The sequence below is a fragment of the Leptosomus discolor genome, chromosome 5 (genome assembly GCF_034619465.1).
Source record: "Leptosomus discolor isolate bLepDis1 chromosome 5, bLepDis1.hap2, whole genome shotgun sequence".
In the NCBI taxonomy this organism is placed as follows: Eukaryota; Metazoa; Chordata; class Aves; order Leptosomiformes; family Leptosomidae; genus Leptosomus; species Leptosomus discolor.
This window is the reverse complement of record NC_141395.1, coordinates 40,957,562-41,029,084: the sequence shown is the minus strand read 5'-3', so window position 1 is coordinate 41,029,084 and position 71,523 is coordinate 40,957,562. Positions and strand designations below refer to the sequence as shown.

Here is a 71,523-nt window from a genome sequence, read left to right as displayed (position 1 = left end):
AATAGTCATGGGGACAGCAGCAGCAAACACAGATATAATTTAACCCTTCTCCTTTTATCCTTCATACTTCAGAGCAAATGAACTTCTGCTGTAGAGGTCACCAATTCAGAGGTGGAATACTGAGTGGTTTAGGAATGACCTTTAACTAAAAAATATTGTATGAGAATTAAATATTAGAAGAATATGATACATAAATTAGGATTTAATGCAGAGTTTTAAACTTGATAGAAGTGAAAAACGCAAGGGACCTGGAAGAAACAATAGCTAGTAAGGATTATGGTGGATAACTGCTTTAGTAAATCACTATGTTCGAGGGGAACACGGAGGAGGTGGGCACAAGCTTCTTTAGTCTGTGGTTGGCTGGCTACGTAGTTTGTGGAGAAAGAGATTCAAAGGGACAGGGCTGCACAAAGGTTGGGGCAAGAGGATCCCACCACAACTGCCCAAAGCACCATGCAATCCTGGCCAGGGCTGAGGATAATGCAGCTGCTGCCTGCGAGGCAGCGTGCTTGGGCTCCAGAGTTGGTGCATTAATAAAATGACCCTTGTTCAAGGTTACGGCGTGAGTTGATTGCTTCTGATTAGGGATTTGTATTCAGTTGTGACATCCTGCAATTTTTATTACCTTTATGGTAATAATTGCAAATAATAAAATGACAAACTATTGTAATTAAACTTTAATTAATTACAAATCCATTACTTTTAAGTTTATTCATGGTAAGGACAATGACACTGAAAACAATTCATTAAAGCACTTGATATGTAAATTGTGAAGTAAAGCATTAATATCAGGCAGCTCATGTATTCACTTTCTGCATAGCAGTAGAGATTTTGTTCAAGGAAAAGCAGCTCCCCTGGATGATTTTAACTGCTTACTTTAGGGAGCAGAGAAATACCGGATATTCTCAAGCTGCAATTATTCCCAAAGTCAGGTTCTGCATCCTCTAACGCAAAATGTTGAGCAAGCAAAAAAGAGACATCCCTGCCTGGGCTTGCTACTGTGCACAGCTAATCACTTTAACAGCCATGGGAAGACATGGCAATCCTGTAGAGAGGTGGGGAGGAGGGCAGTCCTTTTCTCCCAGTCTGCATGTTTTACTCCTGATGGTTAACCCTACGTACTCAGTGCTCAGGGAGAGGGTCAGCATTGCTCTTGTGACACCAGGCAAGCAACATGCCCTTTCTTTTGGCTAAACACCTCCCCACCTTCCCCAAAACCAGTAACTTTCTATCCTACTGACCTGGTGCTTCTCAGGCAGGGCAGCAAACCCCTTATCCTGGCTCTTTAAATTGAAATAATCTCATTTGTGATGGTCTATTTGTCTTCAGCTTTTGCTGACTTAATTCAACGTAACAAGCCAAGCTGGGCTCTGCTTCCCCCAGATAACCTGAGCACAGATCACTGCACGTCACCATGGTAAAAAATGGTCCATGTCAGGTACAGGATACTAATTGCGTCCCCACCTCATGCTATTCACACTCAGAAAGCGTCGTCCTTGGTGCTAGAGGAGCATCTTCTGCAGCAAAAGTGCCTGGTGCAACATCTCCAAGGCAGCTCCTTTTCCCCAGGCAATGAGGACGAGCCTGTGCTGCTGGGTCAGGCCATGTGCTGCAGTCAAATGTCACATGGGTATTGTAGTTGACTTCTCTGCTCTGTGGGAATGGGCTGCAGTCTTAATACAGAAAAGCAAAAGGATTGAGAAATGTACAGAAAAATGTACAGGGACAGTCAGCCCTGGCAGGCGCAGGCTGCACAATGCAAGGTGTGCTGGAGGGATGTGTCTCTGCTGAGAGCATCTTTCCCTGGCAGTGCTTTTTTTTCCACCATCTCTCACATTTAGCAGCTTTGACCACCTCCTTCCAAAAGCCTGGTGGAGGTCAGCACAAAGCTTTTTATTTTTTTTTCCTCTAATACTATTTTCAGGTGGAGGCATCAGTGCCATGCTGGGAAGCACAAGATAATATTTGCCTTTTGCTAGAGGGAGATGGCATTTTACTGCAGCACCCTCTGTGCTCCCGGTTGTCTGCAACCCATATGTAATTCTATCCAGCTCTTGCGAGCTAGTGAAAGAAAAAACTTTTCTGTCAAGGCGGAAGGCACGAATAAAGGGGAGACGTGATCAGACAGAAAGGCACCTCCAGCTCGGACAAGGAGAGCCTAAAGCAGAGAGGCACACCCAAGGTTAGTAATATGTTGCTCCACCAGCTTCTATCTAATCTTGGAAAATGTCCTCTGCTGCAAAGAAAAATGGGAAAGTGATTATGTGATTTGAAATAAGGTCTTGCTCTGCTGTCTAGACAGCTTTAAAAAACATCAAGCTAGGGTGTTCCTATTTATGAAAAATGCAGCTGTACTTCTGCCTTCCTCAAGCGAGCAAAGAAAGCAGTGCACTTGAGGTCATTTGGCTGCAGTGTGCTCACTGAGCCTGTCCATGGGAATTTATTCCTCTCCTTTCTTTTTTTATTTATTTTATTCCTTGTGCTGCACGGCTTGTGCTTCCAACTTGCCATCTCCAGCCCATTTGGCCACTGGGCTCTGTCCTTGGCAGGGCCAAGGGCCAGCTGCCTGCATCCTGCGAGGGTCCGCAAGCCAGAATGGGTGCTGGGTGTTAACCCAGGCTTTTTGTTACCATAATATTGCAGTAGGGATGACTGCCCAGAGCAAAACCACAGGCAGCCTCCAGGTCCTTAATAGAGTCTCTTATAGACTCTCTCTTAAATTGGACGAATTTTATTTGCCCTAAATGCAACTTCGACAATTCCCCCCCCTTTTTTTTTTTTCCCCTAGTAAATTATGTGCATACACCTTTTATTCTAGTGGGATCTAAGCAGGCAGAATCTAATGTCCAAATTGTCTGTGCAGGATTTTCAGCAGTGGCCAGCACCAGCAGGACTGTCACTGCTCAGCATCCTCTGATAATGGGACCCAGCACCACATCGCTGCTAAGGTTCAACCCTAGATGGTCTGAAAAAAACCCCTATTGGTCATGGGGTTGTGTCCTACAAAAGGGAGAAATGGGTCAATAGATATGTTAATCCCAGCTTGATCTAAAGTCTTCAGGACAGGTGGCAACCTTCATTTAATGGAACAATGAGATCATTAGGAATTCATAATGAACTGTACCGCAGCCATGAAAGTAGGTCACCCTTACCCCAGGAAGACTTCAAAATGAGTCTGTCCCCATTCATGTGCAGCAGCAGAGATGGCCCAGGGCAGACTGACAGCTCTATCTTGGGATTTGCTAGCCAGAGGATTTTAGGAACAAAAGGGGGTAAACGCTACGGACTTAAAATGAGTTATATTATCCCAAATAATAAGAGAACTTAAAAAATGGGCTGATTCAGCTTTAGGTGTCTAGTACTGCTGGCCACAAGCTATAGCCCTGCTGCCCTGGATGAGTGAGGAGGGTGGTCAGTTTGGGAAGAACCAGAGTTGCAGGCCAGGAGGAAAAGGGAAGAGATCCTTCCCTGGTCCCCAAGGGAAGCTTTGCCCACCTCTGGGCATCACATAAGTAACCCTATTTCCACATCCTGAGAGCCTCCCAAAATGTCTCTTCTCACTGTGGCACTCTCCAGCCACACAGCAAGAGATGGGACCTTCATTGAGCCTTTCGGATGCTTTCTCTGCTGCCTTCAAGGCTGAAGTTTGGGTGCTTCTGGGGGTGTGTGGTACTGCTCCTGTGTCAGGACACCAGTGTAGCTAGCCCAGACCCAAGGGGAAAAGAAATTGCCCTGTGGCCCTTCTGTTACGATGTCCAGCCCACTCCCAATGCAGAGCTGGCTGACAACTGGTAGTTAGAGAAAATGGAGGTCTGCCATGCCCGGGACACCCAGAGCAGGCCTTCAGTCCTGCCCAAGGTCCCAAGCCTTGAAAGTCAAATATGCTGCATGCCAGTAAGCCATCTATGAACTTTTTCCTTCTCCCATTGACCTCTGTGGATGAAAACCAAGTGCTCATGATAGGACTACAGATTTGAAAATTTCCTTTTCTTCCCTCCACCTCTTTTTGCCCTCAAATCCTTGACATTCCTACAGTCCTTTAACTTTGTTAACCACCAAGCAACCATCTGCTGCCCTGTGGGAGGAGAACAGGCAGGCTTGGCTACAGGGAGGAGAGAGGTTTACTCAGCTAGCAAAAGCCCCGGGGCTGAAGATAGGAAAGGTTAAGAAAATATTTTGCTAAAGATGCAATAAGTGGTAGTGGTGTTTGGAGGGTTTTTTCATTTTAATTTTTTTTAAAGGGGAATTTAAAGCAAGCATTTTATAAATATTTATGCACAAGAAATTGTGCTAAAATAACACTAGAGGGCTGGTTTGAAGTCCTCCAGGAAATTGAAGCAATGCACAGTCACCACATTGAACTCGTGTTGCTATCAAGGATCCTTATATTGCACTGCATTTCCAGGAACTGGGTCCAGCCATTGTCTGTATTAACTACAGCTTTTGCCACTGTACCACCATGATTGTGTGGTGCTGGGTGGTGGGTGCTCGAGTGACCAGCCTCCCCCAGCTCTGGTCAATGCTCTGGGCACCTGGTGGGCTGCTCACCCCAACCTGTCCAACCCACCAATGCCAGTATGGACCTTTAGGCAAGGCTCTATGCAGTGTGCTGGGACACCCTGAAAACACAGCAAAACTCCTGCTTTTCCATGCACACCAGCACCACCATCTTATGTCTAGCCTCAGAGCAGAGCAGGGAGAGGAGTTGGCAAGTGCCTGTGTTAGTAAGCATTGCTTTCATGGGAGAGGGGAGATAACGATCCTCACACTCCCCCTAATTAAGGAAAGGGTAGCCCATTTCCCCTCCTAATTATTTTTTCAGATTCACCATTTCCGCTCCAGCTTGTCTGCACCTGAGATGTTAGTCCCACGAATTTAGAAGAAAGCCCCATAGTCTTGACTCAAAGCCCCACAAGAGGCTATTTAAAACCCAACCCGTGCAGCTGAAGACTGTCATCGCTCCCTGTTTTGCTCTTTTCACTTAACATTTTCCATGTCTCTCTTTCCCGTACCCAGCTCTAGACTTTCTTTCCATACATCCTCTGGTGTTGTCTGTGTTGTTTCATGAGGACTTTCGGCTCATGCCCTGACAGATAGAGTCTGGAGATCATTTGCTGGAGGAATGGGAAAGAAACAAGAAAATGCTTCTGATCATGTTCTCCCCCACCACCTCCCTGCAAAAAACAGCTCTAGAGGATGACCTTGTGGAGGACCACAAAGATCTGTGGTCCTGGTGGGGCTTTGTGAGGGGGAGCATCTCTTGAGAAGGTAAGCAGAGGGGTTGAACCAGTCCACCAGCAACACACCCAGACAGGCTCCCTGATCTCGAGTGAGCTGGCTTTGAGGGGAAAAGGGGCACTGGCTGGTGAGATGTTCTGGGGACACATAGGGGAATGAAAAAGCATATAAGCTTGGGAACTGTTATAGGGAGAGGGATGCAATTCCCCTCATTAGAACGGGCTGATTTCTTTGTATTATTCAGGAAAGGTCAGCCTAAATGGGTACCCATTCCAGCCATGGTTCCTCTGTGTCTAAATTACTTTAAAAAAAAAAAAAAAAGTCTTTCTTTTGGAGAAGGTTAGAAAAGCTCCCGTGTGTGTGTCCCTGGCTGTGACCAAGACAGGAAGACTTCCCTGTGATAATGCCAGACCCCTCAGCCCCGGTCCTTCCTCTCCACTCTCACAGTTTTGAGGACTTAAAATGTAATATCCATCTTGCTGTGTAATGCAAACATTACACCATGCCAGGCAGCTGATAAGAAATCGCCTCTTACTTCTAATGAGGAAACTTGACGTAACCTTAAGGAGTGTGGAGGAAAAAGGAAAGCATTTCAAAGAGTGCCTGGAATGGAACATTTCTGATACTTGAAAAGGCACAAAGCAAGTATGGTTCCTGTCAGTAAACATTTTCAGCTTCCTTTAAAAAAAAAAAAAAAAAAAAAAAAGTGTAACAACTGTAAAAATTAAAGCAAAAGATAAAAACTTTCTGTAAATGTAGAATGACTCAAAGGACAGATTGGTCTTGAAAAAAGTTTTCACCAACTTTACCAGCAAAGCAAGAGTAAGGTTTTGGGGTTTTTTCCCTCATGATTTAGCTTTAAATATCCTGAGTGATTAAAAGCAGGAAGCCCTTAGTAGTGTTTCACCTTGTCCAAGGACAGCTGGTGACATTGCAGTGGTTCTTCAAGGTCCAGCCAGAAATCCAGGTCTTGATGTTTGATGGACTTCAGCTGGATGCTAGTCATGCTTCAAATCAACCCTTGTGTTGTTGAATTCTCTGCCACTTTTCTGAAAAAACTGGGTGCCCCACTGGGACGATAGTATTGTTGGATTATTTAGAGGTCTCCTCTTGAAGTTCTAATGTCTAAATGGTGATTTTTATTGAAAGGAGAGAATTAAAATGCCAGCTCTGGCACCAGAGTACCAGGGTTTCATGGGAGCTCTCCAAGGTTTGCCTGTAGAGACCATGTCCAGCCTTTGACTGCATCTCAGAATCATAGAATGGTTTAGGTTGTAAGGGACCTGTAAAGGTCACCTAGGACAACCATGAGGTTGGACTTGATCATGAGGCCTGAGATCCTCCCTGTTGCCTCTTGAGCACATGAAGAGCTTGTAGCTAAAAGCAGTAGAATGATGCCAGTGTGCTATTCCTAGCTTTAAAATTGTTTATTTAAAAAGGAAACAAAACTGGAGGGTATTTTTACAAACATGATAAATACGTAGCCTTGATTCCTTGTGCCTTTCTGCTAGAATCTTTGGAGGCATCTGACTTTTGTCCTGTCCTGTTAACATAGTCTCACAGTAATAAACCTTACACCTCCAGGGAGAGAAACAGATTGTGGTGACCTTGTTGGTGGATCAGGTCTGGATTCGAATTGCACCTTGCTAGAAACCTCCTGTGTGGTCCTCAGGAGAAATCTCTCACCTTGCTCTTGCTTTCTTCACCTGGACAGACAAATTATTGTTGCTTCTTTTCAGCGAGGGTCATTGAGACACACAGAGGAGACAAGCTGTTGCTCCACATCTTTGCCACTCAGAGTGGTAGTGAAGACAATTAAAAAAACCCAGTCATACAAAGCTTGAGTAAAATGGGAAGAGTTTTATAACAAACAATGCTGATATGTGTAGTGCTAAAGCTACTTCCAAAACTCACATACAGGAGGGCAACTCTGCTTATTTATCTCATGTGAAATTGGCAGGTTCTTAATATTGTTGCTGAAGTGCGTTTCCTCTTTGCATGCTCACAGAGACTTCAAGCGATGCTATCTTACCTTCTTCTGTCTTCTGGCAGTCCTCCTGCTACCTCAACCCCTTTAGAAAGATAATAATTGGTAGCAGACTCCAATAGCTAGTATGCTGGTGTGGTGAGAGTGAGGGTTCGGCACTGTGTTTTCTCATTTCTGTTTGGTTGCCTCAGTCTAACCTCGAGCAGTCACTTGGAATCTCTCCTCTAACTTGAGAGGGTGTTGGGTTATGGCCATTTTCCTTGATCTAAATAGTTTCCTATAGTTGATCTCAGTCATTTGTTCTAATGTTGATTGTGAATAAAACCCCCTTTTGATGGGGAGAACTGTAGGAGGTGTTGGCAGAGCTGAAGTTAGCATTCACTGGAGAGATGGATGTAGTAGACCCCCTGCTTAGGTGGCCAAGCCAAACTGGAAATTCCTTGGTTTCTTTGCAAGAAAAGGAGAAAGACAAAAACCTTTACTCAAAACTTTCTATGCAACCTGGAACAAACCATTCTCTTTTTATGTTAGGGTTAGTTAGTCCTCTTGAGTTTTATTTTAATAGTATGTCCGTTTGGAAAGAAAAAGGTCTTTTGAAAAAAAAAACAGTGTTTCCACTTCCTCAGGAATGTCTTTCCCTTTATAACAAACAAGTGGTTGACAATATCAACTCAAATGCGTAAATAGATGCCATCTCCAAAACAGACTCTTCCAGCAAAGTTACCATTTTCTTAAAATAGCTTGCCTTATGCCTTAGTTTTTACACGTTATACATTTCAGAAGACAGCTTCTCCAATAGCCTCTAGATTTCATCAGATATTGAGCAGTGTACTATACATTCTGGCAGTAGAGCCTGGTTATATTCCTGCACAGGTAGCAGTGAGATTTAGTATAAACTCATAATTTATAGGACAGACAAATAGGACATTTTGTGGTTCTGTTCAACACTTTTGATGTCAGTGGGAATTCTTCCTCCATTGGCATTCTGGATGAAAATCTTAAAAATGCATTAAAAAATGTATTTTTAAATGTTTACATCTGGGGACATGTAGTCAAATCCAGCTTAGATGCACGTTTTATTAACCAGATGGTAACGTCTTATTTACATTTCCCGTATAAAACCATCTGTGCTTGAACTGGGGAGATGCTGTCTCCTGCTACAGTTGGGAGTTTGGCTGCAGGGGGTGTAGCATCGCTTTTGTTAGCATCCAATTTTCCTCTCTCTTCAGAGTTGAATATGTAATACTAGTTTTATTTAACCTTGTTTTAATTAGAGGGTTACAAAACTGCAGTTGGCTTTTTCTGCATCAGTTAGCTGGCACTCTAGATTTTACTGCCTTTAAACAAAACTGAAATTTCTTGCCTTGTTTTCCCTTGGTATTGAACTTAGTGTATGTCTCCTCTATTTTCATTGCATGGTTCCTGCATCTAGCCTTCTCCACCACTAAATAATTCCTCTTCCTCCTTGGTGTGAAATCCTGGCTCCACTGAAGTCAAACAAGTCTTGACAGCAGCTTCAACAAGGTCAGGGTTTCTCCCTGGGTGTTTATTTTCTTTAAGCACTTGTAGCTTGTTACTCTGTCCAACCTTTCCTTGAGCCAAGTTCAACATCTCTATCTCCACTGTCTCTGTGGCTCTTCTATGAACTCCCTTCAAATTATAGTGTTGTGTGCCCAGAAAGGACCGTGCTATTTCAGGTGTCATTTAACCAGTAACCTCATGGATTTTTTTTTTTTTTTTTTTTTTTTTTTGCTGTTGGCTTCACTAACTTTTTTTTTTCTTTTTTCCTTGTTTTACTGGCATATCATGTTGCATTTTCATGTCATTAATAAAAATGTAAAAAAAAATCAGACCTAACACTGACCTCCCGATGGAATCCGCCAGGGCTGCCAACAGTATACTTTGTTGGTTGCCTTTTTGCTTTTTGTCCCATCTAGCTCTTAGCCTTCACGGACCATTGCCATCCAAGCCAATTTGAATTAATCTTCTGTGATGTGAAGAGACACCATACTGAAGGCTTCATCATGGTAAAAAATCAGATACATGTGGGGACCAGATGTTGTCTTCTATGAAAATTTTCATAATTTGAAAAGGAATTTGAAGGAAATTTTTTTTTCCCTTCTACGTCAAAGTGGACTATGAAATTTGCCCACAAAGTGATTTTTTTCGATCAGAAAAAAAAACGTTCACTGATAAAAATTGCCTGACTTACATTTTTTGTGTTAATTTGAATTATCTAAGCTTATGCAAAACTTAAATGAAAAAGACAAAATACTTGGATAAAATCAAGGCTGTAAACTCTGATAAAAATCAAGCAGTACTGACACAATGCTCTCAGAAAGCAAGATTGCTCTACAGAACATCATTTACCAGTAGAAAACTTTCTGATGAGAACAGTATTGACTAGCATCGATAGCCTATGATATGTAATTTCTTCCCCCAACCCAACGAGTACCTCTCATTTCCTGGAAAAAACACGTTTGCAGAGTTGTGTAGCATTTCTCGTCTTGAGGATTTTGTTCTTTTCAAATCTGCTACAGAAAATATGAGCATCTTCAGGAAGGAAAGGCACAAACCAGGCTACAACTGTCCAATATTCAGCATGGAGCATGCTTTCTTGGGGCTTTCCCATCTCATGGACTTTATTTGTGTTTCAGGATAATTCAAGATTCGCTGCGGTGTGCTTGAAGTGGGTTGTGCTAGGAATCTCAGTCAGGGTCAAAGCAGCCCGTTTGCTTTGGCAAGCGTGGCGTGACTGTAGTTAGATGAGCAGCTGACCACCGACTTCACACCACAAATGGATGGTCCTGGCCATTTACCTTGGGTGACAGCCAGCAGTTCCTGCTAGACTCATGTTACAGGGCCATGTTTGAACTCATCTCTGTCATCCCAGGCATCCAGATGTGTGACAGAGACACACACGCACTGCGCTGCAGATGCTGTATATTGGCTGCAGCTGAGATAAATATTATTTCTATATCATGATGAGGATGAAATAATACCTCTGGAGGATTTGGAAGAGAGATGGAGGAGAGTCAGTTTGTCATGGTCTGCCCTTGGGCTCCTTTTCTTTATTCTTTCCTGAAAACAGGAGGAGAAAATCCAGCCTGCTAATAATCCAGCCTGCTAATGAAAGGGATATCAACTCTCACTCAGAACCTGGTCAGGAAAACAGAGCACATTGTTTGTGATGGCAGTCTCCACCAAAATGTCTCTGGGGCCAAGTTAAGGCTAAGGAGGAAATTCAGTCTCTCCAAAAGATGAAACATCTGCATGCTTTCTTCCCTTGCCTCTGCTGGTTCCCATGCATGCCTCGCTTGCTGCAGCCACATTGTCTGCAAGGCAAGGAGACGTTCCAGGGCTGGTCACCGTCAGTGATTCGGTGCTGAGCTTTTCATTACCAGTGACACAATGTCCTTTAATGGACATGCAGGCTGGGTGCATGTTTGGGTGAGCACTCCTGAGGAGAAGACCCAACACAGGGTGTGACAAGGTCAAGCGAGATGTGAGCCCAGAAAGATGCGAGGAAGCTGGTCAGTGGTGCTGGTGACCACATGGTTGGGTGGCATGAGGTAGATGGAAGGAGGATGAGAAGATAAATTGGAGCCACCACAGTGGACCTCGGTAGAGCTGGGCTTAGGGTCGGTGTTGCAGCCCAGGCATCTTTGCAGACCTTGAGCCTTATTTAATGCAGCAAAGTGACAGAGCATAGCCATGATGCCATAATTCAGCCAACATGGGGAACACCTGCTTTAGCGACCAAAAAGCCTGTGACATACGTGATTCAAACTCCTGTTCCCTCTGCTTGCAAGCGTAAGCCAAAGTGAGCACACAACCACGTTACAGTAACTTTTGGTGGCCAAGTGGGTAGGTACATCCCCTACCGCTCTGTCTCTGCTGTCGTGGTCCCTTCAGCAGCACAGTGTGGACCCCAAAATGCTTAAGCTCTAGGGAAGAGGGAGGGAAGCAGGCAGGGGTGCTTTTTCTCAGCAGCCAACCTAAGACACACTCCTTGAGCACTTGAAGCCTGCATAGCCCTGTAGCAGCTCAAGTCAATGGCCCTGTGTATTACCTGAATTACATGTATCCCTACCCTGCAACCTTTGAAAAGCACCCCAGTGTTATCACCTCAGGAGGACATGGGACCGCAGGCACCCCGGGAACTTACAGGAGAGGCAAGTAGCTACTTGTGCTCTGAAGATTGTTCTTGAATCCTACCCGGCTGCTAATCCCTTGAGCTCCAAAAGAGGATAACACTTACCTTCTCTCACCGTTTACTTCCCTTCACTATTAGGATGGCTGCCTGCCCCCCTTCTCTGAGTTTACAGCTGCTCAGCCACAGCTTATACAGAGCCTGACACTGGGGATCCTCAGCCTGGAGGGGAGAGCAAGAAAATAAGAATAATTTAATTGGTAAAAACCCTTCCATAAATTAAAAGTTCAGGCTCTCAGCTCATGTTTTTAAACTCTAGGCACATCTGGTTTCTCTGCTAAAGACTCTTGCTCTAGTACATCTATAATAATGTCAAAATCCTATTTTATATGGAAAAAAAGCAAACACGTGGCAGCAGTGTGAGGTGGGTTTTGATCATATTTCTTGCCCCGTACCTGGCACCGTGTGATGAAAAACCATGCCGCGGGAAGGCAACACCTCTGGGCTCCCCAACGCTGCCTGGGCTCTGTGTGCCCCCAGCTCTGCCCCACGCATGATGTGCACAGCAGGCACAGCCTGGGGCATCCCAGCCCCGTGGTCATGGGCAAGACGACGTGTTGTAGCGTAGATGGTGAGGGATTAATACTGACTGCAATGCCAATGTGCTGGCAGGTCCCTTTCCGTTCCCCTTCCTTCATGTAAACATAATAAATTACGTGTGACATCCCACACCAGCTTTGTAAATAGGGTTTTCTGAAAAAAGAGAGGGAGGTTTACCATGCAGGAAAGGCAGCCAGGGTGGAGGGGTGGGTGTTTTGTGGTTCCCCTAGCCAGATGCGCTCTTCTCCTCTTTCCAGTGCATCCTTTCTGTGTTAAGTTGCCCAGGGTGATTAATACTACTCCTCACCCACATCTTTTCAAAAAAAGAAAAAGAAGGAAAAAAAAGAAAAGAAGCCTTCGTAGGCTGCTCCTGGACATGCCTGCCCTTTCAGTAAAGCAGGAGCAAGTCAAATCACTGTGCTTTGGCTCCTTGCTCCTATTTACATCCATACTACTGCAGCTGGGACATTTTGTGCCAAAGGTCTTTCCCTGTCCAGGCAGTAAAGCATCCTTCGTTGCATCCTCTCTGTCCTAAACCTCTAATGCACAGGGGAGGCTTTTCCATACCATTTCCCAGGAGTGACAGCTTTGTGCTTTGGGAAGGAAGCATTTCTTTGGAGACTTTCCCTTCCATCAAGATAATGTTTATACGATGAGCTGGCAAAGCTTGACACGCTGTGTGCAGGTGGGCAAGCGATGCTCTGTGGGACCCTCCCTCAGCCCCTTTCATTTGATGTCTTGATGTACGTTTTTTATTTGAAAATATTCTGTCTTGGGGAACTTTTCAATTCTTTAATTTGAAGGCTTGCACAAGTTTTGAAAGAGCTCAAAAATCAATTTCAAAACTGAGCTGGAAAACCCCCTTTTGGGCAGATCTGGTTCCTAGCTTGTTTACTGCAGTTAATAATCTGTGCTTTGCTGGCCTCGATCTTAAAATCTCAGGCAATTTGAGATACCATGTTTCAGCATGAACCTGAACTGGAAATGGAAATAGCCAGGCACTTCCCATCGAAATGGTTGCTGCTGGAAAATTTTCACAAGCATAATTTTCTGCCCGTAAATGTTTTCTAGGTCCCATACTCCTTTCTGTTTCAAAGGCGTTGGTAGCACAGTCTATCATCCTCAAAGTTGACTTCTCAAGGGCTGGAAGGCTGAAAAGCCCTTCCTTGAACTGTGAGGGGATCCTATCTAGCTTGGGAATTGCTCACAGGCAAAGCGATTTTCACCACACTCATCAGAAATTCAAATGCAGAATTGATGTCCTAAATGCTATTTAGGGATAAGGCAACAACAGGCAAAAATCAGCTTTGGTGGGCAGGGTCCTGGGAGGCTGCTGTGACATCCCACCCCAGAGAAACCAGCAGAGCCACCCCCGTGAGGTCCCCTCCAGCTCTGAGATCATCTAATTTGCTCGCTTCCAAAGCTGACTCAGTGCTAACACATGCTGCTTCTTGGCCTTATTTATTACCATTACATGACATCCAAAATAAACAATGCCTGAGGTCCTTCTACCCCTTACCCTGCATGATACTTCGAATGACAGCTGTGCTTGTGATGGGGGGACCTGTACCCCCTAGGCTCCATAGACGATGATAAATCACCTAGCATAGGCAATGTTTTTCAGCCAAGCCCTAACCTGTTTAGTCTAATGAGCAAAGCGAGCCGAAACAAAAGGCTGGTTGGCAGCTCTGGTTTAAACACTGCGACCGAGGCGTTCCCCCATCCTCCTCTTCAAATAAATCACAGTTCAAAGAAGCTGGAGTGGTGGCAGCTGGGATATTCAACTAGAGGATGGTGTGCATTTCCGACCCATCCCTTGCCCCTCCTAAAACACAGAAGGGGAGTGGAGTTGCCATCAGAAGTGGGTCTCAACCCTGGGTGGGTGTAGGGCAGGGTTCACCTGGCAGCTGTGGATGCAGGGGATGGAGGGAAGGCAGGAATAGGAAAAACAATGGGACTGACTCCGGTTTGCTGGGCTTTGTGTCACAAATCTATCTGAAAGGGCAGCTTGATCAATTTCATTTATGTCTATCCCTGCCCTACATAATGTCTGAGAAGAGAAGTGCCACTTTCAGTTTGTGTATTTCACTGACATATATATTTAGCACTCATTAACCACTTACCTTGGGCAAATAATTCAACTTTTGTTCTAAACTCCAAATTTCCTCATTGCCGTGAGTTCGTGAAGCCAAAGAGACCATTTCTGACAGATTCATTTCAACTTTCTCTGAAGGTTCACTATAACCTTTTAGTTTCTTTGAACAATATTTTCCGTGTTTTTTTTTTAAAGTTTAGTCATAGTGAAACTATCTCATTGCTTTAAATCTTTAAACGATTCTTACCCATTTCAGGTAAAAGCGCATTCAGAACACTAGTTGCTTTTTACAAGGAAAAAAAAAAATCGTTATATCTAGGTGCTTTAGCCAAGCTGTCTGCAATTAACATTGCTGGTTTTGTCCAAATTCTTTCCTGCTCTGATTTCTAGGTGCTTTCATTGTTTTGCTCTAGATTTAATGGCCCAACGTTTTATTTTCCACCTATTTAACCTTTGTCAGCACATAAACTCTTACAACTGTCAGGACCTGGAGTGTGTAGTCCTTGCACAATATCCTTTGTTGTTGTTGTTTTAACTCAAGTACACTTAAGCACATGCTTAAACCTGACTTCAGTTCAATCTAAGCCTCTGTGTCAAATAAACACAGGCAGGATTAGGGCTGTTTCCTGCAAAAGCACCTGAGGCAGGAGAAGTTATGTGCATGGCACAGTCGTGGTGGGGAATACCCAAGCATCCGTGTTCAACTCAGCTTTGCCAAGATTTCCTGCCTATGCAGAAACTAAACTTGATGCAATGAGTCAAAGCAAACGCAGACTGAACCACTGGGTTTTTCCCTCCCTGTGAATGGCAACTGAACTCAAACACGATCACAGCCAAACAACCCAGCTTGCAGCTGAACCCAAACCAGAACCAACCTTTGAAGCACAGTAGTTAAAAAAGAGTTTAAATTACTTTGCAGTGCCCAGATCTGGTGCAGTCCCTCGAAGTCCTTGGATGGGGAGCCACAGAGCTCTTGACATGCGGGGTCCGCAGGAGGGGAGCTGGCATCTCCCCTTCTTGGCTGCTGGGCAGGTGCTACCAGGCCATTTGGGCAGGAACCTACCTGGGCTCTGTCAAAGTTTCATCATCCCACTTTGGGGGAATGTTTTGATTTCAGCAGATCAGCAAATTCCTCCAAGAAGTGCTTCGCTGTTGGGTTTAGTGGTTGGGGTTTTTTTGGTTATTATTATTTCCGCTGCTCAGCTGTAGAACAAGGGATGTTGCATATGTTCGAGAAATCCTCTACGGACTGCAGGGAAAAAATAGGCAGCCGAGGCTGAGTAGGAAGTGGATGGAAACCTAACCCAGAAAGATGAGAAATGAAGCATTTAGTCTTGGCTTCTCTGTGCGTCTAGTGATGCTGATACCTGGGCTGTCACCGATTGCAGCAGGCTTAGGCTAGTCCTGGGAGCTTCTGAGAAACCCAGTCCTAGAGCAATGTAGGGCTTATTCAAGCCCTTTCCCCCAACCCCCCCATTTTTTTTCTGTTAAACACCCTTTTTTTCCAGCCAAATTCCACCCATATGTCATGTAACTCTCATTTTAAATAATCAAGGACTTCCCATCCAGTCCAGTTTTACTCAGTGGTAGAAAAGAACATCCCAAAGGCTCAGGATGAAGACCTTTTCAATGCATCCTCAGATGCAATAAAAATAGAAAAAAAAAATAAAATCAAGACTTGTCTATGGAGCAGAGAAACAAAACACAGCACTGGAACAAATGAATGAAAGGGAGGGGAAGATTTCTCCCTCAGGTTTAGGTTATTGCCCCGGGCAGAGCTGGCACAGGGGTGGAAAAGAGCTGGAAGAGAAACTCCCTAACCTCTGGGACTGAAGACACTCAAAATCAGCCCCCTGGGCTGCTCTGCTCCAGCTTCTGCTGCACAACTCAGCCCCCGGGCTGCATGAACATCGCTACCACTGGGATTCCACTGCAGAACATGTTTTCAAGTCGTGTCGTGTTAATTTGTGGGTTTCAGGAGAAATTGTTGGAAAAGAGAGTAGCAGCATGAATCCAAGCCAAACTTGCTAATTTTGGCTGGTCTTCTTTTTTTCTGGGTTCCAATTGCTGTTACATTTTTGGTATTTTTACTTAAAAACACAGAAACTTGGGAATAAGAAAAAAATTAGTTAGATTATGAAGATATCCATTCACTACTGTGACTGAAGGTAACTGAGTTTTGCATAGCTCTGCAAGGACAGGATATCCACCTTCTCCTTGCTTTTTTTTTTCTGATATTAAATTACGTTTCATAGTGATACCAGGTTGAAGAGAATCGACCTGAGTATCGTGCACCTCAAAACTTGAGTTTAGTCAAATTAAGCCTAAGACTAGTTTCATATTTTACATGTTTCAAACCAACCTCTACCTGACATCAGTTGCCTCATCATAGAAGGAACTCAGCATTTTAAAACCTACCTTACATTGACACAGGGCAGGAAAATACCGTTTCTGATTTTTTGGTGCTCATACAGCTCGTGTTAAATGTAATAATGGAAATCCTTGTATGCTTTGAGGTGTTTATGAGCACTGGATGCTCAACCCATCCTTTTTTTGGATATAAGTTACTGATTTTGGTGCAGACTCAGATGCAAAGCTTCCCTTGAATATGCTCCCTGGAGCATGGACTTGCTGGATGGATGTCCCAGGTGGTGGACACCTTGGCCAAGCCATGGTGTGGTGCCCAGTGGCACAGGCACCGAGACACAAGCTCTGCTGCAAAAACACAGCAGCTGAGCATGGTGTTTGTTGGACTCAAGGTTAAGGCTGCATCTGGTCATTGAAAACAGATTTAAGAAGCAGACAAAGGGTGCAGTGAGATGGCAGGAATATCAAATCTGTTTGCTCAGGGAAGGATCATTTTCCATAACACCTGCTTGTTACTGTCTTCTACTCAGCGTGGAGTCCTTTTACAACCTTGCGTTTAGGGAGCTTGGCTGGGCTGCCAAAAAAAACAGAGGGAATCACTCTTTTATGAGCCATCCCTTCCTCCCTTTTATGTTGTTAGGAATTTTCCCGTGTGTCTCTCTTTCACAAATTCCTTTTAATTGTGTTGCATCGAAGCGAAAGTAATTCATCCCAGTTTGGCTTCTCTTACACTGGTAAATGGAGCTCTTGGTCTCCTCTCATCATTTTTTAGGGTTTTCAATACATCAGCCCAGTGGCCTGTAGAAGAAAAATGATCTCAGGCGAGAACCAATTATCACTGATGCCAGTTCTGGCTGGAAGGAAATGTTTACCTTGAATTCCGCTTAGTCGTGGGGTTTCAATTAGGAAACAGCAGCACATCTGCTGAACACACACACATGAAAATGTGGGTGAAGTGTTATTGAACCCAGCCTAGGTTAAAGACTGTCTTCACAGCTCAGGTAGCAGAGACACAGGTCTATGGGTGAGATAAGGGGTCAACACTGCAGTGACTTGAAAGTATAATCCTGGCATCTCAGCACTGTGTTGCTGTGTCTGAGATTGCAGTAAACACAGAGCTACAGAGCTGAGGAAAACAAGAAGTGGTTGAACACTTTCCAAGTGAATGATTCCCCCCCCCCCCCCGTGGTAAACTTCCCTTTGTCAAAATGAAAACTTTCCAGGAGAAAAATCAGCTTATAAAGATTTTGGTCGAGTCTTTAATTTGTTATTTTCCAAATGTCTTTTTAATGAAGTTGTAGAGCCATATCAGATTTTGTAAAAGTCAAAATGAAAACAAGATGTATCCATTTCACCATTAAAAACAGAACTGGAAAAGAAGATTATACAGCCCATTCCCCTGCCCCTATGTGGATCAAATATTTTCAGGATATGGATAAAAGGTAAAGAAATGTTGTTCCTTTTGCTTTGCTTTCATCCCCTTCCCCAAACTGCGATCTTCCTTTTCGCATCATTTTGCTACTGCACATGACATGCCCTCTGCTCCCTCCGGATTTTAACTGACCTGAATTAGCACGATTATAAATCTACATTAGAGTATCCCATGCCAGAGCACATACCCTTGCACGAGATGCCATTCAGGGGGTTCCCCTGGTCCCTGTTCCAGGCTTCTGCTGTGCTCCAGTCCTGATCCCACGACCTTTCTGTGGCATCTTCCTAACCAGGGTTTTAGCAGTCGACCTAGGAAGTAATTTGTAGCAAAGCTGGAGAAACTTCTTTATATCTATTAGACATTTAAACCAAACCCACCCTGCTGCTACTATTGGATCAGGCCATTTAATGAAATGCAAACATTTTGGGATATCAGTTTCACCTACAGTTTCAACAGGGAGTTATGGAAACATTTCTATCCCGTATAGTCAAAATGTTTCCTTTTGACCACTGCATTGGCTGTTTTTCTACCATGACTATAAGATGCAAAGCAGATTTCAATCTGATGGTTTTTATTGTAAAAGTCAAACCAAACCAAACATTTCAACTTCATTGGTAATTTGTTTTCATTTGTATTTGGAGAAAAGAAAGTCACATATTTGTATGCTTGCTTCCCTCAAGACAAAATGCTTTTGAGAGCACTCTTTCCTAACTTTAATGCTTAAAAGTGTCAAGGAAATCTGAGTCACTTGCCTGCTTTGAATTGTAAAGAATAAATGGGCTTCTAAACCCCTTGGGCTGTTTTGAAATCTCAGCCAGAGGCCTCTATTAATAACCCAGCGAGCTCTTGTATGACACTTTCTTATCCCCATCTCACAGATGGGAACGCAGCATGGTAGCGATTCTCCAAGGTCACTCTACAGCAGAGTTGTGGCCAGAGCCCAGTCCTGCTGCCCATTGACCTACTTGAACTGGATAAAATGCATCATCCTCTTACACAACAGTTTTTCCATTAACGCACACCAGAAAAATAGGGATTTTCTCATGGAAATTTCCATGGGAAGCCCTCACCTTCCTGCTCAGAAATGTCTGCCCTGGAAAGGTCTGCTTTTTTCTGTAAAGAAGTTTGAAATTGCAGGGAAGTGGGGGTTACCTTCCAGTTCTCCTCCCCCACATTTCCCAGTTAGAGAGGAAATCTGCATGCAGCTGCAGTGATTTGATAATAGATTTCTACAAATATATGAGCCAAGGCTACAAGACTTATTCACATGCTGGCAGCACAAACTAATGCTAGCTGTGCCAAGTGAGTGCTAGTAAAAACTTCAGGCTACACCTAGTTATCATGTGTTGCTATAAATACCATGGCATGTCCTGCAAAGCTTCATGGTTTGAGAAGTACAAAAAGCCCAATGAAGTCATCCTTTCAAAATCCCCTACCTGAGAAGTCTGGTCCATTAGCCTTCACAGACCCAGTCCCCAAAGTCTCAGAGGGGTAACAAAGAAAACATCACCATCATGCTTGAAGAGCAAAGAGCTCCAAACCTCTTTCTGTTCTATCACCATCAGGAGATTCAGGTCCAATTTCTTTCTGCCTGCTGTTAGAAGTTTGCAATGTGGTGGTGAGTGCTACTTGACTCATAGGGAAGATGGGAGGGAGACAACTCCAGGTGATTTCTGTTACTGCTTTTTGGGCAGCTGCTTGGGGTGTGCTGTGTTGGAATGAGCAGCTGGGGTGGCGAATAGGACCAGCCTGTAGCTGATCAACCCCTGTTGTGGCTGCGTGTTTGAGCACATTAATGCAACATGAGGGTGGCACCAGCTCACAGCCTCTCTGAAGAACTGAGTGTGGCCAGTGCAAAGACCAAAAGAGCTGCACGGGAGAACAGGCATTGAGGGAAGAGGTAGAAGCTGCATGGAAAGCCAAAGGGGAAGCCCAGCTTTTCAGAATGTCAGGACAGCCTCATGGTTGTTGAATTATTATTTATTAAAGGAAGAAATTCTTCCAACGTGTGCCTTTTGCAGTGACAGTAGATGCAACAAATGCACTGGTGTGATCGTGGCCTCTGAGTGTGATGGGACCCCATGTACAGGGACATCCCTGCTGCTTCTCTCCAATTGACCAGTCTCTTGGTGGCCTTTGTTTCATGGAGCGGAAAGCAGTGGCAGAAGCACCAAAAGGACAGGGTTGAATGTGCTTAAAGGAGCCCCTGGGAGATTGGTGATAGCTGTCCTGTAGAAACTCTGGCATGAGCAGGGCCATGTGGCTGGCTGACTCAGCAAACCCTGTTACAGCAGCAGGGGAAGAGGTGGCTGCAACTCACCCAGGTGTTCTGCATGAAGGCAGGGCTGGGCAGAGCCAATTAGGCAGCAGCAGCTGCCTATGAAAGCCTGGCTGGGCAGGCAGGTAGGTTTGTTGGATAAGCAATCAAGCATGCACGCGTGCGTGCATGCACGCACGCACAGATGGACAGACAGACATCAGTAGGTGGGTAGAGTGAGCTCAGAACAGTAATTTTCTACTGGATTTTCTCACATTTGCATTAATTCTAGGCAGGATGCTGGTCTGAGCTGGGCCTTGACCAGATGAGGGTACTTTTCTACTGGCAGACCATTTAGGGACTTGCAACATGTGCCTAGGGTGGTGGGGTTCCTAGGGATGGTTGGAGGCTGTGTGATGTATGGACTGCTTATTGCTAGTTGGTGCTGAGCAGGCAGCCTGTGCTGTGGGCTAGCAATTAGCAAGGTTTTTTCCAGTGTGGATGGAAAAAGCCTACTCTTGATGCAACCTGCTATCTGATTGCTTCTTTAGCAAATGTGAAGAATGGAGAGTTGTTTTCCAGAGAGCAGGCAGGACTTCTGACTCTTGTGTTAAGGATATAAATTAGAAGGGAGAGCGCTTTTCTGTGTTTTGGAGAGTTAAACTGGACTGACTGATAGGTCAAGTGCTCACCTGAGCTTGGTTCTGCAGAGGATGAGAGGGAAACAAGTGCTAATTAGAATAGGCATGTTGCCTTATATCGGTGCTGAGCACTCAGGGATGCTCCCTGGGCTATGAATAGGCGTAACATGCTTTCCTCACCAAAAGTAGACCTCTTTTCTCTGTTATGCTGGTAGCTAACCCAAGCTGATCGTATGAGTGGAGTCCCACAGGGGAATGCTCATTCCGGGACAGGAATAGAGATTTATTTTAAACTCCTCTAAAGTGAGATCATCTGCATGAAAATAAGTATTTGAATACCAGGATAAAAGTGTCCATGTGGGAAGTCACACCAGTACATGGAGATGACCAAGAACTTGCATCCTAGATCCATTTAGCTAATCCATCTAGACAAGTGCACAGAGATGGCATGCCATCCACTTTTTGTACATTGAACGAGGCTACCTGTATTTGAAAAACAGTGTATTGTGGTGTCCTGGTTTGGGCTAAATCAGAACTAATTCTCTTTTAGTGCTTTAAATTTTCAGTTAAGTCTCCTGTAACTAACTGCACTTTCTGAAACAGCAGCATGTTTTTCCAGACAGTGACTGCTCCTAGCAGTGATAAGGCCTGATGTTTACAGTCAGTACCAAGGAATGGTGTGCAGAGAGGCCCTTGCTTATACTTGTTCTTATAGCGACCAAGGTCGCTGCTAAATCTTGTACTCCGTGTTGAGGTGCTGGGAGTGAAAAGGGTTGCACCTACAGGGAGGAGTGAATGGGACAGGTGACCCAAACCTGACCAACAGAGTATTCCATCCCATATACGTTATATTCAGTATAAAGCTGAGAGATCACGAGGGTCTCTCTCTTCTTCAATGGCTGACATCTGAGGACTCTGTCTGTTCTTCTGTTGTCGATCCCGATCCGTGCATCCCTGAATCTAGTGCCTGAGTCCAGCTCCTGCATCCCGTCCCTGCCTGCTGCTGAGTCCAGCCTGGGACTGCCCCAGTGCCAGCCCTGCAGTGTGATGGTGATGTATGTCATCAAGGTGGGGGAGGAGTTTGGTTTGGTATTGGTTTTATATATATTTGTACATATTGTATATGTTTCCTTATTTCCTTATTCTTATTATTATCTTTCCTTTTATTGTTATTGTTTCATTAAAGCTGTTTTAGTTTTCTTTTCCAAACCGTAAAGTTTCTCTCCCTTGCTCTTTCTCCTTTTCCCTTTTGGGAGGGGAGAGGGGTTAATAGAGAGTGTCTGTCATTTGTTAGTGGCTGGCCCAGCCTCAAACTGTGATATATGGCTCCTCTTCTTGTTACTGATTGCTTATATCTTTTTAAAGGACAATAATTTCCTACTTGACAACCTGTGGGAGCAGTGTATGATTCTTGCAGCACTGCCGTCAACTGATCTACACAGCCTTCTCAAGGGTGTGAGTCTAGCTAAATACAGCAGAACAGTCTCTGTCCCAGCACTTCCATGGTTTGTGGCTCTTTGCATCACATCTTGTCATTCTGTATCACCTAGCAATTAGGAAATTGGGAGCCTCGGGGCCATTGCTCAGGGTTTAACAGGCTCCTTTTTATCCTCAGGCTATAGCAGTGAAGGGCATGCAAACCTGACTAAATATCCTCTATACCTTAGATTCCTGGGATATACTATGTTTGCCTTAATTCACAAGCACTCCAGGTACACAAGGCTATGGAAATTATAATGGGAAATGTATCCAGCCTGAATAACAGCTTATGAATAGCAGCACAGCAAAATTTTTGCAGATTCTGGTTAATGCCAACTGGATGAAACTTAGCATCTCTGTTCAGCTTTACAAACTGCAGGGCTTTCATCCCCAGGAAACTGAACTGACATTAAATATTGCTTGGCTTGCGGAGTTTTTTGTTGTTTGCTCCCAAGGGAAAATGGGTTCTCCAAAATGGTTTCCCACAGAAAATTCAAAGTTTGCAGAAATTGTGTTTGCCTGCCTGAAAGAGCTATTTCAGTGGAGAGCTCCCAGCCAGCTCTGAAGCTCAGTTATTTAGGAGCAAGTCTATGTACAGATGTCAGTGATGCAGCCAACTATTAGCTAAGTTAGCTGCAGAATTTGATCTCTTACATATTTCTCTTTAATAGAAACAGAGCCATTGACAGACTTGGTGGTTATTTATGTTTCTGATAACTGCCCTTGGTTTGGGGAAAACCTTCATCGTTCTGTTATGCCCAAAGAATAATTTCTTTAATGTAATAGTGTCTCCATCTAATTACCACTATAAAATAATATATTGAGGTGGCAGATGCTGTACCCATGTCTTACAAGCCCTCTCCTTGCTGTGCTGTGGGTCACGGCCCTAAATCATGGCTGTTTGGGCACGACATGGGGCAGCACGTGGGTAGCTGCCTACCCACCCATGTGGTCCAGGCTGCTCTCCTGCCCCCAAGCTGCCTTTCCTCAAATTTCCCAGTGATGACCTTACTGCAGCTATTTCCATGCCTGTAAATCATCTTGCTTGTGTGAGGTGATGCTGTTAATTATGTCACACGAAGACAAATTTACAATTTGGAGCAACAGTAAAAAATATTCCTACCTGAGCTGATGTGACATCTACACTCAGTGGGCTGTTTGTAAATCACAGCTAGTTCCTTGTACTGGACTGACGGGCTCTTCCCACCCACTGGCAAAGATTGTGGTGCTGACAGACCAAAAGAAGCAAGTGCTCAGTGCCTGTAAGCCAGAGCCTGAAAACTAAACTACATCACCCCAAGTGGATGAAAACAACTGTTTGTAGATGCCCAAGTGTTGAGAAACCTTATTTTCTGTGTTGGTCACACTGTAGTTTCGGGGCGGGGGGGGGGGGGGGGGCGGGGAATCTTCTATAGCACTTGAAAACATTACTTATCCAGTAGGGAATTTGCCCAGGATGGGTTGGCTGGGGATGGAGCAATGACTTAGGTGAATGGTGGTCTCCAGCTCACTATCCATGTCCCTCTGCTCCTCCAGGTTTTCATCTGACTTTAGTCATCCCTTGTCTGGAAAGGACCAGCACAAGTGATGGTGCTGTTGCTCAGACACCTGGGGATTGCCCCATAGCCTGGGGACAGAGCCCTCCCCTTTTGGGGCTGACCTAGAAAGCTCAAAGGGGAAATGGGAGACATGCAGTGATTCTGGTATTTGCTTAACGGAGACAGCAGCTATGGTCAGACCTGTAATTTCCCAAAGATCAAAGGCACAGTTGAAAGCAGCTATTTAACACCAAGCCTGAGTATTTCAGTGTGCATTTCCCAAATGAATCTCATTTCTTTCCAAAGGCAGACTGACCTGACATATCTCATAGGGCATCACCAGAGCTGGCCTGGATTATGACTGTCCCTAACCGATGGCTTTCCCCTCCTTGTCCCTACCACTGTTGACCTTTGCAGTTCAGCTAGAAGAAAAGCCAAGGCAAAGTTTCCAGCTGAGGGGATGTCAGCCAGCATCCTGCTGGGGCATGCCCAATAGTTGGGCTATGCTTGCCCCAAGGTAGGAAGTCCAAGTTCACCTGCCCAGGAACTTCTTATGTCTAAGAGACACCCAGTGTGGTCTCCCATGCTGAAATTTGAAAAACATCTTCAGCCCTTTCTGTAAAAATCTTTTGCAGTCAATGCTGTCAATAAGCAGTGAGTCTGGGTTGGGTGCCAGGGAAGTTCTGCTGAAGGAAAACCAACAGTTCATGAATGAGCAGTTTAAACATCAAATAAGTGAAATGCCCACCTTGGCATACAGTAATTTTTTTCATTTCCTGGCTTTCCAATCATTTCCAAGGCTGTTGCTGTGTAAATCCACTGAGCAAACATCTCATGTTACTGCCCACTTGCTCACTGTATGGCGTCGCAGCATCCAGGTCCAGCTCTGCTGGGTAACCCACCTATATAGGTTTGCAGTGCAAAGTAAACATCCCTCAAAAAATTATGGCAGCTCATCTCTTGGCTGTATTCAGTGTAGTCCTATGTTTTTCTCAGAACAGGAAGGAGCATCCATTACACCCACAGACAGCACACTAGCAGGCAAAAGGCATGCCAGAAAGGGCTAATCCTTTTTCTTTCCTCCTTCATCTCACTGAGAAATGGTGGCAGTGCTCAGTAACATGGGCCTCCTTCCACCACTCTTTCTTGTGCAAAAACTGTTTCTAGCTGACTTGGTTGATTTTAAGTACAAGAATTTCACTGCTTTTTCCAGATGACCAAAAAAAGCTGGATCTGCTTCAGAGATGTTATCTACCTTACCATATGGTGCTGCTGGGTGGGCACTCTTTTGGCAAAGAGCTGTGTGCCCTTGCTGCAGAGTAGGGGAAGGTTTCATGGACACAGGGTGGTGGGAACGGGCCGGGCATTACTGCTGCAAGGTCAGAGGAGTTAAAAGGACTTGCCCAGATGCAGCAATTGCTCCTGGGGCCACTTTGTACGTGTAAACCTTTGGCTTGGGAAGTCTCCCATGGCTTTTGCAAGGCAGGGCAAGTCCAAAGGGTGGTCACAGCCCTTTTCATCGTGATAAAACTTGCCCCCAACAGCCCCAGGGCAGCCAGGCAAATGCCTGGGGCCATGCTTCAGGCTTTCATGGCAGCAGTTGAATATGCAGGCTCCAAAACCCTCTGGGTTCTGAGGGCATCCCTTCTTTGCTGTGGACACACATGATGCCCCCAAGTATGGTTCCACAAGCAGTGGGAGGACCTGTCATGTCCTGAATCCCCATGCACACCCCATCTCACTGCTTTGCCAGGGTATGTCATCCCCAAAATTGGAGCTGCCGCACGTCAGCTTGGCTGTGGTGGGTTCATGTGACAGTCTCCCTTCTCATGCACCTTTGTGTGCCCGACAAGACAGCCCTGGTTAAAATTACCCTGATATAATGCCTTGAGGGTTTTATTTTTGACACTGTGTATGGAAGGCAGCTGTCAATTAGCAGCTGAAAAAATAGCCTGCAGTGCTAATGAGAGCAAATCTAATAGAGACCTCTTCCAAGTTGTTTCGATCCATTTTTCAGGGCTTTTAATTGCTGTCATATTAGAATGATGCCAGAAGGAAAACACAAGGGAAAAGCCCCATTTGGAGGTAGATTCCTCTCTGCCAGGACTGACTTGGAGGCAGCCTTCTTCCCTGAATTTCATTTACAGGAGTTTATCAAGTTGTTTCCAAAGTTACATTTGGAGCTGGGCCCTGGCCAGCTCCTGCAATCCCTTTTTCCCCACAGTGAGGACAGGATCAGGATGTTATACCAGCCGCCACAGATGGATCAAAGGCTGGGGACAGATGCTGTCTCCCACCCACCTGGAGTGCTTGATACTGACTTTTTTTTTTTTTTTAAGGAATGTAGTCGAAAAGGGGTTATTATGAACTGAAACAGCAATGGTAAAATACTTAATATTTCTAAATTCTTACCAAAGAGAAGGCTTCCTAATTATTGTGTTGGTAAGGGCAGTGATGGAGCCTCATTACATTAGGCACTGCAGGCAGAAAGCGAGAGGAAAACAAGGAAATGAATGAAACATGGAGAGGGCAGCAAGAATAAGACAACAAAGTGATTTATGAAACTATTAAATATAGACAGAGAGACCTACCTTTAATCCTGGCATGTATTTATACATATCCAGCTATCAATTTCTGGAAGTGGATATATTTACCTGAGGGGCTTTTCTTAGGTTCACCTTTTGAAATGAGGGGTGAACGGCTGCTGTCTCATGGTTACAGATGCTTCTTTTGCAGTGGGATTGGCGCTCCTTGCATGATGTGGGCAGCCTAAGATGTATCATGTTGCCCAGCATTCATTTTTTTTTCCTCTCAAAAGCTTCTGGCTCTGTAAATATTATTGTCTATCTGCTTCTCTGCCTACACCAGCATCCTGGTTCAAAAGTATTGATCATCTGAGGATCTGTTTCTGCAGTGTCTGGCCTTGTATGGCTGTTTGCTTCTGGATCCGAGCTGTGATATTTTAAACCTGCTTGGATGTGCTTTGCCCAGCCTTTAGCTGATACAAAAGCTGCAGGACTGTGGAGGGCAGGAGAACACATGCACTTGAAGATTCTTGAGAAACAGAGATTAAAAGCATGTGCTACATGTAGATAAGGGATTGTGCTCACTTCTGCTGTCACCCCAGGGTAGGCTGTAGGAGGTACTTGACTTGGTAAATAGGCAGATTAAAACACAAATAAGACAGAGGTTATCAGAAAAGGCATCTGGCTGGCCTTTTGGGATGATACCTGCTCTTTGTTATTAATCTTTTTCACAGTTAATAAGGTACCCAAGGGTTTGTACAAGCATACTTGAGGAGAGAACCAAGGGTTCCTCTGGATGAAGGCAGCATCAGCCCTATGCACAGGGTTTATAAATATACATCACTAATAAAATCTTGAATCAAAATGTAAATTTTGCAAAAAGTTGGGCTTAGGCTGAGCCGGTTCAGCATGTCCTAACACAGCCATTAAAAGCACATAAAAAGTGACCTAGGAGGCTTGTGATGGCAGCCACAAGACCACACACCATGGTGGCCCTGGCACTGGGAGCTTCCTGCTGCCAGCAGCAGATAAGGAAGCCCCAAGCAAACACATTCAGCTCTTTGCCACTGCCACAAGTGCAATGCCTCTGCAATGTCTCAGTCACGCCCGGGGTCAGCTGCGAGCCCCGGGAGACGCTGCAATTGGTAAAGGGGTTTCCCAGGGTGGAGCATGTTTTGCTCAGCCCCACTGTAAATCACTCAGCAGGGAGGGGATGGGAAGGGATGCTGTTTCCTGATGTGCCAGAGCCTGATGGGATTGAGTTTAATTAAAGCCTGATGTATGATTTTAATCTGTGGACCAGTGCATGCTGCTGCCAGGGGCTTAAATCCCACCCAGGGAGGCTGCTGGTGCTCATGAGGCTGCCCCTTCTTGAGGACATGGGGCCAAGCGATCTATACAGTGGCGCACAGCCCCTGCAATTGGCTGCTTGGGGTGCTGGAATTGGTGCTGGCAGCAAGGATGTGGGTGATGGGTCTAAGATGCAGCAGCCCTTGGGGCAAAGGGGCAGCACATTTTTTTGAGGCTTAGCAAAAAAAAAAAAAAAAAAAGGCACTTCCTCCTGGCTTCACCATGGTGTTTGGCCCACCCTCCATTTCACCAGCATGGCTTAAATAGGGGCTAATGCACAAAACATGCCTTTAATAACCTTGGACAGTAGCAGCTTAGCAAAATAAACTTTCCCCAGCTGCACCGGTCTGGAAATAAGCCTGCTCAGCTGCTTCCTATGCTGGCCCCTCTTTCTGGATCTGCCTCGCAAATCTGGGCCAGGTTGTGACAAACCAGGGATGATGCTGACCCAGGGAACATGCTGTTCAGGGAACACTGGGTCCTGCCTGCCAGGCCTGGGTGGTCTGCAGGGAGAGTGTAGGGTCAGTGGTTTTGTCTTAGCACACCTGCCATGGAGCCAGCATGGAGAGCTGCTCAGCACAGCCCAGGGTCAGGCTGGGAAGCCCTGGACATCTGGCTTAAGGGTAGATCTTTGCCTGGCTGCAGTTGGATGTGCTTGCTATAGGAGAACAAGCTCATAGCAAAGGGAAAATGAAGAAAACCAGAGGAGGTCCCCCTCCATGAACCTGATGGTTTCCAGGACCACTGTAAGCACCTTCACTTCCTCCTCTGCCCTCTCTGGAGACTCTTCCAGTGTTTGGACACTGATGACTTTCAGTGCAGGTGTGAAACGTCCCAGCTGAAACTCTTGCCTTCACATAAAATAAAGCTGCAGCATGGTGACTGGTTGCTTCACATGTAAGTCCTCTCAAGATTAAGTCCTTTTTTCCACCCCCGCTCCAGATTCACGGACTACTGAATGCTTGACCATCAAATGAAAGGCAGGGAGGACCTGGACCATTTGCCCCATCCATCCATCCATCCCTCCCTCCTGCTTCCCTGGACTGTGTTTACACAGACCATCTGTGAGGCCATGAACCCCCAACACTGCTGCAAGCCCACGTGTGGTAGGGGGGTGCAGCAGGGACAGAGTGGTCTGAGTGCCAAGCCAGCCGTCTGTTTCATTAAATGCCACGTGTGCTCTCTGTTTTAAAAAGGGAACAAGGCAAAACAACCCCTTGTAAGATAATGGCTCGCAAAGTTCTACAGAGTCAGGTCCTTTGCTGCAGTGTGTCTGATGGTGGGGACTGAAAGTCAGCTCTGCACAGCTGAGAAGAGCTGGGCACACAAAAAGGGGCTCCATTTGCCTTTCCAGGACAGGCACGGCCCTGGATGAGAAGGGAAATGGCAGGAGGGGGCTCCAGGCTTTATTTGTGTTCAGTAAGTGCCAAGGAGAAGCAGGGAATAGAAACCCAGGGATGGGGTTGGTTCAGGTAGGCAGTTCTCAGGGGCAGGGAGATGAGACTCAGAGAAACCCTAGGAGACAGCTGGGAGTGGAGGAAGGTTTCAGGTATACACTGATGTTTTAGGGATTTTTTGCATATGGTTGTGAAGGGATTTTTGCAACTGTACTTCCAGTTTTGTGCTCAGCTGTCTACTCTGTGAGGTTTTACACCTATGTGTGGTCAAAGTTTAAGGTGGACTCAAGTGGTACCAATGAGCTAGAAGAGGGGAAACATTGTCCCTCGGTGCCAGTAAGCAGCAAGACAGGTCTTGGGGCAGCAGGACCCCTCTCTGGTGCAGAGACGGGATGCTTGGGACATTGCATCCCAAAGACCACTTGTCACCAGGACTCAAGCATTATGCAAGTACACCCAGAGGTGCCCACATTTGCACAGAGAGCCAAGGCTAGCAGGAGAATGCATAGCAGGTGATTAGGGTCTGCCCATCCATCCCTCCCTCCATCCATCCATCCCCAAAAGGAGCTGGTGTGTGAGTCCTGTTAAGGACTCACCATGGGATGACATTTTCTCCCTCTTTCCTGATGAAAATGGTGCTGGATTTAGGTGTGAGGAGAGGGCTTCTCACTCCTATTGGAACACAGAGTCTAAATCCCTTGTTTCCTCAAACTGAGATGAAACAATTTTCTTCAGCCAAGCTCTTGGCAGCTTTCCTGGGGCAGCTGGTCAGAGGCATCGGTGTCAGCCCTTACAGTCCCCCTTTGCATGGAGTCCCCTTTCCTGCAGAGCTAGAAAACAAGGCAATTATTTCCTTCACTTGGCTGCCTTGCCTTCAGTTGACAGGACACAAGCGAAATCAGCCCCCCTGGCTGTGCTCTGCCTTTACACCAGGGACTGACATCAGGGTTGAAACATCTCTTGGTGCAAGCCGAGGTATTCCTGTGATGCTTGGGGCCTGATGCAGTCTGGAAGGGGCTGGGACTCACAGCAACAGGGAAAGGCAGCCTCAAGGACACTTCTTCACTGATATATAAATGCATACCCAACTTCTAACCTGCCCTCCTGGGGATTTCTGACCCCTGTCTACATCAGCCTCAGGCTTGGACTAAGCCTAACCTAATCTGCAGGCTGAGTTCCCAAGGACTTAATAAACCCTTAAACCTTGCTGACAAACGTGGAGGAACAGGCAATCGTGCCAACCCCGTGGAGGAGTCAACTGAGGCACTGCTGGTCCCCTGCAAAAACAGGCACCTTGGAGGGCTTGTTTGAGGCAAATGAGGTTTTGGTGTGCGGGGAACATGGGCTGGGTGAGCTGTCCCTCAGGGCTGTCGCTGGTCCTATTGGAGCAGCCCCTGGACTCCCGTGATTGGCACCACCCATGAGAGTAATCTCCTCTGGAAGTGCAGAAGAGACCAGCTTTTTTTCATTCTTTTTCTTTTTTTTTTTTTGAGATTATGATCTCACATCATCTGAGAGATCTTCCTCTGCCTTTTAAGATTATTCTCCAAAGAGGACTGCTCAATATCAGCCTCAGGTAGTTTCAGAAGTGATGGAGAAGACTGTAAAAAGACCTGCCGGTGGCTTAAACCCATGGCAAAAATTATAATGTGTTGAAGAGACGCCTGTGTGGGGAGCGAGACCTGTTGGGAGATGGCTGTGCTCTGATCTCAGGCACATTCCATCCTCCTGTCTGCCTGGGAATGGCACAAGGTGTTCATCCCTCCACTCATCTGCCAGACTGAAGCCTCTGCAGGTGTTAAAGACATACACTGACCACCCTCCTACTGGTGTTTTTCCAACTGCCTGAGCTCAACAGCTCATATTTTTTGAGCTGTGGGATGGGTGTAAAGAGTAACGGGGCATTGCTGGGGCACCTGGAGTGCAAGTGGGACAGAGCTGTGTCCGTGACTGCGCAGCGCTGGGGTCTTCCAAGGCATGGGCTTGGAAGTGACAACTCCAATGATATTAAGTGGGGTAAAAAAAAGCGCAGTGAGCCCTCCAGGCTTATGTTGGTGGAGCAGCAGGAGAAAAAGTTGTTTCTTTCAGGAAACCTCCCTTAAACCTCCAGTCCAAAACATTTTCTGTGCCTTTGTTGCTCAACAGCAGAAAAGCATGCTGCAGGGGAAATGCTTTCCTTCCCAAGAAATGCAGCAGTTTCACAGAGAAGGGAGAGGTGTCGGCAACAGCCAAGTTTTGGGAGTGTTTGCTAGGGGGCAGGGGTCTCTATCCCAGCCTGAAATCTAGAAATCTCTTTACCTCATCCCACACAAAATAGCCTCCCATTGCTCATCCCAGGTGCCCTCAAGCTTGCCAGGACCTTGATGAAAATGATGTGAGGGAGATGACAGTTTCTTGCATCATCTCCAGGCTCCTGGTCACCCTCACTTCAATCCTACCCATGCAGCAAGTGCCTTTACATCTCTTCTGAGCCCAGATCCAGGCTTGCACGGGTGCACCTATATTCAAAAAGCATACAGGCATGGGTCTAAATCCACATGTTAGGCACATGCTTAAAAATAGGTGATGCTGAATGTTGTCCACCTCCTGCTGTGCCCTTTCCCTGCAGGAGAAGGGTCCTTGCGTCAACGAGTCTTTCTGGAAATGTGTTGGGGTTGCATCATCATGCTCGCTGCCTCTGCGGGTGTAAACTGGCACAACCTCATTGATTTCAAGGGAGCCCTTGGCTCTGGATGCACTTTTATAATCAGCTCTATAAATAAAAGAAGAGGGGAAATGATAAATTACACCCAAAGTTATCCAGCTAGCTAGGGTATATTACTCACAGGCACTGTGCATAAGTGAGCTTGAAAATAAATTTCAGCTAAATTCTTTAAAAAACTTTAAGGGGGGCTGGGGAGGTGGAACAAACTGAGCTTAAAATTAACACTCCCACAGTTTCCAACTCCTATCCAGCAGAAAAAGGATAAATCGGTCCCTCATGTCCCCTGGGAAAGAGCAGGATGTGATGACAATAATCAATATATATATCACCTGTGAGGACTTCCAAAAGCAATCAGGACTCACCAGCCCTCAGAGGGTGTTTTCCAGCCATTTGGAGGGAAACTGGAGCAGGTACAAGAGATTTGAAAATCCGGCTCTAGAAATGTGCTTCATCAGGACAAAGCAGAACTTAATTAGGGCTGGCTGGAAGGTTTTTTATCTCTGCAAAGCTCCTCTTGTGCAAAATGGACCTTTGGTTGGAAGATTATTAGGCATTTTAGAAATGAGGTGGATGCTGTCATCTAAAATGCATTTTTCAAAAAAACCCGCTCCTTTGGGGGCTTTGAAGTGATTCGGTTATTTATTCATTTAACTGTCAATGAAACATTTTTTTACAGAAAACTGCCCTGGAAATGGAGCCTTTCCAGGCACGGTGGGGTGATGGATAGATATTTTGCATGAAAATCAGTTAAAATTTTTCAGCCTCCCATTCAAATGGGAGGCTTCAATTGCTGGCACAGCAGTTGATGAATTCACCCTTGTGCTTTAAACTCAACAACCTCCAGTAACCTAATAAAGATATATTTAAAATATATATTACTGGTTAATATGTAATTTAACAAATATATTCCTCCCGCTCCTTTGCCTTACTTTCCACAGAAGATATTTTAACAGCTTGAGTGATGTTGTTTTTATGATGCCCAAGTCATTCTACCAAACAGCATGATAAAAGTTTGTTCAGGCAGAAATTTCATTAACTTCAGGGTCCTTGTTGTACTTAGCAGCATTGGGCTTGGCATGAAGGAATAATGGGTTCCAGGGCCTGAAATTTCCATTACTTTCTATCCAGTTTATTTAAAAATCATTGGATGGATTATAGAAGGCTGCTGAACAATGAACATACTGTTGTTTCTTATTATTTGTTGCTGTGCCCAGATGTTTGATGTTTCAGGGTTCCTTAAGAGCACTTCATGGTGCCACAGAGGGAAATGCCTCCTGTAAAACAATTCCTAAATCATAGTTTTGTCCTCATGAAGCAAAATGACGAGTATTTGCGAATGGATTGAAACAGTAGCAAGTTTTTGCTGGAGCTGATGGTGCTGCTGAGCATTTGACGAGCGGTTGCATTGTGTCTTTTTGTCTATAGGGCTCTGTGCAAAGCAGGACCATCTCACTTCACAGAGGAGGAAACTGAGGCACGGTGAGGAAACATGACATCCCGAAGTGTCAAACACACGAACACGGGAACGACCCTTCTTTTCCATCTCCAAGCCAGTGCTTTCCATGTGCCTCCTGAGGAATGGCCATCACTGAGTATGCCTGCATCTCTTCTCCTCCAGCTTTGCAGCTTCTTCCTGTGGGAAGAAGGTGATGGGGATTGGTGGTGTGGGGTCGCTGGCTCTATGCCTCCCAGCTAGCTCCCACCTGTGGGATGTACATTAAGAAAAGACCCACCTAAATCAGCTTTGCTCCCAGACCACATCTTTATGGGCCATCCGGAGCACAGGTTTATGGGGGAGGGATGCGTAGAACCTTATAATGGCTGTGTTGTTAGAACCCACTGGCTGGCTCTGCCTCTCTTGCCAGTCTTTTTATGTGTCCCTGCTTCACGGTTAGTGTAAATCAGACAAGGCTCCAAAATAAATAGCCTCCTCCTCTGCTTGGCATGTGCATGGGGAATGCCATGTGCTGTAAATAAATGGATAATAAAAGTGCAGTGTTCTTACACAATAAATAGCTCTGTGGCTTAAATTAAATAGTTATGTGAAACATGGAGATGCTGGGTGCATCCCAAAATATCCCCCTACCCCAAGAAGAGCTCCCAGAGGGTCCCATTCTGAGCAGCAGTGGGACTGGTCCTCCATTCTGTCTACCCTCTCAGCCCTCTGGAAAGGATGGATGCACTCATAGAGTGGTTTCAGCTTAGTTTTGGACGCTTTTTTGATTAAGAAATTCCCTGTTCAGAGCATTTAAGTGCCAGTAACTGTGAAGGGGAGGGCATGAAGGGGGAGGAGAGCAGGATGGGAGGTGCAGAAAGCAGTCCCCGTTGGGGGAGCGCTGACATCTTTAACAGTGGCAGCTTCATTGCTGTCTCCAAACAGTCTTCATCAGAATTAAGGTTTGATGGGTATGGCGTTGCTAGGCTAAACCACATCAGAATGGCAAAACATAGGCTAACACAAGGAAATCCTTTCCCGGCAATTGTGATATTTAAAGAAAGTGGGAATGTGGGGATTTAGGAATAATTTGCTAAGTTTGTACAAAGGAGGGGAAAAAAACCTTTCTGTTTCATTTTGAGTGGCTATTTTTCCACTGGCATTGCTCTCCAGAAGTTCTTACAAGTCAAAAAAACCAAAACCAACCCAAAGCATCAGCAGAAATGCCTGCATTGAAAGGTAATTCTGCTTGCAGTCTTTGACAGGTGAAGAAAGGATTTAATTTCTCAGCTGTCCCTGCTGATGACTGGGAGACATCTCCCGTGACAAAGCAGAGGCTTGGGTGGAGTTAGCTGTTTTTTCCAAGGGCAGATGGACTTCTGCATTGAGTTTTTCTAAGTGTTAGGCCTTGTACGAGGCCAGTTCAGAGGCAGAAGTGAAAGCTGAATTTAGGGATCTTGTTTATTGGTCTCCTGCTCCAGCCAGTAGTCTGGAAACCACCTGAGGAAAATCTATCAAACAATTATATTCTTGATGCTGTTATTGTCATAAACTTGCCCAGTTCCTCATTTATGGACTGTGCATGTCTCTTGTTTTAGAAAATTATTTCAGTGCTGACTGATATTGCTTCAGTCTTCTAAACAACTGATTTTCCTTCATTGGTCACTATATTCCTTTTAAATTTGATGGCACATCCTGTGCTGAAAGCCCATCTCCCTACACTGCTGTCACATTACTGATGTAAAAGGGGATGTTTGCAGCAAGAAGCAGAGAGCAGGACTGGGGTTGGTATTCCCCAAATCCTGTATACACGTCCTCCCATCAGGACAATTTGGAAATTGTTAAGAGAAGCAAAGTCCTGACTTTGTACCAAGCTGAGCCAGTGGTGGTGTCTCAGTTTCCCTTCTGTCAAAGGCCAGCGATGGCAGCAGCCTATTTCGCTCCAAGGCAGTGGTGTGCACCTGGACCAGGCTGTGTCAGTGCAGACAACGTGTACAAGCAGTGCTAATTGCCTGGTGAGCTTTTACTCAATGCTCCAAGGATTTCTTTCCAGCTGGCTATGTCCAGCCTTATCCTTTCTGACACAGAGGCAGATTTACAAGGGGGATTACGCCGGCTGCGGCTCACTTCACCCCTTGCCAGGTCTCTGCAAACAGCTCCTGTGGGGTGTCCTGCAGCACTAGCAGGCTCACATCTGTTTAGTGATGGAATTCCCACCTTTAAAGACCTGTATTTAACTCCTTTTTAATCCCTTTGCTCCTCATCCACATCTAACGATGCTTAGTCCATAGATGCACCTGATGATGCTTAGTCCATGTATGAATTGTGCTTATTCTGGCTCAATCTCCTCTTTAAGGCTCAGTTTTTATGGTCCTCAAGTGTCTTGTTTAGAGATGGTTTCTTCTGCTTCAGAGCCCCACACTGCAATGGCCAGAGGTGGGGAGCAGCTACAGCAAGCGGTAGCAGTTTCTTCCCCATCAGCACAGGCTGCAGGCATGATCCTCCACCCTGCCAGACATCCCTCCTGCATCCCACCACATCAGGGACAGGTCCTCTGTGTTGGCCACTTTGGCAGCAACACTATTATTTTGGGACATGGGTAATTTGCTCAGAGACTGGTGCTCACTGGCATAGCAGGGGACAATGCGTGGGCTCTGGAGGTGCCCAGCTTGGTCAGGGTACCCCTGATCTGTTATATTTTCTTTTTGGCCACAACAAAAATCCTGCAAAAACCTAAGATCCTGAGAAAACATCAAGAGGAGGTGGAGGGATGGTCCTGCATTGCCAGCCCCAAGGATGCTCCCACATGAAGGAATGCTTCTGCGGCACCGGCCGTGACTTGTAGAGTGGCATCTCCAGCTCTGCCGAGGTGGCTTTGGTCCTGGTGCACGTCCCCTGTCGCAGAGTCTGTCCAGCTTGTGGTCTCTGTGTCTGCACCTTTTCCTTTCACTCTCCTTTGTCTTTTTTTCCCCAAGAAAACGTCATTAGACACAAAATCTTGGTCTCATCCAGGACCAACTGGCCAGTCTGTCCTTCGCAGCAGACAATAATAAAGAATAAAACCACACTTTCGGCAGGGAGGGAGATTTGCACTTTCCGAAGACATTGCAGAGAGTAAGGAAAAATGCCCAGCTCAGCCCACAAAACACGACCCTGAAGAGCGGGGCAGCTGAGGGAGATTTTTGGCTCGCACCCCCATCACTTGTAACAGGCAAAAGTCCCCCGTAGTTGATGGAAGACTGGCTTTTCAACTAAAGAAAACCTCTCCTGGACTAAGTTTGCCCTCCTTGAGATACAAAATATTTATAAAAATGTGTGAAGTTTGTTATAAATCCAAAACTTCTCTAATGAAAAGCTTTTGCTTTCCTCCTGCAGCCAGTGAGGAGCATCACCCTGGGCAAGGGCAGGCAGATGCGACGCATGGGGAGGAGATCCCACCCTTCTCCACCAGGCACCCAGTGAAAATCATGTTGGATCATGGTAAGAAACATGATTTTTTTCTATGAGTGGAAGATGCCTTTGTCTGCCTTTCTTGGATTCCCTTTGTTTTGGGTTTTTCCGTGAAAATAAAAGGAGAAAAAAAGAGAATGGGTTTTGGATTTTTACCTTGGAAATGCTGCCTGAAGCAAGCTGTAGGGACAATCTGAGCAAACCATGAGCCATACGAGAGAGTGGTGGTGGGCTGCAAGGGTCTGGTGACCACAACCCTTACCCTGTCCCTTTGGAGACATGCAGTGTGGCAGGTCTGATCCCCACCCCCACGTCGCCATGGAGGTGACAGACCCCCATGACCAAGGAAATCGGACAGGACCCTCTCCAGACCAGCATAGGTGCTAGGGAACGGAAGGAGGACCTCCCACCATGCACGTTCAGGCTTGAAGCAAAGATGCTGCAAAATTATGGTCTTTGAGGCATGTGGGTTCTCCAAGATCTCACTGTTGCAGAGTGCAGGGATGTGTCCCATGTGAGATCGGAGGGGAGCGCTGGGGACATTCTCTCCTCCCAGCGCAGGAAGCCACCAAGCGATGGGAAATGACCTTTCTGTCACAGGGGCTCAGACCAAAAGCCTATGCCATGCCTGACTGCACTGTGAAATATTTATTCTGTGTGACATGCTTGATTTCTTTTCCAAGTGGTTTTTTCCCCCTCTTGTTTTGTATCCATCTCTCTCTTCCTTTTCAGACCCACCTTATACCAGTATTTATGGGAAATATGTGGAGAAAGACCAGAAGGGTTCCCCCCCACCCCCATCCTTGTTTTAAGAAGTACTCCCCCTTGCTGTCTTGCCAACAAAGACCCATGGAAATTAGGGATGGAAAGGACCTGCGAGGTTGGATTTTGTGCTCCTGCCAAGGCAAGACTTTCCAGAGTGATGCAATCTCTAGTGCTTTGGCTATTTGAGGTTTAACAGATCCAGGTGTATTGCCGATGCAGAGACGAAAGCTCAGGCTTTCCAGGACAGGCACAGGGAGAGGCAAGCATGTCTTCTCCTAAAGACAGCCCGGTGGCCTGGTCTTGGCTTTGGCTACTTGGGGAACACAGTGGCCACCAATGGGGCTGGCTCAGGCTGAAAGTCGACACAGGGAGCCATGACCTTCCTCCAAAGCTAAATACTGTTTTACCAGTGCTGATGTAAAGCCAGAGAAAGACTTTTTGGATGAAAAATCAAATATCTTGTCCTGCTGTGTCCCTGTCCAGCTCTCAGCTTGCAGAACAGAAGTTGGGCCACCAGCACCCCAACTCTACTGCTAAACACACTAAATATGACTTTAATTTCTGCTCTGCTTTCTCACCACAGGCTTTGAAAGAGCAACTGCTTGCAGCCCAGGACAACACATCCCTGGATGTGGAGATGGTATAGTTAACAGGGGAATAAGAAGTCTTTGGCATGATAACATGGTCCCCACGGTGGCCTAGCCGCAAGGCAGGGTTTGCCTCAGGACCCTGTGGTGACAGCCTAGGGTGTTTGGGGGGGCTAAGAGCCCAGGGGGCTGCGATATAACTCTATAACCTTGGAAAGGGTTAGAGGGAAAAGCTAACATTGAAAACAGACAGCAAACTGCTGGGTGCAGCAAGGTGTCAGCGTCTCACTCTTGCTTCTCCCATACCCAGAGCTACCCACAGTCTGATCTAAAAATTTCTATAGCCCCTGGGAACCCTAGTACAATTTTCTGGCTTTTTGATCCTCATAGGATGCAGATTTGAGCTGATCCTTGGAAATCAAAGAGCAAACAAGCAACACATTTCCTCTTCCAGTCTCACAAAAGCACCTCATCAGAAGAAACTTAAATCCTCCATCTCTTCCGGGCCAGCCCTATAGCCAACAGCATCCTTGCACGAGACGCAGATCAGATGGAGCAGGGGCTCTTCTCCCCACATGGAATGGGAAGCATTCCTCCCTCAGGGTCGCCGGGGATGTGCACAGGGCATCCTGTGTGGCGACCTGCATCCCGGCTGCCTCCTCGCTCCCTTGCCTGCATCCCGGCACAGCTGGATGGAGAAGCCAGCTGTTGGCAGGCACGGCTGTGGGAACAAAGAGGCCACTGCAGTGTGGACTTCAAGTAATCGAGAGCAAAGCCCAGCAGCTCTCAGCAAGCGTCGGGGCTGTGAAATCCGATTCGCGCCCCTCTGCTAGCAGTGATGGGGAAGGGACCTCGAAGGCAGCACTCTGGTGGTGGGGAGGGACAGGTGGCTGCAGGCTGGGAAGAAGGACCATAACAAGGCGTTGCGGACACAAGATCTTCTTTGTTAGGATGTTACCGAAGTAGAAAAGTGACTGTAGGAGAGGTTTGGGAACAGCTGCCTGAACTCCTTACCTCCTGGAGATCAAAGCCAGCCTTTCTAATTGCGTCTTTTATTTCACTCACCCAAACCCTCGCCCAGTATCCCGGTGGCTTTGCGGGGGGAACAGGTGTTTTTTAACACGCGTGTGATTACAGATTAACAGATTTAAAAGCATGCCCTGGGAGATGCGGCAATGCATCATGCTCCTGTTAAGGTAGGGGATGCTGAGCCAGGCAGGGAGGTTTCTGCAGGAGCATTTCCCTCCCTGGCACGGGAGGCTCATCCCACCTTGCAGGCGGATGATGCCATGGGGCAGCTTGGCGCAGAAGTATGCCCCTAGTCTGGCCCAGTACAAGCTAGGAGGCCAAAGGAGGCCGTGGGGCTCTGAGGAAGCCCCCAAGCTCACAGTGTGTGCAGGACCCCTGAGATGCCTCATGCATCCCATCCTTCTGATAAGGGCATTGGTTGGAGAGGGGCTGCAGCCTGCTGAGGGGCTCCTGCACAGGAATGCTCCATCCCTCAAATGCCCCAGCTGGACCAGGGACCTCCCCTCCTTCCGTTAAATGCTCCTTTCTGCATGAGGGACCCACCTCTATTCATACCCCCAGACACCCCATGTTGGACCAGGAATCCCCCTGCTCCATACCCCAAATGCCCCATATTTGACCAAGAACCTGCCAATCCATCTCACCACCCGGGATCTTCCCACTCCATGTCCCATGATGGATTGTTGATTCCCCCAAACATCCTACACTGGATCAGGGACCTTCCCCTTTAGCCCCCCCCAAATGTGGGGGATTTCAGGGTTTTCCAAGTGAGGGAGCAGCATGGCGGGAGACGCAGCAAGAAGAGCTGTTACATTGCTTAAAGATAGCGAAGGTCTTTGCCGTAGAGGATTAAAATATACGGAGAACAAGAACTGCTGGCCCAGGAGCCAGGGAGGGGCCAGAAACTTGGCTGAGGATCCCACAGAACAAAGCAAAAACAGGAAAATCCACAGACATGCCTAAAAAGTCATAAAAACAAAGTTTAGGTTAAACACACACAGGATCTCTTTTTCCCCTTGGCAGGTTAAGAAAGGGCAATCTTTGCCTCCAGAGCTGCTGGCACAAGCCATTGCCTTTGCTTATTCCTGGGAAAAACAAGAGGAGGTGGATGGAGGTGTTCAGGGTGGGCAGAAAGGGGCTTAGCCGACCCCTAAATGTCAGCTTGGGGGGAGATTTGCTCTGGAGTGGCAGCAGAAGAACACAGAGCCCAATAGGCATGGACAGCTGGGTGGATAACCTGCAGCACTTTATACCACATCGGTCACTTTGCCATGACCACCGGTCTCCTACACATCCTCTAAACTCCCCAGCTTCCCTGATTTAGGGATTTTCTTTTAGTTATACTACCATGCTGTAGTAAGAACCTGTATAACTGAGACCTCAAGCTGGAGTTGATGAAAAAAGGATGAAGAAGGAAAAAAAAAAAAAAAAAATCCTAAAGAGCTTCTTGTTTATTGGAGTTGAAAAAAATGCTCCTATCAAAATAAAACAATAAAAGAAGAAATTGTTTGGGAAAAAGAAATTATAATTTCCTATCCACCGCTCACCATTTCCTTTCTGCTGGGCGCAGCTCTTAAAAATGAGGCATTTTTCCCCTTTGATGGCTGGTGTAAAATGAGCTTTGATGTCATGGAAGGAAATGATGTATTTAGATACAGCCTTTGCTCCGATGAGGCAGAGCTAATATGAATCAGGGTACTGAGGGGATTGGGAAGGGTGTGGAGAGATTCAACTTGACCCTTTACCACCGTTTTCTTTAACTTTCACATTACATTAACTTTCCTATTGTTCCATATCACTGTGTTACATCTTCTGTTCCCCATCATGATTTTTTTGTTCCCCTGCAAAGCTTTTGAAGCAGATGAGAAAGGGAAACCTCTTGCAATCATCTTTCCAGAGAGTACCTCCAGATCACAGGCAGCACATGGAAACAACTGGGAAAATCAAGTCTTGTCACAACATCTCTGCTAATCTTTCTTGGAAATGCCTTGGTATTACTTTGAAAACAACCGATGACTCATTGGGACTGTCCAGGACAGCAGAACTGGCATCCACTTCTGTCACCATATTAAAATTCATTCAAGGCACAAAGAAGTTGCTGAGATTTTCATGCCATTGCTGCTGGGAGCTATATAAAAATCACATTAAATTTACACTTCTGCAACAGCTGGCGGCCACGTCTTAAAGTGCTTTTCAAGCCTGTGGGCCAAAGAAAAATGAGGAACTTTTCAAGTCAAGGAGTTTTGCCATTACTTAACCTGGACGGCTTTGCCAGCAGGACAGAATTTCCAGTGTGCTCAGCTGTTTTCTGAGTCTGGGCTCTTCTTTTAGTGTCTGAAGTGAAGATGCTAGCTCGGCTGGTCTCAGTCATTGTCCAGAGGTGCTGGATGGTGCCACCATAATGTGGCCATGCTTATGTTGCACAGGCTCCAGGCAACCCCAGGAACAGCACCCAAACCTCCCAGATTTAAAATAATCCCGGAATTTTATTTTGGTGATGCAAAAAGCAGAAAGCATGCAAAAAGAAGCATATTCCCTTCTAGCATGTTTCCTCCCTGAAAATGTCATCACAGTCTTAAACAGCTTTGGAAAAGTGGAAAAAGAGAGAGGGAGGTTGCAGCATGTGGATGCAAAAGGGCAAGTTTGAGCTGAATTCGTTATTTTTAAAGAAACTTTTCACTTAAACAGAAGCTCTTCTCTATGGGATAAAACCAGTGCCGGCAGGACAATGGGACATCGGCCTGAGTCCTGTGCCTTGATGATTTCTGCTTGCAAAGGGCTGTACTTTTATCTGCAGGAAAATTACTTAAAGAGAGTGATGCGATGCTGTCAGGGTGCTCTGTAGTGTTTTTATGTACACTTTCTGGTCCTGAAGCCTGCCATACTTCGGGCTTTGCAAATCTGCGCAAAGGGGTCGCACGTGGGACAGACTGAGTGGCTCCACGCTGTCTTTGGGATGGGATGGGGAGCTGATCTCTGTGGGAGTGAGCACCCACAGATTGCCCAGGTACCCAGGAGTTTCCTTCTTTGCAAAGGGCTGGTTTTTTTGTGAGTTGAGTCTTTCCTCTTAATTTGTCAGAAGTCAAATACACTCAGACTTCTTGGCCTGTGACCAAAATGCAAACCTCCATGGTGAAAATTTTCTTAATTAAATTAATTCCTAATGCTGAAACCAACCCCCTGGTGACACATCTCCAGGTATGGCTGTGCCACCTCACCTTGCGCTGGCTGGGGACCCAGGGCTGTGCTCCTCTATTAACCAGCCCCAGCCCCTCCTGAAGCAAATATGTGGGCTCTTTGGACATCCCCGGCAGACATCACCTCCTGGCCCACCACCAAGATGCCAGTTAAAGCCCTCTGCAACCAACCTCTGCCCCTGGGCTGAGCGAAACTGTTGGTGATGGTGTGGAAATTGCTCTTGCTCAAGACAGGAAGGCAAGGCAGGCCGTTAGAGCCTCTTGCTTGAAGGGTTGACCTCATAGCCATGATGCTTAATTTCCTCTTTGCTTATGAGGCAAGGAAGGGGTCTGAAGACCCTGCCAAGCTGCTCTGGCAGCATCCCCAGCTCTTGCAACCAGAGGGTTTGCAGCTCATGCACATGGAGGAAACAAAATATCATGGTAATCCAAGGCGGGGCACTGAAATTGGTGGCACAGAGCAAGTTCCAATCAGCAGAGGGATTTTTTGGCATTGGTAGGAGACCCCACGGTGATTGGCTTGATGCATCAAGCTGGCCGAGCTGGAGTGTGCATGAAGCATGGTGAGCACAGCACCCTCGGGCTCAGGGGGAGATGTCCCCTGGGGTGTTAAAGAAAGGCGAGCAGAGAGGGATGGAGAGAAGAATAAAAAAAGAGAGAGGAAACCACTTTTCCGGCTGCCCCCAGACCGAGGTATTGCTTCCAGAGAGGTCCTGGTGGCTTTGGGAGACTCAGCTAACCAAACTGGAAAGCAACACTTCCTTTGTTGTCCCAAAAGCTTAATGAAATCCTGCAAAAAGAGATAGAAAAAAAAGCCTAACTGCCTCAAAACAGAAAGAGTTTCTCATGTGGAAGAAACAGTGGGATGTTTGGAGGTGGCCAAGGGCCCCGCTCAAGTTTCCTTGGACTTTTTAGGCAGTGTTTCTTGCAGCTAGTGCCCTCTCGTGGAAACCGCTCATCTGCTCCATTTTTACTGTTGTTTTTTATTTCCCCAAAATGAAATGATTGCCCTGCAGAGAGAAGGAGCACACACAGAGGCTGCGGTTCTGCCCAGGCCCAGTACGGCCAGCAGTGCCAGGGACCAGCTTGTGCCTTCCCACCTGGCACCAGGAAGAAGGATCGCATTGGGATGGAGCATTGCAAGTCTGTGATGTCCCACCACAAGATGAAGCCTTCCCAAACCCTTGTGCTCCATGGTGGCAATCCAGGATGCTCTGACCCCAGCCCTGCCGGTGCTAAGGGAAGTTCTCCCGCTGGCACCATCACAAGATGCCAGCTGCTTTGCTCCCTCAGTCACCTCCTGAAAAACACAAGATAATTGGGAATGGGAGCAAAAGGTGAGGACAATGTTCCTCTCAGATGTCCAAATGTCAAAGCGATGCCTGCACAGAGCTGGGGGCAACAAAAAGCTGTAAGGATCGATGTGGCCGTCGGGGACGGGAGCAGGATGCGAGGCTGGTTGCTGGGAAAAGCGAAGCCTGAGCCAGCGGAGCAGCAGTGCCATCACCTGGAGCCCTCTGCCAAGATGTTCTCCTCTGGGCAAATCCCAAAGTGAACACAAACATACATTATTTTTATTTTTACACAGTCAAGACCTCTCCTGGAGCACGGAAACTCGCTGGCAAAGGGCTCAGCCTTTATGCCAGCCTTCCTTAATGCTGAAGCATCAAAAGGCTGAGCATCCCCATCGTTTCCTTTTTTCAAAATTGCGGGGAACACTTCTGGACCACCCTGCTGCAGCTGGGTCAGGCTTGCACAAGGCACCCTAATTTTGCATTGAGGTAGTGCAGCTTTTGAGCATGTCTGGGGGAAAGTCTCTTGTTAAGGGCTAGAGAGGTCTCTGGCTGAATACGAAGAATGAATGGGGTTTAGTGTTGGCGTTTAGAATGGCGCTGGGGATGAAAGGTGGTGGGGGAGAACTGGGGTCAGGCTTTGTTCAAGGGATATGGGGCTGCGGATGACGGTGGAAAGCAAATTCCTTGTATTGAAAAGCAAAGGTTTGCAGAAAAAGAGGCCCCACAGGTTAATTTTACCTTAAAAAATAAGAGTTTCCATCTGTGGCCCCAGTAATTGCAAAGATCTAGTGACAATCCTGCCATTTTCCACTGATTCACATGCCTCAAACTGGGGCTGCAAACATGTTCAAACCCCAGCCTTCAGGCACAAATAAGTGAAAAAAACCTAACCCTGTGAAGTCATCAGCAGGGCTCCTCAGCCCAATTCTGGGGAAAGGCAGACAGGACTGAGGGGTCCCCAGAGCCACGGCAGGGCTGTGGCAGTGAGGTGGTCTTACCTGTAAAATAGCATATCTGCTGTTATCTGCCGTTTTAGCACAGCGTGCGCTGTTTCGGCGTATATGCTATTTGACAGGAGATGTATGTACACATAGAGATGTATACGTGATGTGTAATAACGGGTGTGGGGTGTATTATCTTGTATACCACATAGTGTGCGAAATGCACAAATAAAAAATGAAACATAAATCCGTGTATTGCACACAAACAGGGAAATAATGAAATAACGGGGGGTAAAAAGGGATAATCTACTTGTTCCTTAAAATATGCGGCTCTGACGCACGAGCCGCCCCGCACCACCTCCAGCCCCGGCGCGCGGCCCTCGCAACCCCGACCCCGCCACACTTGGCCACGCCCCCAGGCATTGGCCACGCCTCTCCTGGGTAGGCCGCTCTGGATCCCCGCCCCCCAGCAGTCCTCCAGAGCATAAAAAAGAGCGGCTAGAGCGCCTTGCGTGTCTTACGCAACGGGCGGAAGTGCGTACTGCTCGCGACGGAAGTGAGGGCAAGGCGCGGCCGCCTCCTGAGGGGAGGCGGTTCTGGCTGGCGGCGGGGCGCCTTGAGGGGAAGATGCCCGTGGCGGTGATGGCAGAGAACTCCTTCAGCTTCAAGAAGCTCCTGGAGCAGTGCGAGACCCAGGAGCTTGAGGTGCCACGGGGCGGGGGGCGCGCTGCTGGGGCGGCCCCGGGGGCGCCGGGGCCCTGGCTCAGCCCCGTGTTGCCCTGGCGGGGCTTCGGGGCTCAATGCCGGTCCGCGGCGGTGGTGGCTGGGGGCACGGGTGTTTGTGGCGGTGTGGGTTAGAGACAACAGTAGCGCCGGTCTCGGTAAATGCGGGCTTTTGTCTGGAGGCGCTGTTCTGAGAGTCCGACCTGGTCCTGCGCGGCGGGTGTGTGTGTGTGTTCATGGCTTTCCGTCTCCGTGTGTGTTGGTGAGGGTTCACTGTTTAAACTTGCCGCTTGTGCAAAAGCCCGCCAAAAAAGCGTTTTAGAAACTAGCAAGCTGCAGGCAAATGGGTACATTTGAGTGTAATTATTTGGGTCTTTTCGGAGGGGATGTGTGCGAGTGAGAGGTTCATACGTATCTGTGTGTTTCGCATGATTGAGAAAAAGAAGATACTGAAAAGGAAAGTGGAGCAGTGAACCAGGCGTGAAGAATTATGCTTAGATCAGTATGCAGTTATTATGGTAGCTCACACTGTAAGCTTCCTCTGTGCTGCTTTAAATTCTGTTGCTTGATGAGTTTTCAAGTCTGTGTGTACTGTTAGTGTACCAGACTGCAGTCTGTGATAAATCCAAGTGGCACCACGTTAAGGCTAAAAGCTCTTCCTGGGTGATGTCCATAGACCCTCTGTCATGTTGCAGAATTTCCGGTACTTTTTCAGATGTGATGCTCACACATCTCACTGTAGCCACTTGAAAGACTGGAAAATTTTGAATTTTCCTTTCATGCACTTTTTAGTAATTCTGATTTTTAGATCTTGCTACCCTTGCAATTGAAGGGGGAGAATGGATCCCATATGCGATCATGTGCCACAGCAGAACTTTGTTGACAAACCACACAGCTTTGCAGTAGCAAATATAATCCTTAAATGGAAGGGGTCCCTACTTATGAGTGTGCATCATCAAGCTTCAGTTGATGTTTCTGTGCACTATTTCTGTGCTGAGCCCAGGTGCCTCTCATGTTCTCAGCATGGTGCTGCATCTTTTTGCTATGCCCTGAGTTCTGTAGAAGAGTGTTATGGAGCTGGAGGGAGTTTGTTGTGCTGGAAATATGAGCAACCTGCTTCAAGTGGTGGGTGCGTGAGCATAGAGAAGCAGAAGAGTGCCCCTGTACCACGTGGGAGAGTTGAGTGTGGTTACTCCTTCCTGCTGGGCAATCTGTCTGAACTGGACTTGTGATGGCTTTGGCTGCCTTTTTGGTCCCTGTGGTGGGAGGGTTGTGCCAGGCTGAGTTCTTAGTGTCAGCAACGGAGCCCAGCAGGCTTTGTTTCTGCAGCCATCTGAGGCAGTTTAACATATCCTCCTCACTTTCCTGCTGCAGAGCCTGTGGTGTTGTACCTCGATGGGTCCTTGGAGCTGTTACAAAGCCACTGAACTTAGACTGTGCGCTGCTCAAGATTTACTGTATCTATCAGCAGAGTCCCTACAGTAAATGGCAACAGATGCACCCTGGCAAACTGTTCCCAAATGTATTGATAGAGCTAGTAAGTTATTTGCTGTGCATGTCTGCATCCACATCAAGATTCTTGTGGAAACACTAATCTCTGCTGACAGCCTTTATGTTTCAGATCATGAGTTGGTATGTAAGCTGGTTTTTGTTTTGTTTTGTTTTTGCAGGATAGATGTAGCCACAGAGCTTCCTTCAGTAAGATTGCAGATTGTAAATCTACTTGTTTTGGTGGTAGTTAGCTTTCCCTTCTGTTCCACTAGTCTTCTGGCAGAGAAACTAATGAATTTTCTTTTTAGTACAGAGAAACACCAAAAGTGAACTGACACAGTTCAAACAGGTGGCATTAATTGACTTGGTGTTTTACTGGGCATAATCCAAGGAACAGTTGCAGAAACTGTTGTATTTTTATGTAGATGATGAGCCCTGGGAACAGTGTAAGAATGGCTGGGGACAATGATCTGCTCAACAACACAGCTAATCACCTGCTTTTGGCTTAGATGAGCCTATAAATCACACATGTAATTAAATCAAATAGCTGCATAAGTAGCTTCCTGTGAGTGCTTTCTGCACCATCCTTTGATAAACTGCTAAAACCTTATTGGAAATCTTTTCATCTTAAATGATAGTAGACTTTCCAAATTTTATAACTTTATTGTAATTTGTTTTGGTTTTTTTGCTGCTTGTACGTTTTGTGAAGTCTGCTGAAGTGAGGTGAGTGTCAAACCTTAGTTTGGCTTTTTAAGAAGGGCAGTTCCAGTGAGCAAAGCAGCTTTACTCTGGAGTGCCCTGAATTGAACTGAAGTTCAGCTCAAGATAAATGAAATCATGAGTGCCTAAGAACAGCTGTTTATGAGGGACTGCAAAGCAAGATATTGAGCATAAGCTAGAACATTGGAGTAATGAAAGATGTAACCTTACTTCATTCATGAAGCAAAACAAATGTAAGTTTTCTGAGTAGAACTTCTGGCATGTGCAAGTTAACTTTATTGTAAGATACAACTGCCTTGGTACAACATAGCAACTCTGACAGTTTGTCCAGATCTGTTATGTGATGCTAAAAAAAGATTATCTTGGAGTGTTCAGTTTTCATTAGGCTTGGCTTCCTGCTGTATTTTGTAAGATACTGCTCTTAAAATATGTAACCAAATTATTTGTACTTTTTTTTAGGCCCCTGGAGGAATAGCAACACCCCTTGTTTATGGCCAACTTTTAGCTTTATACCTGTTGCATAATGATATGTAAGTGGCTTGTCTTAATCTTTAACTTCAGGTGCGGAATTTGTCACTCTTAGCTTGAGCTGCAGTTGCCAGAATGTTGGTAATTGGTTGTGTGACTAACAAAATGCATGTAGGCAGTGCTATGTTTTTAAAAGAAAAAATATTCATGGAAGTAAGTCTACTTCACCCCTTGCTTTGTCAGGAAAATTATTCTCCTTTGCTTGCTCTTGCCCACCCTTTTGAACTGTGGGGAAGCAGGCAGACTTTAGGAAGAAAATGGTGATGTTCACTCCTTTGGAAAGTGTTGAACACTTCAGTGTTTTGATTTGTGGCTTTTCGAGGTTGCATTTGTTTTGAGTAAGATTGCATGCTGCTCCTTGTGTTTAAATTACAGCAGGATGACTCTGTTTAAAAATGAGGAATACTGTTGACTTAAATGAGCTAAATCTGCACAAAGCAGTAATCCTTTGGATTTGGTCTGGTGGATTATTACCATGTCCCTGTGTGAACTTCATTTGCAGTGTCTAGGGACTTATTGAGAAATTGCTGATTGTTTATTTAGGCAGAATAAATGACACTGCTATGTTTGATTATCAAGCCAAAGTAAGCATTGGTGTGGGAATTTGAAGATTTGAGTCTTTCCTTGCATAGTAGATGTATATTCTGCCAGGGCAAATTCCCTCAGCTCCAATACTGAGTATTAGGTTTAGTGAAGATAACCTTGGTTCAAATGAATTTGAGGTTTTAGAATTGTGCTTTAATGAAAAGCAGTGAGTCTCTTCCTCTGTTTTGTGTTTTAAATCTTTCTGAGAACTTCTAACGATTTCAGTTTGACTGCTGTACTCTAAAGATCAATGTCTAAATGTTTTAATATGTCCACATCTCCAGAATGTCTGGCAAAGCTGGGTTGGGAAGAACATCCACAAAACAATGTGGATCTTTGGTATGGAAAGTGGGGTGTGGGCACATGAAGAAAGTATTTTAGTACTATTAATAAGTAAAATTAAAATATCTTTAAATGGTGTTTTTCATCCTTTTAAACATCTGTATTTGTATGCTTTATAATGTACATAATCTATTAATACAGTAGTACATGTATATAACTTAGAAATACGTCTGCACATACTGGGGGTGTGTGCACAAAAATGTTTTTCTTCTAGAAGTGCATGATCAAAGTTTGGAGACCACTGATCTAAATGACTGCTGATGCTGGGAAAAGTTACTCTCTGTACATGTGTTCATCAAAGGTGTGGCTACGCCAAAAATAAAACTGCAAAACTTCTGTGAAATGCTGCCTAGGGCAGAGAAATGAAAAACCTTTTCTAAACTGGTGTGGAATGAGCCTGTTAAAGAATTAAGTTCTCTACTTAGGAGTAACTTTGTTTTTTCTGCTTCAGCAGCCATAGAACGAATATTTTAAAGCACTGAGACTGTTAATTGTAACATCTGAACAAACCTTTTAGTTCTCCTTGTAGCAAACATTTGGTTATTGAGAAGTACTTTTAACTTAATTATTTTTTAGGAATAATGCGCGATATCTTTGGAAAAGAATCCCTCCTGCTATCAAATCTGTAAGTACGTCATAAAATTCTGTATGATACTAAACCAGTTTCATATAAGCTTGCAAATAATGACTTTTCTCCCCCAGTGGTTCTGTTTGTGAGCAGCCTTCGTCTCAGTTCTGTGCTGTGAACTGCCTGCCCAGCAGATGGCATATTGGTCTTTAAGATGGCCTCATTGCTCATCTGTTACCTCTTTTCCTTCACAAATAATCTGGTGCAATAGAATTCAGTAAATCTGTAGACTTTTTAGTAGAAAGCGTCATGAATTGTGGAATCTCCTTCTCTGGGGATATTCAAAATCTGCCCGGACGCAGTCCTGTGTGACCTGCTTTTGGGTGAACCTGCTTTAGCAGAGGGGTTGGACTAGATGGTCTCCAGAGGTCCTTTCCAACCCCTGCCACTCTGTGATTCTGTGAAACAGGTGTTCTGTAGTCTTACTAAGAAACCTCATAGTCAAGATGGGATCTGTTGGGTCGTTCTGAAATAATTTTCTTTCTCCTTCAAGAAAAAAGTAGTTCTATCATTTGAATCAATAGTGATCTGGACCAAATTTTACTTGACCTTTCTCTGAAACCTGCTGTATTTGTTGCACAGCAATATTCTATGGATAATCTGTGTTTCTGGTGTAACTTGCATTTTATGTGAAGCATCATTCTTGGTGGGGTAAACTTACTGCATGAGTTATTTTGGGAAGGTAGTGTAGTATTTTCTTATGTGTATGTGTTGATTAATCTTTTGCTAATTGAACCAAGTAATAATTAGTGTGAGTCTTAACTTCAGAAACAAATTGGTTCTCCTTACAATTGAAAATAATGCTTTATTACCCAGTTTGGTGTTTGGCTGCTGTTCTGACAGGGTGTTCTGGAGTCTAGTTGACCAAATGACAGTGTGTCGCAGTAAAAGCAGCTGTTAAAACCAGTAGTGGGAGCGCAGTTGTGGTGTGTGGCACCATCTTGTGTGGCCCGTTGTCAAGGCTGCAAGACTTCCAAATTGAAAATTGCCTTCACTATGCAAATAGCCTCTGCACTTTATAAAGCCTCTGTTGAGGACATGAGCATCTCTCTAAGCAGAAAATAAGCTGTGCCTGTCTTTTTGCAACTCCGGTCAGTAACCTGAGTGCAGGTTATCCATGATTGTTTTAGCTAGTATGTCAGCCTGGATTGATATAACTGGCATGTGAGGAGACTTTGCTTGTGTGGGTGATAAAGTTTTTGGCAGAGGATGGGTCAGGGAGCTTGCAGAAGTGATACGTGCTAGAACAAGATTTCCCAATGCTTGTCTGATCATCTTTACAGGTGTTGCTTTATACTCTTGCAATGAGAAAGGGAAGGGAGTGGAAATGGGTTTATACAGTATGGTCACTGTAGAGAATACATTGTTCTGGATTGACTGTTTGGGTTTTTTGTCACAACAGGCAAATGCTGAACTTGGTGCAGTTTGGTCAGTAGGACAAAGAATCTGGCAGAGAGACTTTCCAGGAATCTATACAACAATCAGTGCACATCAGTGGTCTGAGACTATTCAACCAATCATGGAAGCACTTAGAGGTACAAATTGAACTTCTGTAGGTAGCATGGAATTATGTGTTACTTAAATTATTTCTGTGTGCTCAAACACAAATAGACAAGTAGACAAATGATTTATTATGAAGAATGAGAAGTGGTCAGGAAGATTGTTGCGGAGTTCTTCTAGCTATTGAAGGATTTTAAGTATCAGGTTTAAATAAAAAGCTCATTACAAAAACTTGTAGAAACAAACAAAATTGTCTAATTAAGATTATGTATGTGATTATATATTCTTTCATATGGAATTTCATATACTGTGTGTGTTATTCTGTAATAGCAAAATAGACCATTAGTTATCCAGTTTTATCAGACTTTTAACCAGTAATCTAGGGAACTTGACTTGGCATTTCAGAACCTTGTGACAATTATTAAAGGGTTTTTCTTTTAAATGTGGCTTTAGACAAATGTTTTAGACCCGTGTAAGAGTAACATGCAAAGTCACGCTACTAGAGGGCAGTACAAACTGCTAAAAAGCCTTCCAAGGTATTTTGGAATAACAAATTCTGTAGCTTCAGAAACAACTGATTTTTAGATCATAGAATTGTAGAATGGTTTGGGTTGGAAGGGACCTTAAAGATCACCTAGTTTCAAACCCCATGGGCAGGGACACCTTCCACTAGACCAGGTTGCTCAAAGCCCCATCCAGCCTGGCCTTGAACCCTGCCAGGGAGGGGGCAGCCACAGCTTCTCTGGGCCACACAATACAAAATTTCCTCCTTACATCTAACCTAAGTCTCCCTTCTTTCAGTTTGAAACCGTTCCCCCTCATCCTATCACTACACTCCCTGATAAAGAGTCCCTCCCCACCCTTCTTGTAGGCCCCCTTTAAGCACTGGAAAGCTGCTCTAAGGTCTCCCCGGAGCCTTCTCTTCTCCAGGCTGAACAGCCCCAACTCTGTCCTCACAGGGAAGGTACTCCAGCCCTCTAATCATCTTTGTGGCCTCCTCTGGACCTGCTCAAGCAGGTCAATGTCTGTCTTATGCTGGGTGCCCCAGAGCTGGACGCAGCATTCCAGCTGGACTCACCACTCCCCACTCTGGTGGGATCTCACCAGAGCAGAGGGGGAGAATCCCCTCCCTTGACCTGCTGGCCACTCTGCTCTTGATGCAGGCCAGGATGCAATTGGCTTTCTGGGCTGCAAGTGCACATTGCTGGGTCATACTCACTTTTTTCATCCACCAGCACCCCCAAGTCCTCTTCTGCAGGGCTGCTCTTGATCCGCTCATCCCCCAGCCTGTATCTGTGCTTGGCATTGCCCTGACTCAGGTGCAGGACCTTGCACTTGGCCTTGTTGAACCTCATGAGGTTTGCACATACCCACCTCTCTAGCCTGTCAGGGTCCCTATGGATGGCCTCCCTTCCCTCCAGCGTGTCGACCGCACCACACAGCTTGGTGTCGTTGGCAAACTTGCTGAGGGTGCACTCAATCCCACTGTCCATGTTGCTGACAAAGATGTTAAACAGCACTGGTCCGAACACTGACCCCGAGGAACAGCACTCATCACTGGTCTCCGCTTGGACACTGGGCCATTGACTGTGACTCTCTGAGCGCAACCATCCAGCCAATTCCTTATCCACCAAGTGGTCCATCTGTCAAATTCATGTCCCTCCTGTTTAGAGACAAGGATGTTGTGCAGGACTTAAATGCTTTGCCCAAGTCAGGTAGATGATGTCAGTTGCTCAATGATGCCATAGTATCAAAGCAGACATGGTGAAAAAGGCATAAATAGTTTAACTAATTGCTTTTTCATTTTTTAATTCTGATTCTGAACTATTTGACAGAGAAGCTTATTGCAAATGGAGCATGTCATCAGAAGCAGAGTTTCCTTGGCTGGTTTACATAGTGGTGGTGGTACCCAAGATGCTGCAAACTGTATTTGGAAGTTAAATATCATCTCTGAGGGGTTTTGTCCTGGTGTAGAGCAAGCTGTTGTCTCCAGCTGCTGACTGTGCTGCTTCAGTGAATTGTGGGAAGGGGGAATTTCTAAAGTGCTAGATTTGAAGGTGGTAGTGGATTTCCAAACATGTTAGAATTGGAAAAATTTTCTCAAGTTTCCTAGTTATGGAGGTTAACCTACTGTCTGCTTACAGTGTTTATTTCTTCTTAGATGCAACTAGGAGACGAGCCTTTGGACTGGTTTCTCAGGCATATACCTCAATAGTTGCAGATGATCTTGCAGCTTTTGTTGGGCTTCCTGTAGAAGAAGCTGTGAAAGGTACTTTGCTTTATTCACTGAATAGTTTTTCTACAGATGATTGAGTTCAGAGAGCTGTAAGCGATTGCAAGTAGAAATATGTGTACAAATTCTGAGACTCTTATAAAGAGAAGTGATGGGGCAGTGAATAGAGAAAAATGTCTTGGCTCTGGCTAAGTGTTTGATTTTTTTAAATTGTTTGCCACTGGTTACCATTGGTTGTCCTCCCCTTCTATAGGTAGAAATGTTAAAGCAATTCAATGGTGAGGGAAGAGTGAAGGTAGTGGGTGAAGCTAGTTCCACGTGCTGTTACTTTCATGATGTTATTTGTTGAACTACGTGTCTAAATATAAGCATTTTTTAGAAGAAATATATCTTGGAGTTACAGCATACAGGCAGTGAACTGAGATACTTTTCTACTAGTCTTAATATGCATCTTTATTTTGTATTTCTAGCAATCATAGAAGGTCTTTGTTCTTACAAATGTAAAAATGCTTTTTCAGGTGTATTAGAACAGGGCTGGCAAGCAGACTTTTCAACTCGTATGGTAATGCCTAAAAAGCCAGGTAGGTGGAGCTGTTATTTCATTAGACATTGAGTTTAGCATTTTCTAGTAATTAGGTGTTAGTTTTTTAATTAAAATTTTGCACAATATTAGATGTTTCTCGAGGACTTACGCTGCTTATAAACATGGAATGATTATAAAATATAGGAAGTACAAAGTAGTGGGTTTGGTTTGGGGTTACAAGTAATTTGGATTAAACTACATCCTCAAATTAACTTTTTTAAACAAAAGCAGACAGGATATGCTGTGATTTCTTCGGCTTTTCCTTTGCTGCTGGCTTTGGAACATGAGTTGGATGACCTCAAATGACATGTCTTAATCTAGTAAAGATGGGTAAAAAAATATGCCTTTTTGAACCTTAGAGTTTTTTCAGAAGTAGTAGAACTTCTTCGGGCGGGGATCTAATGGATCTTTGTGTTCTGAGGAGCTCTAGTTGTTGGTATAATTTCCTTTGCTTTTTAAAATTTATTCTGCTGGATCTTTTCTTCACTGTCATGATGTTGATAATAGAGTATCTGTTCCTGCAAAGCTCAGCCTGCAGAAATACTTGGCTTTTTTTTTTGCTAAAGCTGTATCTATGGCTGGCTTAGGCAAAAATAAATGTTAAGGTATGAAGGCAGGAATTAATGACTGCTCTTAAACTGTACAGTGAAGCTCTGGATGAAGGAATCAAATTACAGCATATCTAAAAGGGCAACATCTATTAGGCTAAGAAAATATACTGTTTGTATGGGCAGAATTTATAGTGTTCAGAGCCCACAACTTTGTTATAAACATGTGCCAGGCAAGGTGTTGAAATTTATCCTTTGGGGTGCATAACCAACCAGATCCCGGAGCTTTTGTATATGTGATCAGGATTTTTTATGAACTGGTTGCAAAATACTCAGTGCTTACAAGTACTGGGAACTAGTTACATCTGGCTCTTTTCCAAAAGTTAGTGGAAAAAGTTTTGTTGAGGCAGAAGAAAGAGGCAGGAGATTGTAATCTATTTTGAAGCTGCATGTTTAGCCAGCTACACTTTGGGTATTCTGCTTTTAGCTATGAATTAAAATGTGAGAAATGAACAGGTTTAACTTCAATTACCTTTTCAACCGGTTTTGGCTTGCTATATAGAACTGTTTAAAATTGGTCCACTGGGTTAACTTCTATGTGTTTTTCTTCAGGTGTGCTGGAAGCTTCGTTTAACAGATTTATTCCTTCATCAGGTACTTTCTGTTTATATATAATCTCCTTGTGTATATCTCAACTTCTGTGATTAATGTAAACACAATGTCGTCAGCACCACAAAATAGGAATTGGGTCCTAGAGAAATGAATGTTGTCATTCTCCCCTCAAAAAAACCCACCTCAATCAGGTGCTATATAAACATGTTTCTCCCCCTGTCGTCTTTTATTCGCATTTTAAGGAGTGCTGGAGATTCCCACTTCCATAGCTGAAGTAGGGAGCAGATTCCAAAGCAGGGACAGACAGTCCCTGTAAAACAAAACCGTTTTGTCTAAAACTCCTGACTTAGGGGCAGTTGCTTCACAAAGCAACTCTGAGTAGGTTTCATTGCTTTTGTGTGATGTGGGACTTCTGAAGTCTTCCCTGTAGAAGAAAGCCATCTTTGGTTTTCCTCAGAGCTCAACTATAGATTGAGATATAATATGTTATGTCATGCTGATTCTCGAAACACTGGTGTCTGTTGTTCACAAGATAATGACAGCACATCTGAATTGGTATCTTGCTGTGTGTAACAGTTGCCAAAAGTGTCTTAAATTTACAGGTTTTATCCCAAGCCAATTTCAAGAGCTGGGGTTTTGCTTTTGAAAACATTCTTGTGTTTGGCAGCCTCCTCTATCACATACTTGCAGCCCTAAGCAGTATATGTACTTTAATTGTATCCTGAATATGGCTCTATTCAGGAAGAGTAAATGCAAATTTTCCTGCTTTTTTTTGATTTCTGATTCTTGATTCCTGACTTATCTCCCTGGCTTTAGCCACTTGCCTTCCAACCTATAGTTAAACTGTAATCTCAGGTTAGCTGGCATTTATATAAGGATCTGCATGTGTACTGCATTCTCCTGCAACCCATGCAGTACTTTGCTGTGTTTTGTTAGTCAGATAACCCAATAGGTTTATTTGGTATCTTCAGTATGACAACTTGTAAGGAAAGGAGCAACTGAGGAGCTCCAGGAAGTTTTTTGTCAAGTGGTAGTGCTGTCAGTCTTCATTATTCAAACTCTAGTATCTGCAAAAAAAAAAACAAACAAAAAAACCCAACAACTATGGAGGTTGCTCACAACTGGAACTTCTTACAGCTGTCTTTGCTGCTACTTAATGTTGCAGTTAAAAAAAGGAATGTCAGCTAAAGCTGCATAGGTTTGCAGTTAAGGTATTCCCCCATAAGACTGTTTAACAGTCTGATGCATTTAATTTTTTCCATACTGTTGTGATGGATGGTATTGTGGATGGATTTGCTTTCTTAATTTTGTTAATGATGCATTTGTTTTGTCTTTGTAGAGCCTGCTCCGGTTCCACCAATTCCAAATGAACAGCAGTTGGCCAGATTGACTGACTATGTGGCTTTCCTTGAAAATTGATTACCCTGCTCCTGTATTCAGAACAACTTGGGAATCCTGTGTACTGACAGTTTTAGAAATCTAAGATTTATTTTGTTTCGTATCTGTTAAACATTGCAGCGTCCCCTACTCAATGTGTGAAGTATACACTATGTTAGCCCAATTCGTGTTTTGACAAAGTTGCTAGCAATTGAAACAATCTTTTAAGCCTGTAATATTAATTCAGTAGGTACACAGCAGTATTACATAGTAAGTGGGTTTTTTTGTTGTTGACTCATAGCAGAGAGAGGCAGAACTTTTTCCAGGTATATTAGAAATGGAGAAAAGAGTAATGAAGCAGGTTAACTATGTTGAGGAATTTATGCTATGGTAGGTGATGTGCTTCTATGGTGGGTACTGCAGTGCTTATCACCAATCAACTGCATGTTGAACTAAAGTACAAAGTGGAAGACTGCCCTACCTTTATCTGCAGAGAGAAAATATTTTGAAACTAATTTAAAGAAGAAAACAATTTACAGTAACTCTTTTGCAAGTATATTTGTGGCATATTTATAATTGATCTTTTCTTGTTGGTCTTTCTGGATTGTTAAATCTTGTTTTGATGTGAGAAATTTCACATCGGGTGTATTTTTACAGCAGAATAATTGGAGTCGTTTAAGAAAGGCAAATCTTCACTTTGAGGAAGAATTTTTACTTTTGGAAGGTTTTGAGTGACATAGGACACCAGATATTTTACTGGATAATCATACACCTTCTTGAGGCGTATGTCTTGGTTCTTTTCAGTACACTGGGCCAGGATCTACATGAAAGAACAGCTCTTACCTGTCTAAGCTTTCTGGATTACCTCCGCAACTACTGGAGAGGAATTTTAAAATTAGAGTAGTTCTCCCTGAGTAGAGGCCAGCTGGTTTGGGGATGATATGTTATGCTGCAATGTCAGTTTGATAAATAATTTTTCTGTATCAGAGCACTGCTGTATTAATCTTTGAGTTGAGAGTGGATTTTGGATGCAGAAAGATGGCTTATATTCCCAGGCTCCTTATTTGTATTATGCTGGTAAAAAGGCTATGGGAAAATAGCAGTGCTTTAAAGGGCAGTGTGTGCCTCCCCCTTTTTCAACATCATACTCAGTGGTTTCATCAAAGATGGCAAGTGTGCTGTATGTTGTGATTGTTTTTTCCAGTGTGCACTACCTACTGTACATTCTCTTGTTGGGGATGTGTTAGCAGGGAGGAATTATAAACAGTGCACTGCTGCTTTGAGCTCCCTTTATATGTAAACACTTAAATCAAAATCATTATTTATTTGAAACCCACCTAAGACTTGGATTTCTAAATTTATCTTCAGTGATATTAAAGAACATGTTTACACTGACCTTGTGTACTTGATTTTTTTAATTTTTGCTTAGAGTACAGTTATTCTGGTTTGGCTAGCTTTTTAATGACTTCTTTTTGGTCTAATTTGGATAGGGCTAGTTAAAGTTGAGTGCAATACATTATGTCTAGATAGGTATTTTTGACAGCTTTGTGTGCAACAATTGTATGGTTTTATATTAAAAACGTGGTACCCTTCAGATGTCTTTTACACCTTTCAGTATTTTAAAGTACCTGAACAGCTAAGTGAAAATTTTCCCTTCTGTGTATGTACTATGCAACTCTGCAGTTGTTTGTAGCACATAAGGACAACTGTGCTTGCAGCAACGAAAAATTAGACTTGATTAAAAGATTACTAACCACTTGTGCTTATAAATGGTAATAGTGGTGTGGACGCTGGTAATCTGTGTCTATCTCAAATCTGTCAAATACAGTAAGTTGGAGACTCTGTCCAGTTCTGACAAATTCATAATTTTGAGCTCTCTGGTCTGCTGTAAAATTTAAGCTGGCTTTTAGCTTTGGGTATGGCATTAACTCATAACTTGCCTTGAGTACTGTGTTCCCAGATGTGCTTTTTCTGTGTTTACTTTTTTGGAATCCAAGCTATTTCAGATCTTTTTCATCCTCATTGCCCTTTTCTGTGGTTTCTGGTTCACAAATATCCTTTTTCAGATAGGCTGCTTGTTGCCGCTCTTACCAGTCATGTAGCAGACATAGCATGGCTGGTAACAGCAGAATGTTTTCTGCTTGTTCCTGATCCTTTCTAAGATTGGCTTTGTTCTAACATCTTTTAAGCACTGCCCTGTTCTCAGTGTAGTAATGACAATGACTTGATGATCGCTCATCACCAGTGATAACTGGTTTGGTGGGCATCATGGCCTGTCCTTATTCAGGGTTTTCCCCTCTGCTTAGCGCAGTGCATGCATGGATAACAAATGGGCAGTAAAACGGGAGGTGAAATTTCAGTATTATAAGACACTTCTGGTCTTCATAGTCAGACTTGCTTTTGACTTCTTGAATAGCTTCATAATCTTGGCATTGTTGCCTTGCTAACCTGAAGAACTTTATCAATGTTGAACATAATAGATATTATGGTAATTTATGGTAGCCTCCTTCACTCTAAAAACTGACTACCTGCTACTTACCTTAGCCAGTCCTTTTCCCTTTAATCTACTAATTTGTTGTTTTGGAATAATCTGTTGTATATGAAGTAGACTGCTTAATCCATATTTGTTGATTCTTTGTAGAAAATGTTAGCAGATTTGAAACTGCCTACAAAACCAAACCACACTTCCTTAAATAGTCTTCTATGTATTTTATTTTTAGTATTTCTTCTTTTTGCTAATGAAAATGCTGGCTGATTCCTGTGTCTGGACACTCATCTTGGGTTTTTTTAGGTTTTAAATGGACAGGTGAGGAGCAGGCTGAGTTTAAGACTTGGTAAAGGAGCTAGAGGTGTTAAATATTGGAGAAGTAGGGAGGGGTGTAACAGACAAATGGGATGCTGTGCTTCGTGTCTGGGAAAGGCAAATGGGACAAGTTGCTTTACTGATGTTAATTTGAAGTGACAGGAACAGGTCTTTACTCCCAGTGGTACAGCTTAATACAAATGGCTTTGAGGGATGCTGTTGATAACTGTCACAAGACCTTTAATGGATTTGTTTGAGCTAATAAATTAAAATTTCAATTTTCCAACGTGTTCTTAAAATTAGTGAATGATTTTATCCTGCACCAGGCTATCAGCTGGTTCACAGTAGCTATAAAGAGGAAGGTTACATCCAGTGGCAAGTTTATTGTAGTTTTTTGGGAAGTTGTGCGATACATTTTCATAATTGATTTGGTGCCTGGACTGCACTGTGCCCTGGATCTTCAAAATGGGAATGAGGGCTATCTCAAAGTACGATGAAGTGATGTGCTTCTGTTTAAAAATACTGGATCAGAAAGTTTCGAGTTACAGTAGGTCGCTAATGAAATTCACAGTTGAATTTAATGCCTGAAGACAAATGCAGCTTTTCCTTATCAGCAGAGAGTCACTAGGTAGAAAGACAGATGTTAGTGTATAGCATAGTTTGTTTAGTTACGTGAAGAATCACAGAATGGCGGGGATTGGAAGTGACCTCTGGAGATCTAGTCCAACCCCCTGTTAAAGCAGGTTTACCTACAGCAGGTCACAGAGGATCATGTCCAGGTGGGTTTTGCATATTCCCAGAGGATGAAACTCCACAACCCCCCTGGGCAGCCTCTTCCAGTGCTCTATCACACTCAGAATAAAGTAGTTTTTCCTCATGTCCAGGTTGAAACTTCCTGTGGACTTAACCAGTCTCTGAAATGCAGAGAGAAATCTGTCTGTAGAGCTGTGGTTAACATGGCAAGCAAAGATATAAGATAAGCTTGATAGAAAAGGTAGGAGAGTTCAGTTCTCTTAAAGGCAGTGAGTATCTCAGCACAGTAGCTACTTTTTAGGCTAGCTCTAACTCATTTTATGGTGTTCAGTTGAGTGTACTTTGATGCTATGGAGAAGTGTAAACAACTTTGTGACACATGGCATTACAAAAGCCAAAATTGGACATATTTGTAGAAAAGTTTTTCTCTTTTGGCTTGGGCCTATCTTGTGCTAAAACATTGCAGTCTCAGAGGGGTCAATAACAAATTCTGCTGAGCAGAAATATTAGTCTGTTAGACATGATCTGTGTTAAAGGATTTCAGTTTACACTTTCACTGCTCTGGCAAGCCTAGCACAGCTTTGGGCTTCCCTGTCCAGAGCCCTGTCTTGGTAAACAGATTGTGTAAATTATTTCCTAGTGAGATCTTTCAGCATTTGAATGCTTACCTGGGCTGCTTTAAGCCTGTTCTTTCATGTCAACACAGAGGAGGTATTTTTATGGTCGTATTTGCTTTTTTAATTTAAGTAACTGGTGTGGGTTTTGAAGTACTTCCAAACACTCTTCTGCCTACAGTGCTGGAACAGTGCTGAAGTGAGAGGACTTTTGGGTTAAGAAACCGTTAAGAATTCAGTTGGGAGTAGAGGTTTGTGAAGGATTTGAAAAAAGAAATTCCATTTCAGTTTAGTGTTCCATTTTCATCTGCATCCCACATGTAATTGAACATTGTTTCTTTGAATTTTACTAACCTCTTGTGTGTAGGTCAGTGATGCTCATTTACCTGCTGTTTCAGTCAATGTAGAGAAAGCTGTTTCAGCTCAAAGGGGGTTAAAAAAGGAGAAACTGGGTATAGAGGCAGAACAGTAGAATATGCCTCCCTGCTGAAGATCCTCATGGAAACCTTCCATAGGCTTTAGTAACAAAGCCTAGCAGATTTTCCAGGATCTAATCGGAGCTGTCAGTAAGATGAGAGCAGAATGCACATGTAGAAAAACATCTCACAGGGCATTGCAGGAGAACAGTATTGATGTTGCTGTAATGAGTTTTTATTGATCCTGGTGCAGATACCATGCTTAGATAATATTCTTCCTTGTTTTAGTAATATGGATTAATTGTGAAACCCAATGGAAGGTTTTCTGTATTGCTAATCTATAAAGTATGTGCTGAAACTGGCCAGTCCAGTTTCTGAGTGTTTGAGAAACACTTTTTAAGGGTGAAAACAGGCATCAGCTCAGCCTGGTGGTCATTATTCCTCTGGTGGCCTGAGTTCATTGAAGTGTAGTAGGCACAAGGTACAAACCATTGTGCTTTGTACATGTTGTTGGTGTCTCGTCTCACTGTAAATATCTTGCTGGGCTTCCGATACGAATGCTGCAGATTGATTATTCCAGCTGTAAGAGTTCTCCCTAGGCAAGCAGAGAGCTAATAGTGTTGTCATTAATGTCTGTATTGCAGCAACCTGGTGTATGTGCAATAAAAACCTGTGTAAGACAGTAGGGGAAATGTGGAAAAAGATCTTGGGTGGGTGGTTTGTCCTGCCTGTGTCCTACACTGCTAAGAGCTGGCTGAGCCATCATCCAGACACAATGTTGGTGTCTTACTTCTAGGAAGGACTATCTGGTCTGGCTGGCTTGGCCCTTCCAGAGCCACAAGCAATTCAAAGCCTCTGTTGCCCAGAGCCTGGCTTCCTGCATTGAGAGAAGCAGTCCTGAAGCCTATGTAAGATGCCTGAAAGTATTTATTAATATGTGTTTGATAAAGTCTAAGAGTGACTAAAATATAAGAGTAAAAAGAAAGGGCTCACAAGATTATACTCTAAATAGGCTTAGCCTTGTGAAGACTAGGGCTTGTAAGTCACTGCTTTTCAGGTCACAGCTGACATCACAAATCTGTTCCAATGCACTTAAATCCTCATCTTCTAATATGTAATCTATTTGAACTCTTTCATAATGTAGTAAATGATTGACAAGCTTCCTGCAGTCCACTTACGAAAGCTAAAATCAAAGCCTAGGTTTACTTGTAATTCAGAATATTGGTCAGAAGCAATCAATGGAAGCAAAGTAGATGTTCTACCAAAATGCCTCAAAGTCACTAAATATTGAAGTAATAGGCTACTGTACTTTGACTGCAGCTGTCTTAAATCTGAGAAGTACTACTGAATGCTGCTGATGGGCCTTGTGGTTTTTTATTTTGGAGCTGGTGCACTAGGAAATTGTGAGGTTTTGGCCACCTTTGGCAATTCAGTGCACTGAGGTTTTGTAGTTTCACCTGGCTAGCTGTGGGTGCTAAAAAAAAAAAAGAAACCCAAAACCTGACAAACTTTTGCCTCTATCTAGTGTCAAACAAAATACAGTTTTGCAATTGACTCTCAGTGGACCATGACAAGTGAAAGGCAAATGAGTTGCTGGTTTGTGACAGGAAGCAAGCTTACAAATATTTTACATTCTCAGATCATAGCAATTAACTTGGGAAGTTCACAACTTTTTTAAACTACTTACATTGAGCAATAGGCAGTAATGTGCAGTCCTGATTTCTTGAATTTAGGATTGATTATTAAATGATAGCTTCTTCTGTGCCTTCACTGCGAAGGACTTCAGGTGGGATGCTAGGGCCATCTGGCACAACTCAATGTAGAGTCAGAGAACATGTTAAGCATTAATAATCAGGTGCTTATAATCAATTGTGGTAAATGTGAGTGTCTCTCTTGAATGTGTTCTCAGGCTGAACGAAAGTACAAGACTGGGAAGGAATGAAGATTCTTAGAAGTAGAAATCAAATTTGTTTATTCTGTGTGAGCCTTGTTGTGCTTGGATAAGTGATAGAACAAACAGTCCTGAATCATGACTAGCATCTTACTTTGTATTATAACAGCCCATCAAAGCTGAGATTGGTGTAAAAGTATGTGATGAGAATCTGTCTGAGGTGACAAGACTTGTAGATCACTGCACTGAGAACAGGACTTGGCCTCTGATTCACAAGGTAAGGCACACTCTTGTAGGTGTCTAAAATCTGATGTGTTTGAGGTATGAAATCTGTTTTATTGCTGTGTCTTTTTAATGTGGACTTCAGCCTGTCTGAGGTAGAGCATACCAGCTCTGACAGCAGTCCTGAGCTTTACAAACTCAGAACAGGAGTTCACACACTGTGCTTTCCTGTGCTAACTGGAATCTGTTTTTAGACTGAGTTTATGAATAAACATGTGGGACTGAAGTACCACGCACAGAAAAAGGTTCACTGCATAACTAAATCCTGCAGCAAACAAAAGGAACTGTGTTTAGTTCAAACATTTTACTGTACTTCCAATTCACATGTTGTTTTCAGCCTGTCTGTACAGTGCAGCTGATACAAGCTAAATGGAGTATTCAGCTTAACCTGCCCTTAAAAGAGCTAATATTTGGAAATAACTGATAGCTTTGGGGTTTTTATGTTTTTACAAATTGGTTAGCTGTGCAAATACTAACTGCTCCCAAATATTTAATGCTTAATGCTGTTTCTGTGGTAAATCACAATGGCAAATAGGTTCAGCCTTGATCTGATGCGTCAGCAGTGCTTGATCTTTCAGAGTTGGGCTCTTGGGGCTTAGTTGACTTAAATCTTACGGAGCTTCTTATGTATTTGATCTTGCAGGCTGGTGTGTGCTAAACTGTAGGAGTGTGGAAAACACTGGAGATCAACTTAACTCCTGTTGTGTGGGAGAGCACCTGCTTGTGACTAACACAGTCCACACAAAGGCCATTGTTAATGTTTGCACTACCCCTGCAAATGTTAGGGTTGAAGCAAACAGCATTATTACAGTGAAAACAGAAGGCGAATCAGACCACCTACAGTACCAGTTGACAGGCATGTGAATATTGACTGATGAGGCAGGACAAAGCTTGCAAGTGCTTTTACACCAGGTGGGAAACCTGAGAAACACAGGGTAACTAAACTGCTGGACATTGAGCAATCACCCTGATGTTACATGCCAAAATAATCACAGTAGTGTTACCGGGCTGCAAAAGTTACAGGACAAAGTGGGATGTGCAGATGGGATGCAAAGTATAACAGTGTAAAAGTACTGGGTGTGTTTTGGGGTGGGACTTGCTATGAAATCTTCATAGTTGGAGGTTCCTCTGCTGGGTTTTTAGTGTTAGGACTTTACACTAGTATCCTTCTCAAGATCAGAAGGGTATGCAATTGGAATGGTAGTGAGAGATTTTGGTTACCTCTTGTAAACAGACCGTGAAGCCTGACTTGGGTGAGATGTAGAGAGAACTTAAATGCAATGGTAGCGGCTGCCTGGAATGACTAGTGGTAGACAAGAAAAGGCTCTTGATTCATTTTTCAGTGCTGACTGGGGGAGGTCTTGGCTGGAGAACTGCTCTGGCTGTCACATATGATTGTTTCATGTGTGATTGGAGAGAACAGGGCAAATAAATTCTTTACATGGAAATTCTATGTTAGGAAAGGGATCCGTGCAAAAAATGAAGCAGTTTAAAAACAAAAAAAACTGCAAAAGGAACAATCAAAGCAAGATGCCTACAATGCCGATGTACAACCTGAGAACTTACATCGACTGTTTTAGAAGCCCAGGTGAAATTGCAAGTAAAAGCCCAACATCCCAGCAGTGGCTCTATGTGAGAGCTGAGGAGGTGTTTTGGAGAAAAGATTGGCACTTGTGTGAACAAGAGTAGAAAAGCCTGTAAAATGTGGAAGATTGAAAGTAAACACAAAATTAAAAGGGCAAAACTAGAATCAAGCAGTATTTTGCAAAGGGTGCTTGAATGGATGGCTCCTAGTTACTTACATATATTGCTCGTGGGAAGTCAGGAAGAGAATTGGTAGGAGTTGTCCTTGACAATGGAGAAAATGGGAGATCACAACTATTTTTGCATCAGTCTTTGCTGTTGCAGACACTGGGCAGATTCCCACCCCTAACGTTCTCTGCAGTGGATAGCCCAGGATACCTAGATCAATTTACAGTAAATACACAGGAAACAGGAGACTGTCTATGCAAGTAACATATCAGGAAACTGCCAGGACAACAGTATTTATCAGTTCTGAAAGAGCTCTGATATTAAACTAGAAAGCTGCAAGCAAATGGTGTCTGACTTTCTACTGTGAACAGTTACTGTGCCAGAGGCCTGGTGGGTTGTCTGTGTAACTCTTTCATAGGGAGAGCCTGGGAACTACAAACTGTTGGACATCTTGCTAGGAAAAAAATATTAGTGGTAAAGATGATGAACCACTGAGCATACAGATAAAACAGACTGTTTGGTAAGAACTGCTGTGGCTTCTGTAAAAAAAAAAAAACAAACAAACCTTGCTTTGACTGGAACTCTATCAGTGTGTCTTCTGCATGTGCATAAAGGGAATCTAGTGAATGTAAGAGACTGTGATGTCCCATGCCAAATGCTGAGGAAATTGTTACTGCAGGATCACAGGAAAGGTCCTTTAAGGTCTGAAAGCTGGTTAAAGGGTAGAAAGCAAAGGGTAGAGCTTACTGGCTACTCTTGCAATAAAGATGAATCAGCTTTGGGGCCCCAGGGGTAAATGCATTCGTTATTTTTATTGACCAATGCATTTGATATTTTTATCGGAGGAGGGCATGTGCAACAGTCTCCTAGTTTGTTGATGGTAGGAAGCTCTTTCAGGTAGTCATTGCAGAACTGATGGCAAAGAAAACTGCAAGAATCTCCCAAAACTGAGTGGGTGGACAAACTGGTAGCAGGTGAGTTTCAGGCAACAGTGCATCTAGGGGAAAAATCTACAGGTGTTTTTACATGTTGCTGAACTTGAAACTGGCATTCACAGCTCTGGAAGGAGATTGGAGAGTATCAATAGCTGTCCAAAATAATTATCAGTGAGTGAGTGAAAAAAGCCAACAGTGCTAAGCATCATCAAGGAGGGTTCTGAGATCAAGAGGGAGTCATTTTCTTGTTAAATAAAACTTCGATGCACTTGCACAAAAATTTGCTGGAGTATTACAGTTCTGACTTCTACCTCAAGAATGAGAGTGGAGTTGGAGAAAAGGACCTGTAAAATGATGAAAGGGATAGAGCAGCTGCCTTCTAGGTAGAGATTGAAAACGCTGGGACCCTCCAGATTAGAGAGAGTGTATAGGGGATGTATGTCTGAGGCTTCTGAAACCATGAAGGCAATGGATAAGCAGAATGTAAAGCATATTTGATAAATTCCACAATTCTAGAGGTAGCAGACACTTGGACATTTGTTTAAAGCAGATGAAGGAGCATACTTCTGTAAAGTGGATAGTGATGAACTTCTGGAACTTGTGACTGCAGAAGGAGGTAGAGGCAGATGAGGCAGAGTGTATCTGTATACTCACAAAAGGATTACTTATTCACTGGCAAAAGGTCTGTAAATAGATAATAGAAAGAATAGGTGAAGATGTGTGTTCTCACATCCTTGTTCTGGTGGATGCTGGAGGAGTCTTGAGGAAAGAAAGGATTACTGAGAAGAGCCAGGCTTAAATAGCATCTCCAGTTGCTACCATGCTAGGCAGGCTATTGGGCTACATTGACCTTTATTCTGACCCAGTGTAGTGTTTCATATGTTCCTAATTGAGTCCTTTTCTCACAGAGTGTGTTCGTTTTCTCATCTTTTACTGTCCTCCAAGCATTGTTTGATGCTTTACTTGGATGATGTGGGTAAGGGCCTGTGAATTTTTCATTATAATTATAAAAGAACTGGCATTGAAATAAGAGTTGTGAATTTCTAATGTCCTCGGTGATATTGTGTGTAATGAAGTATGCACTTACATGCTGTCAGATCTGAGAACCTTGTTTGTTTTCTAAGCATAATGTGGATTATTTTCTAAACTTTAGGCAAAAAGCATTATCTTGCTGTATGTCCAAGCAGCCAGTGGATGAAAAGCTTAGTTTAGAACATTCAGACCCAAAGGACATGAATACTCCCTGATTTGCATGGCACATCTTAGCGTAGCATTTTATTTTCCTCCCATGGCCCTCACAGGTTCATGGCCCTTTAACATCTGTTGAGTAAAGCGCAGGATTAGTAAATGCTCCTGTGAGGTCCCTAAGAGCAAATTCTGCTTTCATGTTAAAATACTTCTTGCTTAGAAGAAAAATGTCTAATTATGAAGAAAGATCCTACTTCTATTAATGACTTGGATCCATGCTGGAGGTCTTGTCTTGGTTTAAATTTCCAGTGCACTCTCACTACTGCAGATTACTTTGTGTAGCTTCAAGTACAATCAGTGTGAGAACCTTTTGTATGCTTGTTTGGATATTTAGAGAGGAAAATTTAGGTCAAAGGGAACTGCTCGGATACGGTCCAAAGGTTTGGAGTGTCTCTAAGTCTTAGCATTGGGGAAAACTCTCTGACCACAGGAAATTATTTAACCTTTTAACACACAAGTTGTTGGGCTGTTTGTCAGGGATTACCAGTTCTTCCTTTCTCTTTCTTTCTCCCACTCCTCTTTTTTACCATATGTGTCCTGGGGGTGGGCCATCTTATAATATGTATACAGTATCTAGTGTCTAGCATAATGTAGTTGACTTCTGGACTGCTTAGGTTCCAATTAACATTTTATAGAAAGTGAGGAAGCATGTGGGAGTGGAATTGGGAGTGGGAAGAATTGTCTGATATGCCAAAATATTTTGATTTTTTTCCTCCTGCTGTTCAGTGACTCATCCAAACCATGTGTTGCGTGTCCAGTTGTTACTTGATTTTTGCAACAGTTGATTTCCATGGGACAGCCTTCTTAAATGCTAATCAAATGACGGTGGGGGGTTATCTAGAGTCATTCTTCCATGCTTTTTGGCTCCCTGTCCAGGTCTCAGGTGGTTTAAGGGTTTAGCAGAGCACAACTGAGCTGTTAATTGATTGTGAGATTTCTTTAGATGCTGGAGGTGAGCACACCTTTGGGAACAGGGAGAGAAGTATTTTACGTTTCTAATGTACAAAGGCTAGCTTGGAGATTGCATTAGGAGTGACCTGAGGGCTGGGTAGATGATGCATAATCTTGAAACTAAACTGTCAATTAGTTGATGGTTTGAGGTTGTGTGAAGTAGCATGAAGTGGGGAGGTGCTTTTGTGCGCTTTCAGAACTTTGAGGGGAAAACTTCTTTCTCATTCAATAAGAACAGGATTTGTCTCACTGCCTTTAGTTATGTGCCAGAAAAGCTGTGAAGACCACCAGCAGTTCTAGAACTGAGTGAAAGTTTTAGGACCCTGATTTGGAGAATAAATCTTGGAGGGTTATTAAGATAAATAAGCCTGTTGGCAGGTTATTTTTGATCTGTCTTTCAGTTCAGATACGTCCTTGCTGCCTAGAGAGGGAGAGATGCATTCATCTTAACGTGGTTACTAAATTTTCCCCAAGTTTAGTCACAGTGATGTTTGTCTGCCTTAAGATGCATGCATCACCACTGTAGTATCTCCTAACTAGCACCTTGGCCCCAACTTGGAATTTGAAAGATGCTGAAATTGTCCAACCAGCAAGGGAAGAGGAGGTTGACAGTAAAGATAGCTTGCTACTATGAGCACTTGAGCAGTTTGTAGGAAGTCTCTGACCTGGGGAGGGCAATGTGCTTTACTGGTCTCTGGAAGGTGAGAGGCCTAGGCTGAAATTTGATTCAGCTGAAGGTAGTATCTGTGGTTTTGCACAACTTTGGTTATGGAGTGCAGAAAGGATATCTATGACACTTATTTTTGTGTTAGCAGTATCAATTCTCAGCCAGGGAAGAGGAGGGGAGAGCTGTACTTTATTGGCCAGTCAGGTATCTTTTTACCAGAGGCAGGATTTATGTTTTTGCAATATACTTATTTCAGTTTAGGGTGCTTTTGTAACACTAAGTGAACTTTTATCCCTTGAGAGTTTATTCCCTTAATAGAATTTGTGATTGAAAACAGTTTACAAACCAAACACTGCCAAGTTTTGCCTGATTTGGAGGTTAAAATAATGCAAAACAGGTAGCTCTTCCTTTATGACTTGCCCAAGTACCATAATTCAGCCAAGGCTTTCGAAACTCAGGAAGCTTCAGTCTGAATTTGTGAATCTGAAAGATGGATGGTCTTCAGTGCTTGTTGCAAAACTCTGAAAAGGAGTTCTTGGCTAACAAGTAAACCTGATAGGGTTGTACTGAATGGTATCCTTTTAAATTGTCCTGTGGAAGGGTCAGTGCCTGTGACTGCAAAGCCTGGGGAAAGGAAAAAAATAGTGCTCTTCTAGTAGCTTGTGAGCCTGTATAGTCTGCAAATAAATTTACAGGCCCCAGAGAAGTGATGAGTGATGTTACAAACAGCCTTCTGAGTATGCCCTCTTGAGGCTTTCACCCTTGTCCATTTTTTTAGATGGTGACAACAAGCTATTTCCTCCTCACACAAAGGCTAACTGTAGAGTGCTTAATCACCTGCCTTGATGGGTTGCTCCCAGATGGCCTTGGGGAGTCTGGCTATGTGCATGAAGCAAATGGACATTGAGTTTTGTGCCCTAACTGTTCTCTCATGTCTTTGTGTAGCATGCTACTGCTTGTGCAGAGGGTTTCCCTTTCCTTGATTTGTGGGAGGCTGCAGGCATATGCCAGCTAAGTGCTATAAATAACATCAGCTAGTGTGCTGTTCTTTCAAGAGAGAACTTAAGGCTTTCTCATGAGTCAACATCACCTTTAAGCAACATTTCTTTGAATTTGTAGAGTACATATGCAGACATCTTAGGGTGGGGATGGGTTATTTTAAGCTATGATGAGGCAAGACATGCACAGCATGATGTGACAGTGATGCAAACCATGGCTTGCCAAGTTTATTACCACCTGCTTCCTTTTCAAAGGAATAAGAGCTGAAGGATGGGCAAAGGAGAAGTTGAATAAGTTCAGGTTCTCTGCAGCTGATGAACTGCAGATGCTCACGATGGGACAAAGTCCTCCCTGAGCATTACAGAGATGCTGTTGTATGTTCTTCCTGGGAGGCAACAGAATAAAGGAAGAGGAACTTTGGCAACAGCACTGTTTCTGTTCACAGAATCACAGAATGTTAGAGGTTGGAAGGCACATCAAAAGATCATTTAGTCCAACCTCCCTGCCAGAGCAGGACCACCTAGAGTAGATCACACAGGAACACATCCAGGAGATTCCACAACCTCTCTGGGCAACCTCTGTTGGAGGGCATCTGGTAACCTGAAGATGAGATCTGCAACCTCACTAAGTTTGGTGTAGTTAGTTGATTCCTAAGTTGGCCTTTGAAACAAAACAAAACTGGGTTTTGGGTATTTACATGAAGATGAGATCAATGACTGTTTGGCTTAGCATAGTAGCAAAGGGAACAGTGAGATCTAATCACTGGACACAGGCTAGAGATCAAATGTGGTTTATGGGGCTTTTTCCCCTTAGGCAGTGAAGCCTATTGAGGACTTATTTTAGTGGTAGAGCTGTAACTGTATGTTATTCTGTGGATGTGCTGTGACACAGCCAGTGCTGCTGGACTTGGTGTGGAAAATGGTGCGTACCAGAAGAGATAGGCTCTCAGCTGTGTGATTTCTTTTTGGATCTTGAGCAGTTTATACCTACTCGGGATACAGCAAAACTCTTTTCTTGCCTTTGAGATCTAAGTGAGTATAGGTGCTCACATAATCAGAAACCACAGATGGCTGGCAAATGCCATGGTATCACCTCTGTAAATGAGTATTGCTCTGATATCAAGAAAAGTATCTTTGGGTGATAATGTGATCATACCACTGCATTGCGAAAACTATTGTTCAGAAGGTCACTTAGAAGTTTGGTTTCTTCAACTACTGGCTTATACCTGATGTTTCTGACTGTTATCTTAGCAGATGTTTTATCCGTGTGCTTGTGGAAGTGAGAATGTACACTTGCTACTCATTTTCCCCTTCCTGGTAAAGATGTAAGTTGGTTGTTTTGACTGTTGCAGTCAGTGGTTTTATAGTTAAGGCTCCATTTTTTGCCATCAAGTCTTGTGCTTATTCCTGCTTGATGTATGAGCAGGATATAGGGGAAGGTTCTGTGGTGGCCCTTTGTCACACAAGCAGTGATTTTTTTTTTGTGTGTGTGGACTGAGAGGATTGCTATCAGCAGCCGAAATGTCTCTGTGAAGACAAGCTGTTAGGCAGTATTGTTCTTCCTTTTTGGACTCCTTCTTTCCTGATGGAACATGCTGGGTGATCATAGTAAGAGTATAAGCACCACAGCAGACCTCTTTCTAATCTTGTTAGTTCCTGGACCTGCAGACATGGATGGAAGGGATGTGCAGAAGAGGCGTGGGTGGGAGTTGCAAGCTGACAAGACTTTTTCTGGGGCAGCTCTATGTAAAAGAGCCAAGATAGCAAGATTGGAATCAGAAGAAGAAATTTAATGGTGGTATAGAGTTCATTGTTTCCAGCTGGATGCTGCTAAAGGAGAGAAGTCAAGGTACAGTTGGTGGACCTGAAAAGGAAAAACAT

The 71,523-nt window shown here is 44.3% G+C and overlaps 1 protein-coding gene across 1 annotated transcript; it reads left to right on the top strand.

Annotated features, from left to right (window-relative positions):
• The first annotated feature begins 45,034 nt into the window (after positions 1-45,034).
• Positions 45,035-57,727, top strand: COPS8 (COP9 signalosome subunit 8). The gene is made up of 8 exons (XM_009953514.2): positions 45,035-45,167; positions 47,856-47,926; positions 49,428-49,476; positions 50,882-51,014; positions 53,141-53,248; positions 53,731-53,793; positions 54,956-54,997; positions 56,295-57,727. The coding sequence occupies exons 1-8, from the start codon at positions 45,090-45,092 to the stop codon at positions 56,372-56,374; spliced, it is 624 nt and encodes a 207-aa protein (XP_009951816.1). The 5' UTR covers positions 45,035-45,089; the 3' UTR covers positions 56,375-57,727.
• The last annotated feature ends 13,796 nt before the right edge of the window (positions 57,728-71,523 follow it).

Excerpts from the sequence above, each read along its gene's own strand:
- COPS8 (XM_009953514.2), top strand. The coding sequence starts at position 45,090 with ATGCCCGTGGCGGTGATGGCAGAGAACTCCTTCAGCTTCAAGAAGCTC. Across the intron at positions 47,927-49,427 it reads TACCTGTTGCATAATGATAT|GAATAATGCGCGATATCTTT; the intron begins GTAAGTGGCTTG and ends ATTATTTTTTAG. Across the intron at positions 53,249-53,730 it reads TGTAGAAGAAGCTGTGAAAG|GTGTATTAGAACAGGGCTGG; the intron begins GTACTTTGCTTT and ends ATGCTTTTTCAG.